This window comes from Aphelocoma coerulescens, chromosome 28 (genome assembly GCF_041296385.1).
Source record: "Aphelocoma coerulescens isolate FSJ_1873_10779 chromosome 28, UR_Acoe_1.0, whole genome shotgun sequence".
NCBI classification, from domain to species: domain Eukaryota; kingdom Metazoa; phylum Chordata; class Aves; order Passeriformes; family Corvidae; genus Aphelocoma; species Aphelocoma coerulescens.
The window spans coordinates 1,186,692-1,239,843 of NC_091041.1; the positions used below are offsets into that span (position 1 = coordinate 1,186,692).

Here is a 53,152-nt window from a genome sequence, read left to right on the forward strand (position 1 = left end):
TTTAAAGGATCCTGGAGATCAGTGAAGACCGAGTCTGCATTCCAGGGGGCACTTTAAGCAGCAGGAGGCTCTGTTTAACCTCTCACACTCCATCTACCAAGGCAGAAGAAAAATACCATTTGAAATGTTACTTTTCATCTGAGAGGGGTCCTGTCATGCTTCCCTGGCTTAAATAAGCTTGCCGCTAGTCAATAAGCTACATGGTCCTGAACAAGTAATCCCCACCTTCCCTGAGGGTAGAGCTCCAGCCATGGTATCCACAGATACCTGGGGCTGCAACATTTTTTATTTGATCCCAACTGACTTAGAGCTGATTTTAGCATATCCTCTGATCATGACCTGACACTTTGAATAGCTTTGTAAGATTTTTTTTCATTTTGTGCATGTCCACTGGGAGCTTACAGGGTTGGACATTAGTGCAGGCAGCTGCATGATGTCCACATGGCAGCCTGAGTCTGTGTGTGGTTCTAGACCTTGTCTGTGCCCTTTCCCTGGAGAACATTTGGTGCAGACAATTTGCAGAGAATTTAGCCAAAAGAATTAGCTTGTTTCTATTCACACAAGAACTGTAATTTTCAGGGATATACAACATGGCTGATTTAGCTCCAGTCTTTATGGAATTAAGTTCCTTTCCCAAAGCACACATGTCCTACAAACTGAACCAAACACTAGTACTGAAAAGTGAGAGTGAGAGTAATTACTTATTATGTGTCTAAAAAACAATAATTACATTTTTAGTTTAAGTACTTATTCTGATACAGCTATCCATTACAGAAAATTTCACTTTAGAGCATTAAAACCTGTTAAACCTATAAGAAACTCTGAACATGTTTTTATCATGAAAATGTTGGGCAACTTTAATTATAGGAATTACTATCCTGTGCTTCTCTAATGAATGTGTGGTACCAGCATCGTGAGTGATGTGACCTATTTAAGGGGAGTGCTTTGGAAAGAATGTACCTCAGAAAGTTACACTTACTAGACCTTAAGAACCAGCAGGTCACAGTGTGTTCTCTATTCATGTTCTAATTAGAGCCCATACTTCTCAGAATCATTAACATAAATGAGGAAAATTAACAATTTTATCCTAACAGTGTTGGGAGGTTTCTGATTGTGATTTAATTTACCTTCAAGTAAATCTGTAGTAATACCCAGATAAATGTGATTCTAGCAATTTATTATTTCAATAAAAAGTAAACGCCACCCACACCAACTTTACAGTTCTTGTGACTTTTAGAAATTAATTACAAGAGTTATCTGTACCATATGAGCTTGTCAACTTGCTGATATAACTAGAATCTATTTTGGGTGCATGCCATTAAGATACTATAAATGCCATACTTTCTGATTAGTACTATTGTTAGGTCAGTATTTCTAAAGGGACATGGCCTAAAAGTCACTATGACTTTGACAAATTAAATATTTTTCCATAGCCGAGCTCTCAAAAAAAACCCAAAAAACACCAAAAAAAAAAAAAAACAAAAAACCACACACCACCAAAACCACCCCCAAAAATCAAAAACCAACCACACAAAAAAAAACAAAAAAACCAAAAACCCACCAAAAAACCACACACAAAAAACCAAACAAACAAAAGAAAAACAAACAAACAAACAAACAAACAAACAAAAACCCCACAAAGGCAAAAAGCCACCACCTCACAAAGAAAACCGCAGCCAAAACCAACCCACCCTGTTTGAAGACTTTCTACTTGTGAAACTGTCATTTGGATGGACTCAGACCCTGGAGCACTCCAAGTTGTTCCATAGCCTGACAGTGACATTTTGATCCATAGTCATAAGCATTCATCAGCAAGAAAAGAACCAGCGGCTCTAGAGTGAAGACAGAACCACTATCTCATTTCTGGCTCTACCACTCTACCAGTGTCCTGGACAAGAAGGCAGTCACTAGATGCTCACACCATGTGGGTCAGTCAATACACTATCTTGTCTGCTTCTGCTGGCAAACCTGGATCGAGCAGAAAGTTGTACCTGAGGCCTCCAGAGGTCCATTCTGCCCACACCTCTACGATTTTCAGTAATTGTTATTAATTGGGAAATATATCCAAGACTCTGTGTAAGTTAGGTTCTGCTGGTGTTGATTCAGCTGAAACCTATTTTTTTAACTTGTTTCTGAGCTAATGAAGTAATTTTTCAGATAACTCATTCCTTATGGCACGGGAGAGCTGGCAAGGACAAGCAACCTTAAGAGGAGTAGGGCTTCGTTTTTCAACAGCATCATGGGTTTATGTCACACTCAACTGACCAATGTCACATGCGTTCCCAGCTGCCAGGCCATTTCTGTGGATCTTATAGATCCACTTCAGAATATTTTGTTAAAGTCCTGATCCCTCTTGTGGCAGCTCACACCTCCTGTGGCATCATGACCCTGAGCCAGAAGCTGCTATATTAATGACACTGGGTAACCAAGCCAAGTATTTTCAAGCACTTGTTTGTTGGAAATTACAACAATAAAGAAAATATATCTGTTAACCTGATTTCAGGCAACATGCAATGTGAAGGTAGTGGTTCATCACTGAAAACTGCATGTAACCCTAACCTTAAAGTAATGGGGGGTGTCGGGGTGGGGCTGGCCACGCCTGCATCTGAGGGTCTTTAGCAACATGAAAGTGACATTGGTTACCACCATTAATGTCTTCAGAGGTTCTAACTCAGCAGGGGATTTCTTATGAAGCATTTGTTTCCCCCTTTGTGAGGACTGAATCATAAATTTTTCCCCAAGGAAAAAGAGCCATCAATCCTTCTCCAACTGTAAGGAAAGAGGTCATCTCGTGACAGTTTTGAGGAACCAACCAGCTACACAGCCTACACCTTGTCTTTTCTCTGGCATCTGGTGTAGTTTCAGAAGGTTTTCAGGTTGTTATTAAATTCAGTTCCTTTTAGTATCCTTGTCTGCAAGGATTTACAATTATTTCAGTGGGAATATCTACAGGGTAAAATACTTGCTAAAGTGGAATGACCAATATGTCCTATCAGTGAATTGATTCATGAGTGAAGCTACTCACATGCTTAACACATTCCAGAACTGAATCTGGCTTTGTAAAAATAAGGGGCTATTTGGGGGCTTACTCAGCGTTTCCAGGAATTGTATGCAATTTCAACTGCAGATCTTATAACAGCATGGGCCAAGGTACTACTGGCACAAAGGGAAAGGTTTTTTCTCTTAAATTCTTTGCAGATAACCAACAGCACAGCTGAGTGAAACTCCAAAATTCCAATGATGTCCCGCTGGCACACAGCTCTGCTCATCCAGGCATCACTTAAGGGCTGCTCAGAAGAGCAGCCTGGTGTCCTTAGGCCATGGCATAGCCTCCTCCCTGGCTGTGGAGGGATCTCCAGCACCCACTAGATGGTGGTCTGGGATAACAAGAAGGAGGCTTATGAGGCCCCGAGAGCAAAGGAGCAGGGATTGTTTGCCTTGAGGGACTGAAGGGATTTGTCAAAATACTAGACCTGGGGGCAAGGAGCTAAAAACACTATGGGATGGTCATTAAAGCTACCTTCCTGATATTTTCTCTCAGAGGAAGCAAGCTGGGTTGTTACAAGTTGTGGCTTGCTTCTAGCAAAGTGTACCTGTGCAAGGGCAACTAAGTCCACTCACAAATACAAAGAAATGCCTTAGAAGCATTCATGGTCTGAGTTCACATCTCTAATTCACTTGCAATGTCAGTGCTGCTCCTGAGCTGTGACTCTCCAGGCACACTGGCCCAGGACTCTAGACCCTGAAAGCATGAGCAAAGCTGTCAGTAATTAGGGCTATTCAGGGGCTAAACTAAAAGGCTTAGAAATCTCACTCACCAACCTGCATTGCTGGGAGACCCCGGCAGTTCGAGCCTGTTCTTGGCACAACTTAAGAGCTGTAATGCAAACAGCATCTTCCTCTGAAGACATCACAGTGTGCAGGAAAAAGGGGACCTGCACACTCATTCTCTGGCAGGACTTGGGAGCTTTTTTTTGCTAGGACTTCATTTTCTTCAAGTGCTTTCCCAAGCTGGTGGAACAGTACTGGTATATGGACTGAGATGGTATATTCACTGAGGTGATGAATCACCATCCTTGGAGAGTTTCAAATTTAGCTGGATCAAATTCAACTGAATAACCTCATCCAGCTTTGAAGACAGCTTTGCTTCAAGCAGCAACTTAAAGTACAAAATGTCTTGCCCTACCTATACCTTTCTATGATTTTATGATATATTTTATTTCTTTCATTCTTAAAAGACTCTCTGAAATGAGCTGTGCAGGTAGAAGGGAAAGAGGATGTAGACAGTTATAGCTGCAACTCTGTCCATCTAAATAGGATCAACGTGCAAAAACACATAAGACCACATTTGTGGTGCTTGATCTTAGTGCATGCACATAGCCCCAGCCTTCAGAGACTAGCAGCTTATATTTACTGGAACATTCTTCCTTCTGAATATAACCACTAGATGGGGAAGCAAGCACTTGATTTTTCACAATTTCTTACTGAAAAATTGTACTTCCGTGGTTTTGGCTATGCTTATACAATTATTGCCTCTCTGTTTACCATTTCTGAATGTGTACCTGCTTTAGTACCTTGTGTTGTAGCATCCAACCTCAGGATTTCAGCCTATCCAAATTTAAAGAAGGCTCTGCACAAGACCACAAGACTCTAAATCTGGAGGTGTATAGTTATAGATTCACAGACAGGTTTGAGTTAGTAGGGACTTTAAAGGCCATCTCATTCCATCCCATTCCACGGGCAGGGAGAGCTTCCATCAGACCAGGTTGCTCCAAGCCACGTCCCACCTGGACTTGAACACTTCCAGAGATGGGCAGCCACAGATTCCCTGGGCAACCTGTGCCAGGGCCTCATCACCCTCACATGGAAGAATTTCCTCCTCATAACTCAGCATTATCTAAATCTTTCCTCTTTTAGTTTAAAACCATTCCCCATTGTCCTATCACTATCTGCCTGTGTAAAAAGTCGCTCTCCCTCTTCTTATAAGCTCCCTTTAAGCACTGAAAGGCTGCAGTTGGGGTCACCCCAGAGCCTTCTCTTCTGAGAAGGTTATGAGGCAGCCAGTTTATTTCAGCTTGAGCTGGTGCCTCCAAAGAACCTTGAACAGTGTAACCCCTGGGCCTTTATCTGCTCACAGTCTGTGCACCTGACCTTCACACGCTCTTCATACGCTCTGCAGATGCCTCTTGGTCCAATCGCAATTTATGATCTGGGGTTTTCTAAAACCTCATTGGATTCTTTCTCCATATCCATGTGGGCAGATAATTAATTGCTCTTCTCTTCCAGCTTGGGGCAACCTTGGGGCCCTCCAGGGTTTCAGCTTATCTGAAGATCTCCATTCTCCAGACTGCTGTCTCCTCCCCTGCTCAGCCATTCATGTTCACGGAGTTCATTACAGGTCACCTCAAAGCCAAGCTTTGAGCAGGGCCCAGTCATGTTAAACTGTAAGCAAGTTACAATTAAACTTCAACCTACACAAATAATTTCCAATATTCTATAAGTAAACTTATTTTAGTCCTCAACAGACCATATATCTCTGGCTGTGGCATCCAGCCAATTTCTTAGCCACCTATCCTGGTTTCAGACAGCACAGGGTTAATTTTTTGCAGTAGCCAAGAGGGGGTGTGGCTAAGGCCCAGATGTTATTTGACATAAAAGGGACTCCCTCTCTGTCTTGTCCAGGAAGAAGTGGTTCTGTCTAGTTGAGAAAACATGGTGGACAGAATGGTCTGGTATTTTTTATTTTGGGGGGCTTTCCATGAAAATAATTAATTTTTCTTGTACCTTTTGTTATTAATATTGTTGCTGTTAATGTTAGTTTTCTTATCTCATTGCTGTTTCCAGTAAATTGTTCTTATGTCAACCCATGATCTTTGCCTTTTGAGCCTCCAGTTGGAGGAGAAGCAGCTCATGGCATTAGTGGGAGTACTAAACTGGAGAATACCATTCCAAAATCACAACACCACCAAATAGTCCACTCTTCAAATCCATGTCTCCCCAGTTTGGAGATAAGGATGTGTCTTGGTTTGAAAGACAGGTGTCTGCCAAGGAAAGCAGGAGTCTCCCTTGAAATGGAAAATGTAAGCCACTTCCCTCCAAATTATTATAATTTTGAAATTAAGGGGCTTTCAGGCAAAGATATTAGGAACAGGAATAACAGTTCTTTACTATTATATATCTATATCTGTATAACCAGTCAAACAAACAGCAATAACTGTGGCAGTAACAGCAAACAATCCCAAACCCAGTCCCAGCCTTCTCGGCTGTCGGGCCCTTTCCCCTCGGGTGCAGTTCCGCTCGCAGCCGGCAGGGGCGCTGGCGGCTCCCGGTGAGCAGGGCAGGTGCGATGGTTCCCCCGCGGCTGCAGGGGGCGCTCCGGAGCGAGCTCGGGGAGCAGCGGCACCGGTGCCCTGGGATCCGGGAAGGGATGGAACAAAGGAGCTTCACAAACCCCTGGGCATGATGCCTTTTCCTGGTCTTAAAATCAAGAGTCAAACACAGTTAGAAGGGAAAAACGGATTTTACCTTGGTAAAATTTTTTTAGGATTTTAAGGATCCTTAGGTGCACTACATCCAGGTTGAACGCACCGAAATGCACACCAAAATGCACACCCCCAAAAAGATCTGGTATAACATTATAGGTTTTACTAATTAGCATATCTGTTAAAAATTTCCCAGTGGGAGGCTTGAATGAGCCCCCCTCCCCAAGGAACCTTCTCCTGGATGGTTCTATCTTAGTTTACAGAATGTGTTCTGGAGAGGACCTTGGGGTCAGGGGCACACTGATCCCTAGCTACGAAGCTTCTAAAATGTTTAGTCTCCTAGCTGAACAAACAAGTCCAAGAATGTAGGCAAAAGCACTAAAGAATACATACATTGTAAAAAGGTATAGCAGGGGTATAAAAGAAAAGGCAAAAAATCATCATGGCATCAGGCAGCCGATCCTGGTGCCTGGCTGGACCCTTGGGAACAGCAGGCTGGAACAGCAGGGATGAGCACAAATCCCAGGTGGCAGACGAGATGTATCAAACTCCGGAGCAGCAGTGGGAACCCCCGGAGGTCTCGGCAGACAGGGCATGCAGGGCTACAGTGCAGCGAAGGCTCAAAGCAACAGCAAAGGAATGGCGGGGACAGGGCAGCTGCGGCCTGGCTCCCAGCAGGGCAGGGAATGGTGGGCCTGGGATCCCAGGGTTTTCCCTGAGGCACCCGAGCAGATGGTGAAAAGGTCCCTCTTTTAGTAAGGTGGGCTGTTAGGGTCCCAGTGCAACGGCCACTCCAGTGAGCAAGCTCCACTCACGGTAGAAGGAAGGCAACAGAAAGCAGAAACCTGCAGCAGCGACGAACTCTCTCCACAATGACGGCAGCCCTCCTCTCCCTCTGAACACCAGGAGAACAAGAAAAGCTAGGGGCTGTACCCAACCCCTTTTTTCCCAGTTCAAATCTGGAGGCATCCCCTGCCCTACACCAGAAAACACCAGGTGAAAGAGAGTAGGCAGATGGACCCCTCCTTCTGTGGCCAGGTCTTTTGTCTCCCTTAAGTACCCAGTAATTTGTCCCCCTGGCAACATGTATGGGGAAAATTCTTTAAGAGAAAAAGAAAGCAGAAGGAGAACTCCTAAAACCCCAACAGGATGCCACATGGGACCATGTCACAGGCTTTACAGAAGTCTAGGTAGATAAAATTGGTCATCTTCCCTTGTCAATTGTTGCAGTAACTCCATCACAGAAGGCCACCAAAGTGGTCAGGCACAACTTGCCCTTGGTGAAGCTGCGCTGGCTGTCTCAGGTCAACTCCTTGTCTTGTATGTGCCTTAACATTGCTTCCATGAAAATCTGCTCCAGCACTTTCTGTGTCAGGGACCAAAGACGTGTCTAAGGCCATATTTGGTCCGCTGTTGTGCACATCGACAAGATAATGTAGAAGAAGACCTTATTGTTAGTTGGTAGGACTTTAACCTTCAGAAATGAAACTATGTATTGGTCACCTGGTAGGATTCAACCTGTGAAAGGGAAATAATACACAATAAAGCCATTGTTGGCATGGAGGTGTTATCATGGGCTGTTATGACTGTATCTCACATGCTGGCCCCACATGAGATGATGTTGAAACTGGCTACTCCTGAGGAGGAGATGTAAGGTGTGGCCCTGGGGTGGAGGGGAGAGGAGGAAAAGATGCATGCTGCTTTCATCCAGGGGACACCCTGAAGGTGTGCTGCCTTCCTACCCCTCCAGCTCAGAAGCCAGGCTCCATCTCCTTCTCCTGCTCGGCAGCTTCTCTAGAATCCAGGGGTCAGTATTTATTAATGGCTAATGCGACTAATAAAATTAATTTGCTTTGCAGTTCTAAGTGCATCTTGAGTTTTTTGTGCACGAGCATCCTCCTGAACCTGTAACATCTTCCCGGGCGCAGAGGTGACAGTCACTGGTATGTAGCTCCACGGGCCAAGACTGAGTTAATGTTCTCGCAGTAGCCATGAGGGGGCAGAACCTGGAGCTCTGTGGGTGTGCCCAGGTTGTTATTCTATACCATTGACATCACATCAGGGGAGGTGGGGTGGAAATGAGGGATTCTCATTTCTGAGAAGCAAGGGGAAAAAAGGTGCATATGGGGGCCCCAAGGGCCATTTTCTTCATTGTCTCAGAACCATGCAGCACCTGCCAGGTTGGTTGGTTGGTTGGTTGGTCAGTCAGTGAGCACTTTTTTGAATGTAAATCACCCTCTTTTTGTATACTTCTGTTATTAAAATTGTTACTGTTGGTTTTCTTATTGCATTACTGTTTCCAGTAAATTGCTCTTATCTCTGACTTTTGTTTCTCTCTTATGGGAGGGGTAGCAGCTGCCTAAGGCTGAATTTCAAGCTGGGCTTAAAAGCATGACACCTGTTTAAAAGTATGATTGATGTTTTCCTTTTTCCAGTCACTGGGACTTCACCTGACCACCATGGCTTTTCAAATAGGAAGGAGAATGGCTTGGCAACTACATCAACCCTCAGGACCCTGGGATGCATCTAATCAGGCTCCACAGATTTATGCCTATTCAGTTCCATCAGATGGTCTTGGACCTGTTCTTTGCTGATGGTGGGAGGAACATTGTCCCCCAACCTTCACCTGGAGGTTCAGCAACTTGGGAGAGGCAGGAAGTCTGGTGGCCAGTGGAGTCTGAGGCAAGGTCATGCATGGGTTCAGGTCTGCGCAGGTTGTACAGCAGGAGAATGACTTACAGGAAAATGATTAAACAAACAGGTTTGCTGATGCACCTGCAAACAATCAGTACCTTGGGTATCTTCAATCTTTACCTTCATTATGTTTTTAAAGATCCTTCAGCAGCCTGGAACATAACAAAAGCAGTTGAAGCCTGTCTTAGCTTCAATCTAGTACTTGAAAAATACCATCAACAATTTGGAAAACTGGAATTACAGACTGTGGACATTTAAAACTGTGGTGCATATTAAGGAGGAAATAAGTTTTAGGTGTTGGTTCTCATGTGCCTCATAATCACTGTCTGTCCCAAAGGCTGTTACTACTTGGGGTTATCCAGCATGACTTTTGCCACGACAAGTTTGTGATTAGGCAGTTAGAATATTTTCTTGGGAAATCACTGGGTATTGAATTCCTTCTTTTATTCTAAATGGCACCTTCCTAGACTTGAGATGTCAGAGAAACATCTGTAGCAAGTAGAGCATGAAGCACACAGCTGAAGGCATCTGGCTAAGGATGGGGATCTGCATATTCAGCTATGGCTCTATCTCAGGCACAGTGTTTGGTCCTCTGGCCATGCTAAGCAGGGCACTACACCTTTGTCAACCAGGGCGCTAGACCTGTTAGCCATGAACTTGAGCAACCCTGACCCCTCTCAGGACCCTCCCTGAGTAGCTGCAATTCAGCACAGGCTTCCCACATGTTTCTAATTTTCCAGTATGAATTCAAACACACTCCTCCCTGGTTAACACCATGGTGAGCTTAGCCTCTGAGGGACATTAGGCATGGACACAGCAACTTTCTGCTCATCCAAAGTGGACAGGCTAGGCACATGCTCTCACACCAGGGAGCATGAAGGGTCCGAGTGCTGAAAATGCTGAGGTCAGGGTGTGGGGGAAGATCCCAAGGTACCAGGATGGCAGCATGCCTGCCCTCATTTCTCAAATCAGTGTTCTTTATGGCCACTGGAGAAGGCAAGTGCAGAGAGCCCAGATAACTTTTCAGAAGTCTACCTTGACGCTGCTCCTGCCACCACTTACACCAGCACATCTTACCTTCAGGAAGATTATAGGAGGCACTGTCCAAGAGATGTCATGCTGGAGATGCAATGGGGGAATATCAGCCTATCAGAGCTGTACAGGAAAGGAATATGGTCAGTAATGAAATTCCTGCACTGACACAGACAAGCAACAACACCAGCCTCACTGACAAGTTGGGACCAGCTCCAGCTCCCTGCCCCTAAAACTTTACTCTGGGGCCAAGCAGAGGCATAGCAGCAACATGCCACATGGAATAATGCAGGCACCTTGCACTACCCAGGGCAGATGGCACCAAATATTCCTGGCCAATTTATACCCTGTGCTCCTGTACCAGGCAGTGAAAACTTAAGAAACCAGCAACACTGCATTTGCCACCTCTGCCAGAAAACGGCACATTACAGGGAGCTGAACTGGACAATTCCCTGCAACTTACCCTTGAAGAGGGGTCTGCCACCATAAGCAGAGGGGTCATTGCAGAGAATCCCCTTAGCACCAAAGAGCCCCTTAGCTCCACTGAAGCTTCCAAAAGGCTCTAAAAGATGGAATAGGCTTCCCTAGGGGAGGAGCTGCAGGGTTAGACAGCATAGCTTTTTGCATTCCTATCTGGGACTAAGAGCTGGGGGAAGTGGTTGTAACCACAAAGACTGATTCTCCAGCAAAAGTACCCTGATCTCGGCAGTTCAGTAGATATCACAAATACCCATATAGTTGCATGCTTTGCACATCAGTGCCCGTAGCAGCAGCACTCCTTGCTCCCACTGCCACACATGGACGGGGCTGTCACTTCCCATGCTGGACATGAACAATTGTCTGTTTCCTTCTGCATTTCGTTTGCTGGGTACTGTCTCAGATTAAAGGAAGATGAGTCACCCTCTTCCAAGCTAAGTGCTCAGGTGCAAACTAGAAATGAGAAAGTGCTAGGGTGGACAACAGAAGTTTTTAGATGTGAGATTTATGCAGAGGAGGCAACTGTCTCTGTACAACAAAAAGTTTGCTGAAATATGAAAACATGGATTTTGATGTAAACAAAACTCAAAGGGAACACATTTTGCTGCTTCTTTTTAATAAAAAAAGCTTTCAGGACTTTTAAAGCTTGATGTAAACACTCTCAAAATGTACTATCAGCCTCCTTCCTCAGCTTTGCAAAACAACCTTACACACACTTTCACAGCAACACTGTACAAATCCAGTATCAGTCTCCAGTAGTCAAACTTTTCTTGTTTTAAAGCAGTAGAAGTGAGCATCTTCTACAAAGATTATTCAGATTATTGTTGCTATTCTGCTGATGAGGTCCATCAGGTTGCAAGCATATCAGAGCCACAAGCATGTTTATGACACCTGGCCCATGCTGCTGATACTTGTTTGTCTCTAGAGCCAGAAAGGAAATATTTCAAGTGGAAAATTAGGTGTGTAAGATGCAAGGCAGTGGTGGACCTTCCTCAGGTATTGTTCTTCTCTGCAGAGCAGCATTGCTGACTGCCTTGTACTTCACTGGCCTAAAATAGAAATACAAAACTGCTGAATGACTGAGCCATCACTTCCTTGCTAATAGTGTGATCCTGATGGAGGTAGGAAGGCTGCAAATGATGTCTGTAATAGCGAAGGCAGGCTATGAAAAGTGCAGAGTAATGTGGCAGATTGCCTCAATGGCTTTCACCTACAATCAGGTCTGTGGAAACTGGTTCCTCCAAATTGGCAAAGAAGCAATTGTGTGTAAAATCATGCTAAGAGAAGCCAGTGTCCACAAAAGAGACAGAGGAGTCCTGCAACTTTATTCGAATAAAGGGAGAGAATCCACTGGGGCACATCCCCATGAGGTCTCTCTGGAGGTTTCAGAGGACACAGCCTTTCGTTTGAAAACGGTTCGTTGTTCTCATGAAGCAGCAGATTATCAGAGGTAGTCCGCATTATCCCCAGGGCAGACTCTGTCGCCCTCAGCATTGCAAGATTGACTTCAGGCTGTACTGAAAATCACGCACTGAAAAGCCAGTGTCCATAAAAGAGACAGAGGAGTCCTGCAACTTTATTCGAATAAAGGGAGAGAGTGCCCTGGGGCACACGCCCGCGGGGTTTTTTCTCTCTCCAGGTCTCGGAAGGCGCAGCCTCCTTTTATCCTGAACTCCCGGCCGCAGGTTGCTCTCTTCCTTTCCCCGCTGGCTGAGGTACCAGGAAGGTGCAGCCTTCCCGAACCGCCTACCACAGTCCCCCTTGAACCTGGCATTTTATCCCAAAGTTCAGAAGTTCAGGCCTGTGCAGACCCACGTGTCTGTTTCAGGAGCCGAGCTCCCTGGGCTCTGTAACAAACCTGCTGCTTGAAGTCAGTAGAGACATTAAGACCCCCTCCAAAGACGTTAGCACCCGTGCCCTCACCCATCGAATTGTTTGTAAAGACATTATCACACATCTTCCCTATCCAGGCCTCCTGGCTCTTCCTTGTGTCCTGCCGCTGCAGCCCCTGCGGCTCTCAAACGCCCCTGCCCGGCATTTCCCAGAGCCCCACGAGTGCCTGTTCCAGCCATGCCATTCTTCACAGAGCCCTGGGGGATATCCCGGACCCCGCTGTCCACAGCCTGCCCTGCCCCCCATGCCCCCCGGCCCTGGGCAGCGGCCTCGTGCTGGCTGGGGGTGGTGGAGCCAGCGGAAGTCACGGGCACAAAGAAGGAATAAGGAACGAGCTGTGGATATGATGCTTGTGGCTAACCCCTCCTCTCCAAAGGATTTCTTTCCATCCGCAAAAGCTCAGTGCCTGGCGTTACTGTGCAGTTGGGAGTAGGCAGAGCCTGTCATTCGATCTGAACCGGCAGAGCTTAGTTCCTGAGCCAGTCTGAACTACCCCCCCTCCCCTCCCCCGAGCCCTCCACAACCTTTACTCCAGGTCTACAGTGTGACGGTATGGTGAGCACCCTGTAAAGGTAATACTCTGCTCAATTTTGCATGAAGACTTTGTTAATCATACAGGAGATCCCAAATTCCCGATCCAGGGAAGCATTAAAGATGTTAAGGGACTTGAAAGGATCAGAAATACTCTGTTTTATTTCTGGTTTTCAGAGATTTAGTGCGTTTCCCACCATCCCAGGAAGAGGGGATGAGGGAATGGGATATCACTAATATAATTTGTCCTTACAGTTTTTACGTGAATCCAGGTTTTGTGAACAGACGTTCATACACTTCTGACCTTCAAAAAGCAGCTTTGCTCTTGGACTGTGAAGGTGCTGAGCTGCCTAATGCAGTATATTGGCTATGTCACTGCTTTCTATTGGTCTTTTACATTTTCCCTGACAGCTATGCAAAATATGCATTTTAACCAGAACTCAGTATGTAATTTTTTGTGCTAGATGCCTGGTTGGTTAGACTGAGCAAGCACCACTTCTTTAAATTTCATTCTCTTTTCTGACACCACATTTTAAATTATCTGATCTGGAAGGTGCTAACAGACCTCCCCCATCAACTCGTTTTTCAGACAATGTTTTAAACATGTGGATGAAACATATATGCATATAAAAGTTCATCCAAGGGAAGCATATAATGGAATTGAAGCCTTACTAAATAGCCTTGTTGCTGCATACCTAAGTAAAATCCCTTAGAGATCACTTCTTTCCTGAGGCTCGTTCCCCTTCTTGGCAGTGTCTAAGCATGTTCCTGCTACAAGGTGGACGACTGGCCTCGCCCCCCCCCCCCCCGCCGGGATTGGGATCGTGTGTGCAGCCACTTGCTCTGCATTTCCTCTTCCCTGCTGCGATCAGAGGCAGCGGGTGCCTTGGGGCCATTAGCAAGTGAGACACTCCATGGTATAGGAGTGTTAGAGGGCAGAGTCTGAATAATGTTGTATGTTAAAAATTATTTCTTTACTTGCTGGTTTTGTATAATTTCATTGCCAGGGAACTAGCAATAGTGCATTCAGTGTGAATAACAGTTTCCAGGACTTACAGCTGTGTAATTCCCATGGGATTTAATCCCATTGGTTAGCACCGGCTGTACACTGGTGACCTGAGTGACATTGTAGCACAAGGCTTTTCTGCCCAGACACTCGCACGCGTTTCTCACCTCTTCACAGGGAGCTAAACTAACCTGCTGTGAGCACAGCTGCAGATCAGGGAGGTAAGAGTGTGTTTGTGTGTGGGAAAGCACTGGGAAGAAGGGCAAATAAGTCAAAGCGATGGTTGCTGGGAGCACACAAAGGCTTTCAGACGGGATTCCTGAATTGTTGAAAGGCTGGCTTTCATTAGTTACTTTATCATTCATGTCTTTAAGTAAGAAGAGTCTGTAAATTTGACCAATTTTACACGAGGTAGCAGGGTTTGAGTTAACCTGGGGTGAGGACATGTCCAGGCTGATCACTTAGCAGAGGTGCAAGGAGTGCAAGCGTCAGGGGAACGGGTTTCTTGTGCTCAGCATGGCCAGAGCTGAAGGAGGGGTCGGTTCCGCTGGTCCCCATGCTGGAGCCTCACCCTTCATGTTGCACTGCATTGACTGTCAGCAGTGCTAAAAAAATATTTCAAAGCAGAGCAAAGTATGCAGGATGCTGTTCCAGAGGTACTTCTTATCATAGTGCTAAAAGAGGGCTGAGCAGATAATGCAGGTATCCTGGCAAATGTACACCATTCATGGGACCAAAGCAGACCAGCAGCCTGGCAAGCAGATAAACACAGGGCTGGTTTGCTTCCCAAGTTCTTCAGCATGGTATGCTCTGACGAAGAAGAGTGGAATTTTCCATCTGGTTAATCAGACTTTGCATGCCATGCTGCTGTCTCCCCACCATGGCTGCTTGCAGATGCCCATTTAGCTGCAGGCTATGAACGGTGAGATTTCTCAGGGGCTTCTCCTAGGTCAGGAGCAATCACTGGAAAAGTAGATCAGAGAGCTCACAGAGGAGGTGGCCTGATAAGCTGGGAACGTGTCTTCCCTTTGGCTCAGTTTCTGTAATGAGCTGTGAGATAGCTTGTGTTGCCTCTGTTGACAGTGTGCAGCCAGCACAGCACCATTCCACACTTTCCTGAGCAAGGACTTGAGCCCCACATGCCTGCCTGAGCTCAGCCTAACACCCACAGGCATCTGGGGCCACCTCATGACCCATCTGCTTTATGACCCATGATAGGGAACGGGGAGAAAACTCCCTGTCTGGGAACTTGGAAAGGATGCTTGGTTGGAGGCAGGAGTGATCCCATATAGTGTGACTGCCTATAGACAACTGTGCTGTGTGCTGGCACAGGACAGCCAGCTTGGTGCACCCTTCCCATGTATGGAGACCTTCCGAATCACAGCCCTGTACTGTCTGTGCATGCTTCCTTCATGGGCCAGGGAGATCCAGGCACCAGATCTGTGCAGTCTCAGTGGGTGAAGTGTGCTCGGCAAACCCTTCTGTAGCACCAAAGGGGGCAAACCGATCCCTGAGACACCAGCTCTGGAGAACTGTTTGAAGATAAGTCCATGCTTCCCCTGTAATACTTCAAAGATGTAGCAGAAAGGGCAAAGCTTATGAAGCTGAACCTGTTCAATGGTTAATCTGAAAGCTGGTTTATTGACTTCAGACTGCATTAACATATTAATCTATAAAAGAGTGATCTGGCAGAAATCTTGCTGACTGGACAAGATACAAAGATAGGCATAGCTACCTATGCCTTTGGTGTAAGATACCATTTGACAACAAAGGCAGTTTGGCAAGGAGATGCATGTAGTGTCACCTGCAGTCTGAAAGAGGAGATCCTGTATCTTTCTCATACAGCTTCCAGGAGATGCTCCACAGTGAGGAAGATTTGGAGATTCCTGCTGGATCTGGGAACCTTTGAGTTCTCTGCTTGGGGGTCTTACAGCAAGGCTCTACCCCAAGGTAAACAGATGTTTTGTCAAAATTAGGAGCCTAAGAAACGTGACAGAAGAGTGTCATTAACAGAGTGATATAAAGTCTCTGAAGAAGAGAGAGGTGCTTTTTCTAGAGAGAACTTGAGAGAGTGAAATACAAAGTTCATGAGGAATGGTTGTAAGCAGATGGTTTTAGGGGATTCTGCAATTCAGTAAAGGAAAGCCAATGGTGTAGATTTCCTCTAGAGCTGTCTGCATTCTCTGAAGTCTTGTGGTTTCCTCCAGAAAGCCATTGAATAACAGGGTAGACTCCCAATGGACAGCAAATTGCAAAATCAGACCCCAGAAGTCAACGTAACACTTCAGTCTGTAGTTTAAGATCTCCCTTGGAAAGAGAGGAAGAGGAACCATGTGAATCTATGCTGAGGGAAGTGTTGATTTGAGGGTGCATCTGGAAAAAACTTGGAGGTGCTGCTGTCCCAGTGACAGTTGCAGGATCATCCACCTTGCCTAAGACTTTCATACCACCGACCTCATTTGCATTTTAGCCTCTAAGACTGCCTGCAGGTGCTGTATGCACGCATGTTTGCTTACCCATGGGGATTAAGCTACAGCCTCTTGGTGTGTCAATGTCAGCATTACCATCAGCATTAGCAGGTTCGGTTCAGCTCCTCTACAGCAGCAGCTGACTGCTTCTTCCTCCTTGAGTGCTTATGCATCATATCCAGGGTCAGGTAGACCCAGGCTTATATAATCTGCCTGAAACTGTGGTGAATTCATGACCACCAGAAGGTGGTAATGCAGGTTCCAAAATTTTTTTAAAATAGTATATTCTACTTAAAAGAAAAATAATTAACACAGGACTATTCCTGTCCTGAAAAAGGAGGTCAGATTAGATGATCACACTTGGTCCCTTTTGTCCTTGTAATACATATACAAATACATAGCATTGGGTGCTGTTGGAGAAGAGCACAATGCCAATGGTAATACCATATGGAGAATGCCAAAGAAAATGGGCCAAGTTAAATTTGGACAAATATATCATCAGAGCAGCAGAAGTGAAGCATTGCCATCCTGTTTTCCCAGCTCAGAGAAGGCAGACAGCCCATAGCAGTATCAGACCAAGCTACTTGAAGCAACAGAAATGCTTTGTGACATCCTTTGGTTGTATTAATAGAGGATATCCAAATGAAAGTCACGTGCTGTTGTTGCAATATCATGCAAGCCATTCCCCTGAAATAATTAATTGCCAGTTCAGACATTTCAGTCTATTAACATGGAACAGGGTGTACATGAAAGTGCTCTATTGCAGAGTCTTAGCCACAGAAATAAACCACGCTCAGAACAAATAATGATTGTGTCCACTACGGTTCAGAAGACTGTTGCTGCTGCTGCCAAGGATTGTTTGCTTTTTTTTTAAATTGCTCGGCTACATAAAAAATGCATTCAAACAATATAGTTCAACCTAAATGTAGCTCCTCTCAACACAGCTGCTCTTCCAGTTTTGGCCTTCCTACTACCATGGTTGTCCTATGGGATAACATCACTCTATACTGAAGATTCTTGGGTTACCAGGGAGCTTCTAACAACAATCAAGCCAGAAACTGTTTCAGAGCGATTGCTTCCAACTCAATAACCTTTGCTTCCTAAGAACCCACCTCTTATTCTTGCCTGGGATTTCCTTCTCCCTAACCCTTCTTTGTTACCTCATCATCACCCACCTGTGGTGGCAGGGAGGTTGGGGAGTTAGGGAAGAGCAGCAGGAAAGTGCTGCTGAGGAGGGAACAGAGCAGTGAAAAGACAAAGTGAGAAAAACTACCAAGGTGAATAACCCAGGCTCACTAGAGATAAGCCTGGGGGTGGCGTGCTGATGTTTGAGAGATGGTGTGCTAGTGAGGTCCTTCAGTCTGTCATCTCCATGCTTGCAAAGGGATGGAGATTGATGTGGCAGCAAAGAAGCAAGAATTTTTGATGGGTTAGAAACCATGGAATCATCTGAGAATGGTCACATAGGAATTAGGGCTTCTCCCTCCAAAAAGGTGGTGGTATCAATAGACCAACTGAAGTGCACCTACACCAATACCTGCAGCATGGACAACAAACAGGAGGAGCTGGAAACCACGGTGCATCTGGAAAACTACAACATAGTTGCCATCACAGAGACATGGTGGGACAACTCGCATGACTGGAGTGCTGCAATGGGTGGCTGTAGACTTGTCAGAAGGGACAGGCAAGGAAGGGGAAGCGTTGGGGTAACCCTGTGTGTGAGGGAGTGTTTTGACTGCCTCGAGCTTAATGATGGCAACTGATGCCACAAGATTTTTTCTTTTTATATATTTTTCATATAGTCATAGCTTTGTAGATGATTATTGTATTGCATAGTTATATCATTTCTTAGTTTACTTCAGTACTTTTCCAGTAGTCTATTAAGACAGACACATTCCTGGAATCCTATTCTAATCTTTCTTCTTCAGTGAACCAAGGGCATTCTTCTGCTTTCCTGTGTATGTAGACATAAACAATGTGGGGCTATAACCAAGGCGGGAAGGCTTCAGTAGGAGGCTGAACCAAGGGGGGAATTACTTTATTAACTGTACTTCTAATTGGGGATTCTTGTCAATTATGCTAATACGCTAATCTTATAAAAGTGTCATAGCCCTATATCACGTGTGCATTTGGGTCTGATAAAGGCATCACAATGATAAGGTTGAATGCTTATGTTTATGGTTAAGGGGGAATGTCAATGACTGTCATAGACTGACCAACCAGGAAGAAGAGGCAGATAAAACATTCTATAAGCAGCTGGAAAAATCCCCACAATCACTGGTCCTTGTTCTTGTGTGGGACTTCAACTTACCAGATGTCTGCTGGAGATTCAACACAGCAAAAAGAAAACAGTCTAGGAGGTTCCTGGAGTGCGTGGAAGAGAACTGCCTGACACAGCTGGAAAGTGAGACAGCCGGGGAAGCTGCCCTGCTGGACTTGCTGTTTGTGAGCAGAGAAGGACTGGTGGGGGATGTGACAGCTGAGGCTGTCTGGACACGGAGATAATGAGTTTTTTACTGGAGAAATAAGGAAAGGAGACAGCAGAACTGCCACCTTGGCCTTCCAGAGAGCAGACTTTGGTCTGTTTAGGAGACTGATTGAGAGTCCCTTGAGAAGCAGCCCTGAAGGGCCAAGGGGTCCAGGAAGGCTGGACATTCTTCAAGAAGGAAACCTTCAAGGCACAAGAACAGGCTGTCCCCATGTGCCAAAAGACGAGCCGGTGGGGAAGAGACTGGCCTGGCTGAACAGAGAAATTTGGCTGGAACTCAGGAAGGAAAAGAGCATTTATCACCTCTGGAAAAAGGGGCAGGGAACTCAGGAGGACTATGAGGATGTTGGGAGGTTTTGCAGGGAGAAAGTTGGAGGGGCCAAAGCCCAGCTAGAAATTAATCTGGCCACTGCTGTAAGAGATAACAAAAAGTGTTTCTATAGACACATCACAACAGGAAGGCCAAGGAGAATCTCCATCCCTTATTGGATGCGGTGAGAAACATTGCCACAAAGGATGAGGAAGAGGCTAAAGTACTTAATGCTTTCTTTGCCTCAGTCTTTAATAGCGCGAACAGTTATCCTCAAGGTACCCAGAGGACTGAACTGGAAGACAGAGATGGGGAGCACAATGAAGACTCTGTAATCCAGGAGGGAATGGCCAGTGACCTGCTATGCCACTTAGACCAGCATAAGTCCAAGGATACTGCAGGAGGTGGCAAAAGAGCTCACCAAGCCTCTCTCCCATGTTTTACTAGCAGTCCCGGTCAGTCAGAAAGGTCCTGGATGATGGAAAGTCAGCAAATGTGAGGCACATGTATAAGAAGGATTGGAAGGAGGATCCAGGGAACTACAGGCCAGTCAGTGCCAGAGAAGGTCGTGAAGCAGATCGTCTTAAGCTGTCACATGGCATGTGTAGGACAACCAAGGGATCAGGCCCAGCCAGTATGGGTTTATGAAAGGCAGGTCCTGCTTGACCAGCCTCATCTTCTGTGAGGAGCTGACCTGCTTAGTGGATGAGGGAAAGGCTATGCATGCTGTACACCTCAGCCTTAGTAAAGATTTTGACACTGGTTCCCACTGTATTCCAGAGAAACTGTCTGCTCATGGCTTGGACAGGTGTACTCTTTGATGGGTAAAAACTGTCTGGACATCTGAACCAAAAGAGTGGTGGTGAATGGAGTCACATGCAGCTGGGACCGGTGGTGTTCTCCAGGGCTTAGTTTTGGGCCCATCAATGATCTAGATGAGGGGATCAAGGACACCCTCAGTCATTTCACAGATGACACCAAGCTGGCTGGGATGTTGATCTGCTGGAGGGCAGGAATGCTCTGCAGAGGCAATTTGACCAGCTGGATCAATGGGCCAAGGCCAGTGGTGTGAGGTTCAACAAGGCCAAGTGCCAGGCCCTGCCCTTGGGCCACAAGAGCCCCATGGAACACTCCAGGTTCGGGGCAGAGTGGTTGGAAAGCTGCCAGTGGAGAAGGGCCTGGGGGTGCTGAACATGAGCCCAGGTGGCCAAAAAGGCCAATGGCACCTGGCCTGTATCAGCCACAGTGTGGCCAGCAGGATCAGGGCAGTGACCGTCCCCCCTGTGCTGGGCACTGGTGAGGCCCCACCTCAAGTCCTGGGTTCAGTTTTTGGCCCTTCACTCCAAGAAAGACATTAAAGGGGCTGTAGCATGTCCAGTGAAGGGAACAGAGCTGGGGAAGGGTCTGGAGCACAAATCTGATGAGGAGCAGCTGAGGGAGCTGGAGGGGCTCAGCCTGGAGAAAGGAGGCTGGGGGTGATCTTATCACTCTCCACAATTCCCTGACAGGAAAGTGGAGCCAGGTGGGGGTTGGGTTCTCCTCCCAGGGAACAAGGGACATGACAATAACAAATGACCTCAAGTTGCACCAGGTGAGATTCAGACTGGAAGAATTTCTTCACCGAAAGGACTGTCCAGCCCTGACACAGCTGCCCAGGACAGTGGTGGAGTCCCCATCCCTGCAGGGATTTAAAGGCCATGTGGATGTGGCACTTCAGGACATGGGTTAGTAGTGGGCTTGGCAGTGCTGGGGGAATGGCTGAACTTGATGATCTCAGAGGGCTTTTTCAAACTGAACAATACCCTGGACCATGGAAAAAAAACACATAAGGTTTGATCCTCACTATTTGAAAGCATGACTCAGAAGGAATGGAGTGAGATCAGACAAGGCAGGAAATGAAGAGGTAAAGTCAGATGGCATTCATGTCACTATATGTGGGTATTCAGTTAATGTGCCAGTCTGAAAAGCCTCTTCCTGGACAGATAGCGGTTTTCAGAAATAAGAGTCTGGAGAAAGGGACAGGGAATGGCCCAGTCTTCGTATTTACGCTGCTTTCTCCGGCCTCTGTGGCAAGGCACATCCACCTTGTGCTGTACTGAAGTCTATTCTTCTTCATAGCAGGAAATTCTCTTATTGGAAGATTTTGCCCGAGTTTCAAGAAGAAATAATATATTTGTAAGGGCAATCCATGGGAGCCATGGCACCTGTCATTCTGGCAGACTGTATTTCACAGTGCTTCAAAGGGTGTACAATGATGGGCCCTGAGAAATGCTTCTACCTACTGTGAATTCATTTGTGAGGTTGCATTGCACATCCCTCTGTAGACCAGCCAGAGCAATTGGGCACATGTAGAGTTCAGCTGTCCAAATCTATAAGTGAGTGCAAGAAAACTGCCTATTACCATAAAGAAGAATCTCATATATGTGTAAAGAGTTGTTTAATAATTAAAATGCCAATAACGCATATAGAAGGCAGCTCTGGTATTTTGCATTTATAACTGATCTACTGCAGAAGCAGAAAGTGATTTTTCAGCCACTGTGACAAAGAACATAAACTCTGTGCTGATATTCAGCCAGGCAGCTGATGACTGTTGGCATCTTCACTGAAACTCCACTCTGCATGGAAACCGCAACAGTGTAGAGCAGAGAGCTGCTAAACCTGGGAGCCTGAGAACCAGGAGGCCAATTGTGCAAGTAGAAAGCACAGCCAACCACAGGCTGCAAGAGGCAGAGCAGAGGTGGGAAGGAAGGAGAGATGCAGCCTGCTCATGGAAAGGAAGAAAAGTCAGTGCCACATTGGCATTGGAATTGTCTCTGTGCAGCACAAGCAGTGGAAGAAAGCTGCATTCCCAAGTAATGGGTAAAACACAAAATACAGTAGAATTAAATGTACAAATACAGTAAGGCAAGTGAAAATAAAAAGGTCTTTAGAAAGAACTTGTTTATGGCATGAAACCTGAATCAAGTCTCTTTCAAATAGGTCAGGCCAAACAACTGCTGGTTTGTAGTGCAGCAGACAAGCATGGGGCTGGGAGGAAGAGTCAGAGGTGGATTAGGGCAGGGAAGAAAATCAAAATTACTCCTCACCCCTCTTGTCATGCTGTGGGAACCAAGTGAGTTTTCATCAGAGAACCTCTCAGGATGGGAGCAGGGGATTTATTCTCCAGTGGCACTGGCAGTGTAGTTTCTCAAACTGTTTGAGAAAATGGTGCTTTTGAAAAGTCAGGCTTCAGAGTAACCACTACAAGAATCTGCAGTTTGCACTGGCTATGCCTGTATAGTGATTTACAGGGATTGCTAAAAGCAAAATGTACATAACAAATCACACAAACTCCCAGCACAGAACTCCTCCTAGGAGTGCACAGCTCAAGTTCCCTGTGCACCTGGAAGAAGCAGGGAGCACGAGCTGGGATTCAAAATAGCTAAAATGCCTCAGTCACATATACTCTCAGCAGAGTCAAGAAGAAAATGAGGGCACTTTTAGAATGACAGAAACTTCAGAAACTCACAAAATTTGTCTCACTCATCAGTTGAAACTACCCAGACAAATTTTGGGGGTAATAATTTTTGTCATTAGATATAACATTTTTTAACTTCACCCTCTTTGTTTTGTTGTCCCATCAGAAATTCTAACTGAATGTCCTGGCAGGTGCTGTCAGTGGGAACGGCATCACATGCTCTTTCTCTTTTAGCTCTCTGGGCCCTGTTCTCCTTGGCCCTTGCTCCTCCCTCCAGGCCACATCCAGGAAAATGCACCATAGCAGCTTGGCTACACGGGGACGCTGCAGAGCACCATGAGACCTGTGGTCTATAAAAAATGAGGTAAAAAAATTATGAGAGGCACTTACATGAAGAAATACTATAGCTCAGGTAGGAGTAGATTTGCATCAGTGTGATCCAAACCAAAACATTTCTTTACATTTCTAAATTTTCCTAAGCTTCATGTGTGGTAAGAGTTGAAATTTTGACATTTTGTTAAAAAATAGGGCAAAAATAGATGTTGAAAGATTGGCATTTCCCATAGGAAGGAAATTCCATTATTTGAGCAGCTCTGTGAAACATGAAGGAAGTTCATTTGCAGAAAGTCTGCTAACTTGTAATGAAGGTCACAGCTGCATAATTGGACTCTGTTCCCAGGGCCAGTGAGCAATGCAGGAGACAGAATTAATACCAACCCCCAAATTAAGGTTACTGTAACAAGGAGAACAAGACTATAGAATTGCAAAATCCAGGGAAGGGAGGGCTGAAGGATTGCTTAACACACAAAGAAATCACATCTTTCCCCACGATAATTAGCAGCAGGGAATATCCCGGTGGCTTTTTACACTCCAGCAGAAAGTATCCATGTCCTAGGACAGGCCTAGGTATGGATGGTCCATATCCATCCTCCCAGTCACCACATGTTCAGTTGACAGGGCTGTCACACTTACCTGCCATTCACTACATCATGGTGCTTAAGGGGTTTTTTTCCAGCAGTTCAGAGAAATCAAGCACTTTCAAAAGGCAGATATGCTAAGTGCTTGTTGGAAGCCAGGAAAGCCATGGGAGAGTGGATACAACCATCTACTTGGGTTTTGTGTCCCAGCCCCGCAGCCTCAATGCCTCCTCCAGGTTGTGTGTCCAAACTGGACACTCTAACTGCATTCTAACAGAGACTGACATGGGAGATTTACCTCGTTACGAGTCAACCCTTAGCCCATTTTTAGGTGTTTTGCTTTTTAAAGATCCAATAGAAGTCAGTCTTTCTTAAAAGGCAGAGATGATAAAGGAGTTGTTCTGCTAGAGCTGCAAACCTCTCCTTTAGATACACAAGCCCTTTGTAAAAATTTGTCTCTAGAGTCCTTTGCCCAGAACTTCACTTGTTTAGGACTAGAGTCTTTCCAATTTGGGCAGAGATACTGATGCCGTCTGAATTTTTACCTTTTTTCTTTTATATATTTTCTGTATTCTTTACACATATATTTGTAGCTTTATAGTCTATTATTGTAACTTAGCTTTAGTATTTTTCTAGGCAGAAAGACAAAACAAATTCCAGGACCCCTATGCTATCTTGGTTCTCCTTAGAAACCAAGGTTCGAAACAGCTCTTTGAGACATATTTTTATAAACAGGGCCTGGTCCTTATCTGAGGGTGGAGGATTTAGAAAGTGCTAGAGCTAGGGGGGGCATGACTTCATCGAGTGTACTTCTAATTGGGGGGCTCTTGTCAGATATTTCAATTTGCAAAATCTATAAAAATTGTACACGTGTCACACGGGGCAAGCATCTTCGGCATTTTCCACCCAACGGACTGTGCATCTAAGGATTCTAATATAAAGGTACCCCTTTTTATCACCCCAACTGTGTCTGGCTCATATTTCTAGGACTAGAGAAAAAGGCATCAATACATACTGAGGATGCATTTAAAGACGGAATGGGTGCAAAACAAAGTGCCCTGTCCCTATGTAACATTTTTAGTGTACTTGTGGAATTAGCATAAATCATTTTGAAAGGTGTTTTGTGGAGGAAATTTCCAGGGAGCTGATTTTGGAAAGCTGTTCCAGGCTGTTTCCCATCAAGTCCTTCCTTTATCTTCAAGCAGCTGTGCAAGGATAGCATCAGAACACCCTCTGTAAGGTGATTCCATGACGAGGTGCAGTTGTCATGTCTTTTCTTGTTGCCTCTCACAAGCTGACATTGTGAGTTTCCTTTTTAGCCATTGTTGAAAACATAGAGTATCATGTGGCCTCTGTTTGATGTGGATGATCAAGTGTACCTGGCACTCATAGAACAAGGAGAGACTTGGGGGATTTAGCTGACCATGGGGCTTGTTCCCCAAGGATTGCCCTACCCTGGAAAGACTGTCTGGGCATCAGGCAGCTCCATCCTGAGGGAGCAGAGCTCTTCACCTCCTCCATAGCTTCAGGCTGCTGCTTTGTGTCCTATTTAATAACTCAAAGTTGTCTGGAATTTGCCAGGTACAAGTCGAAATATAGAAAAAGTTGCCAAAGGACAAGGTTTAAGGGACTTGTCACTGCAAGTTTATGGCTTGTAAAGGCCTATGGCTGCTAACCAGGGGATTAAAAACCAGGGTAGGAATTAGCACAGATTCTAGGAGCCAAGCCGAACTTCAGGCATAGGAGGTGAAAAGGACAACCATTCACTGCTGCCTGAGGTGCAACTGGGGAATAGAGCAGCATTTGAGGGGTGCTCTGCCACTCTCTGGGTAGCACCAGAAGCGCATTTGTCCAGGTCAGGAGTGCTCTGGTAGAGGTCATCAGCCCCCAGCAGTAGCCAGCAGTGCTCTCAAGGGCCCTTCTGCAAGACCAGCTTCTGGCCAAGCTATGCAAGAAGTAGGGGCATGAGGAATAGGAGATGTCCTTTCTCTGGGACTGCTCCAGCAATGGCCGATGTTGTGAACCAGCAGAAGCAGGAAAGAAGATCAGCCATGTACCAGATTGGGCTGCCACAATCTGTCTCCCTTTACCTCTGTGGCTGGACTGGCTCTCAGCCACATTTCTGCAGGAGGGTTTTGATGCGTGGTACAGGCAGAGCACACCTTTTCCCCAAACCCAGAAACATTAATTTTGGAATAAAAATATTTTCTTGTGTAGCCCATTCCAATATGTGTTTTGCTGGAAAGATGACTGAAACTTTGCAGGGTACAGTACTTGGATTTCCAATGTCCAGTTGACACTTGCATGACCTGAGATGTTGTTGAACCTTCAATAGGAAGATTAGGGCCATTAGTGCCACTTGAGCCATGGAATAGCGTGAAGACCAAGCAATTTATTTGGTTCAGAAAGTGTGTCCTTGTCTCCTGACGCAGCGATGGCTTGTGTGAAGCAACAAGGGAGAATGGCAGAGATAGTCAAGAGCCCAGACTCCAAATGGTTCATTGAGTGAAGTCCCATCAAATTACCATCCTGATTTATGGTTGCACTCAATAATTTTGAAGTTGTTTTCAAACCTAAACAATTCTATGATCAATGTCTGAAAAAGCCAGTTGGTGCTGGGAATTGCTCTCTGTAACCTGGGCTGAAGAGGTCCAGTTCTTCTCTTCCTACAGAGCCGATGGAGACACAGGATTTGGGGGGATTTAATTTCCAAGGTCCTCTGTCAAATGAGCATGACACTTTGGCTTTGACCTACTCCTGGATGAGTTCAAACTCTGTCACAAGCTCCCGCTGAAGACACAACATATCAGCCTTGGTATGCCAAAGCCAGAGCACAGAGCACAACCCTACTCTGGGGCCACCTGAATTAAGGAGAAGGCTACTTTCATTAAAATTATATCATTTCATGATATGTCCATTGTGAGTCATGTATCTGGTAGGGCTAGAAACAGAGGTGCTGTTGTAACTTCAGTGCTTGATTTTTGAATATAATTTTTCACTCTGCCACATTCAGAGGCCAGCATGGGCTGTGTGGTACTCACATCTGCAACCTGACTTGTGGTTTTGACATAGTGCATTGATCAAAAATTTGAAATGTGGGACTTTTATCTAAGAAACTGCATGAGGAATCAATATTTAAGAAATCAGTCAGCAGTGGAAGTTTCGCCTGCTTCCTTGAAATCAGAACCTGTCTCCCTGACAGCCTGTACAGCTAGTGTATTTCCTTTGCACGCTCAGTGAACTGGTTCCTCTTTATGATGTGCCTAATACATCGAAGGGAAACTGCAGCAGTCTGGCTGAGGCACAGACACATGTCTATCCCCTAAGGCTGATCTGGATAAACCACAGGGGTTGTCTGGACCTCAGAGGTCCTGTGCACACAGATTGGACCTGTGAAGGACCTGCCTGTCCAGCACTCAGCTGTTGCTGCTGGATTGATTTATGCATGCAGCCTCCCCTGTGGAAGGAACCCTTGTAAGGGGCAGGAGTGGAACGGGGATGAGATCTGACTCTCATTTAACAGCTGCCCTGCTGTCTGTTACTGCTAACTCTTCTTGAAGCTTGTGTGAGGAGGCAGAAGTGCAAACCCACTGGTACTGTGAAACCCAGTAAGGGCTCTATGCAACCTCCTGGTGACAGGTGCTTTCTGTGCTCTGGTCTGGTGCAATCATCAAAGATTTTTTCTGTCTCCTCCTACATGCCACTCCCCCACCCCTTTCTGCCATGTATCCTGAGCATATTACAGTCTTCCTTTCCTCTCTCAGGAGGTACTGCTCAGAGCTCTCTGCTAACACTGAACCTTTCTAGGGAGAAAATCCTGCTTCCTGCCTTTGAAAGAATTAAAGAACAAAACAACTCAGAATAATCCCCCAAGACGAAATCAACTCACTGCCCTCTCTGCTTGACAGCCTGCACTGGTTCCAGGTGAGTGGTTTTGTCTGTGAATCCGGATGCATGAATAAGAGTGGTGCCAGTACCAGGGGCTGAAGCAGGGCAGGAGATTTCCTTGGGCATGTGCATGAGAGAGCGGCAAGGATAGCTCTCATCTGCTTTAGGACAGGGGTCTGCCCAGTGGAGGGTGCTCTAAAAGTGGGACTCTGTGTCCTGGGCTGGGGTCAAATGCCTGGTGAGGAGCTTGAGCAAGACAACCTTACCACAGGAGGTGGTAAGTAAGCTGGCATGAGTAGGGAGCATTGCAGAGAGTGGCACTTGTCCTTCCAGTATTGGACTTAGGCCCCAGACCCACTGCTCAGTTGGTGATCACTTTGTCATTGTAGAGCTCATCTGGGCTGAAATTACTGCCTATTGCGATTCCTCTCCCTTTAGTTGGTGCTCTCTCACAGAGATGGGTCAGTGGCTAGGCCTTGAGCAGATCTGTTCTCCTCCTGGGCCCACTGTTGTGGTGGGAGTTGTCTGGGAGGGGGCTGGCTGACATTTTGGTATCAAAAACCACAGATGCCCTACTGAGCAGAAAGCCCTTCCAGGGGCTGCTATAGCAATGCAAAGATGGCTGAGTTGGGCTTGTGAATGGAAATTTTCAACCTAGGCTCTTTGGCTGCTCTGCTTTCAGCTTGTACTTCCCTTCCCAAGGACAAGCAATGGGCCAGGCTGCAAAGGATCTAATAGTATGAGGGGTGAGGATGCCTGCAGCCAAGGGGGGTTCTACGAACCCTGTGAAGATAGAGATCCTGGCCCTCAGGAGTGAAAAAAAAGCCCAGCCAATAGCACAGTGGCTGGACTTAATGCTCCTGATCACAGGCACTGAGCTACTGATGGGGGGAAGTCAGGTGGGAGTGGAGACATTTACTCCTCCTTTGCCATCCTTGCAAAGACAATCCCCACAAAGCACCTGTTTTAGTAAGCTGGCAATGGGGGGACTGTAGCTTCCCACTCTGGAGTGCCCATGGTCTGCCCGAAAGCAAGTAGAACTTGAGAGCTGCTGGCAGCAACTTTCAGACCACTGAGCAGAGTGACATGTCCCTTTCTTGCAAGTACTGAGCCTCCCCTCCCACCGTGTGAGGATGGGCTATTTAACTCCTCTCCCTTGGTGACCCAGCACCAGAAGTCCACCGCGGAAAGACTGGCACAGCTTTTTCAGTGACCCCCTGCCTTGCCCTTCCATATCTGCCTAACTCTGCACAGCTCTTTCCAAAACCTCTCCTTCTGCAGAGATTTCTCCTTCTTCTCCCACTTAGGGTGCTTCCTTGCTGCTACCTGCAGAGACTTCCCTGACTGAAAATTCTGGTTTTGATTTTGAACATAAAGCAGAGTTTCCTTGGAGACAAGAGAAACAGTGGGCTCCAAGTGCTGATTATTTCACAGTCTGACCAGCTTTCAGCAATGAAAACTAAAAAGGGACTTGCATTAGCAAAGGGAAGAGGGAGCCTGGAGCAGCCATCATTGAGGGGGACACCTGACATGCTTTTCCAGTGTCATCCCTTTAGCAGCATGGCTTGACCGAGTGCCACGTGCGGTGCCTGTGGCAGGGTGTGATGGTACATGCTGTACCAAACACTGCTGTCTTGGGATTATAGTGCCTCTCTTCCACCAGCCCCTGGAGGCTGGTAAACCTGGGAGAGGGTTTGCGATGGGCATTTCTAATTTGGCTGACTTCTGCCAGTCCCAGGAGTAAAACTGGCTAATTAGATTAATCCCTTTTGTGTTCTTCTACACAGACATTAGCAATAGTGGGACAATGGTGTAAAGCAGCCCCATTTCAGTCGTTGTCTCCCATCTATTTGTTCTGTGTACTGACAACTGGGCCTGTCCCAGCCAAGAGCCTGAACCCTCTGAAGAATGGAGCTCTCCTCTGCTGTGCTGGCCGTGCAGATTGTTGCCTCCCTTGGGGCAGGTTATTTGATCATTGGCTGATATCTCTTGGACACGTTAGCAATCAGAAAGCTGCGCCAGCATGCTGTATGAAGGCAGAGGAAGCAAGCATGGGATAACTACTGTGCTCTGCCTCATGAGAGAGCACAGCACAGGGCTAGAAAGCAGACACAGTCTTCATCTGAAATTTTTGTTACTTTCTCCAATCCCACACACCATGGCAAGAGCACTCTGTAATGCCATGTCCTGCCAGTGGTCAGGACCTCCCCCTTTCCCAGAGAAGTATCTCACAGTGGATGCACTTGACTGATGGCTCCCCCTCTACTGAGACATCCCTGGGTTCCTCACAATCTGTCCAACAGCCACAAATGGCACTTGGCTGTTTCAATGAAGCAGCATTTTCTTGTTTGTCTTTCAGTGTGGTGCAGAAGTGCTGTGCAGGGGTCAGAGGGTGAGAAGAGTGGAGAACCGACCATGTCCCCGTGCTAATTATAAATGTAAATCAGCTCCAGGACACTGCCATGGACAGGATGTGTCAGTGCTGTCTGAAGTTCCGTAAAGCTTTGTCTCATATCATATCAGGAGAAGGAATTTCACAGCATTGCTGAGGTTGGCAGGGACCCCTGAACATCATCTAGTGCAATCCCCCTGCCCAAAGCAGAGTCAGCCACAGTTGGTTCCTCAGGACTGTGTCCAGACAGCTTTTGAATATCTCCAAGGATGGAGAACCCCCCGCTAGCCCTTCTGTGCAACCTGTCCCAGTGTTCAATCTGTCTTGCAGTGACAAAGATTCTCTTTATGCTTAAGAAGAATTTCCTGGTACTTCAATTCATGTCTGCCACCTCTCAGCTGGTCACTGTGCAACACTGAGAAAGGTCTGGCACTGGATTCTTCACACCCTCCCTACAGGTGTACGTTGATGAGACCCACCCCCCTTCTCTCCTCCAGGCTGAGCAGTCCCAGATCTCCCAGTCTTTCCTCATGGGAGATGCCCCAGTCCCTCCATCATCTCTGCAGTCCTTCAGTGGACTCTCTTCAGTGTGTGGATACTGGGAAGCCCAGATCTGGACACAGCACACCAGCTGTGGCCTCACCAGTGCTGAGTCAGAGGGGTGGGATCACCTCTCTCAACCTGCTGGCACAAGCACAGCAAAGTTTCTGGACTCTGCTGCTGGTCCCACCTGGGATGTCCCGGGAGTTCTGTGGTCCCAGGGGTGATGTACCAGATGCAGGCCCTAAGAAACTGTTATTAGGGGTTTGATGTTGAGTTTTGTCTGGACCATGTAAAGTAGTCAGATACATTTCCTCTTCATCCACCACAGCCTTATTCTGACCATTACCTGGACAAAGCCAGGCCAGAGCTCTCTGCAGCTTACCCCCATGCTCAGAACACTCGCTGCTCTGTGACCTCAGAGCTGCTGCATGTCTCTGGAATGAGGGCAGAGCTGCACATAGGCATGAAGTAGATTTATTTCCCTAGGTGTATTTTCTCTTCTTGTTACGAAGGGGTGTTAAGGCATGAGCAGCTCACGTGAAACAGAGTTGTCCCCTTCGGTTCCAGTCAAACAGCTTCTCTGCAGGCAGCAGAACTGTCTATTCTCCCTGGCAGAAACTCAGTGCATCACTGCTACACAGAACTGATCTCCTCTGGCCAGCACCACTGCCCTGACCTCTTTTGAGATGTTTTCCATGTGGAACTGTGCCCTCTCTGCAGATCTACAAGCTGTGTAGATGTGCAGATGCAGATGCAACCTATCTCCTCCAGCTCCCCCCAGATCCTGCTGCCAGGTGCAGCCCTACTGCTGCAGCATTGGGCTCTGCTCTTGCCAACACTGGCACCGCTCCTGTGGGGCTCTGCAGGGCTACCCCAGCACCATGGAACATGTAGACTGAGAGTCTACCTGCCTGCCCAGTGGACAGACTGGATTCGTGACCTGTGCACTTCTGAGGAAAGTCTGCCCTTCACCTCTGCTGATAGCCTGACACGTGCATGCCTCAGGAGGAGCTTGCTTGTGGGCTCCCATGGATGCAAACTGTCTTAATATAGACAGTACAAAACTTTGCAGCACATGAAAAAAAACTTTTAAATACTTACAGCCTGCCTCTTGATGTTCGAATAACTGAGTGCAGGAACATTTCAGTGATGACAGCTTTATAACAGTCAAACTTGGCTGGGTTTTTTCTGAAGCTGAGCCTGCACAACAAAGAAAGTAAGTCATTGAAGACTTTCACACAACTTTCCTAGAATCTGAGTTAAATGCAAAATTTCTTCAGCAAGCAACTTGAAATTTGAAATTTCTTTTTTTTTCTGTTCTTGTGATGTAGCAATATTGAAGATGTGCATATGGGTTTCCAAATATTAAAAATCTCAACAGTTTCAAGCATTTAATGTTGCAACGTGAAAGCTGTATCATTCCCACAAGTGCAATTCATGTCTTGGCACTTTCACTTTATCACAAGACAGAGTCTGAGATTACTCTCACCCTGAATTCTGAACACAGCACTGTACCAACCACTAGGAGGAAAATTAACTCTGTCCCAGCTGCCACTCATCCTCTCAGGGATGGAATATGCTCTGTATTTTCTTCTTTGTCCCCGAATGTCTCCCAAATAATTCCTAGTACTTTTTTCTGTCAGTCTGTGGTCTTTCCAGCTTCTTTGTGAGTCGCTGGAATCAAGAGTTTTTCTTTCTGTGTTTAGTGCTTTTCATTTATGTATAGAGCAGATCATTCTTCCTGTCACTTGTGAGCAGATGGACAGCTCAGCCCTCTGCACACTTTCTTTTTGGACCTCACAACTGAAATCTCTTTTGGCGGCCTGGCACCACAAGTGATGATGAAAAGGGGATCTCCCCTTTCATTCCCTTTCATATCCATTGCTTTAAAACCCTTTCATACATGATCATTGACAGAAGTTTGTTAAAAACCCTGACTAATCTGACACTGAGATAGTGTCCTTATTGATGTGGGTTTTCCTTCAACTAGATGCATTTGAAGATTGCTTTTTACTTCCCCTGCTCTCCCTACTTCTCCATTTAAACAAGCTGGTCTTTTCTCTGGGAGAGGAGCATGGACAAAGATGTGAGAGGCTGTGTGTCTTTACAGAGGCTGTAGTCAAAGATTACATTCAAGATACTATTTCAGGAAGTTTTTCTGCTGTGTACAATATTTTACTCTCAGATTCTAACCTTTTGTAGAACTTTGTGGGGCCAAAATTATACAATTTGTGAGAAGGGGAAGCAAACCTGCCCTGATGCTCCCACATTTGGCTCTCCAGCACTGTAAGTGTGCCACGGCTATCTCCAACCTCCCTTCAACCAGAATTTTAATATCTTTTGTCTTTAAAACGTGCTCATGGGAAGATGCTACACATTGGGTGGTGCCAGCTTTTCTGATGTTGGCTGCTTTAGCACAGACAAAAGATAAAGAGGACAAATGTTCTTTAATGTCCGGTTCAAGTTGGAACAGATGCATCTCAGTTGATTTGGAGATTCCCTGTTTTCTAGCTCTTTATAAGTCCTTAAGCTCTATTGGACTCCTCCCCTCATGTTGGAAATCTCCTTGGATAGATGGGGAGATAATCATGGAAAAATCTGCAAAGAGCAGGACAAAATGTAGTGCAGAAGTCTTCCTTCCCCATTTTTCTCTTTCACCAGCATCTGACTGATACCCCTAAAATAGCCAAAATTCCTCTGTTTATGTGAAACCTCACTGCCAGGAACTAGGCATTAGTTTTGCAACACTGAACTTTCTTGCAAAATATCTTGTGCTCCCTGCTCAAGCCTTGAAGCTACCTCCAAAAATGCTCTCAAATATCTCAGTGTTTCTGGCAGAGTGGAGACTGGTGAAGCACCCACGGATAGAAGAACCTTCACTGAGAGATCGAAGCCATCTTCTTCCTCACAAAAAGGAAAATTCAAGCCATTGACAAGAGAATTTTGGTGATTTAGTGCAGCAGTCTGAGAACTTCCAGCTGATGCAAGAGAGAATATGTACACAATTCCAGACCAGCGACGCAGAGAGAATGTGCTGTGGAGGGGGCTGCTCTATTGCAAAATATGCAGATAGAAAAAGGGAGCAAGTCAGCAAGAGGGTGGGGACATCAAAGGAGCAAGATCTGCTGGTGAGTTCCTTCTGTGCAATAACTTTTGCTCTAAGAAGGTAGCTGAACACATGGTGCAACATGGGATCTAATGATTAATCCTGTACTTTCCCATATCAAGATAGAAATTTCACTTTCTTTGGACAAAAATACATTTTCCAGTGCACGTAGATGGAGAGACATCTAGAGAAAAGATTGGGTGAGTCCCTTTATATCTGTGGGTTCTGCTCTTACCTTCTCTGTACAGGAATTTCTGCCATTGCTGTGGTATGGTCCAGCTCTAAGAAAGGCAAGGTTTGGAGGAGGGGGAGCCCACATTTCCCTACTCAACATGGGTCTCCTCAGGTCACCAGAGCAAATGAGAAGTCTGGTTTGTGTGTAGAAAGTCTGTCGTGGGTGATTTCAGAGCCATCAATGTGACTTTTCTCTTCACTGAACAGTTTGGAGCTTTCCACATCAAAGTAAGGCAGCACTTCACATTACCAATGTGTGCTGGATCGTTTGATGAAGAGTGAGTGCTTTGGGAGTAAGAAAAAAAGTGTCTGGGGTTTGAAACTTTCTCTGATGGTTCTCCTTTTGGAAGTGATTGCCTCAGGTGGTAATCTGTTCTACTGTAGGAAGCCTCATGGCATCCCTGCTGACTTGGAAGCAAGCCAATGCTATTCTAATCCACAAGAAAGGTGTGAGGGAAGACACAAAGAACTACAGATCTGTGAGTCTAACATCAGTTTCTAGAAAAATTATGGAGAAGATCCTACTGAATACTACTGAAAAGCATTTGAGGAATAATGCAGTCTTCAACACAGGTTCACAGAGGAAAAATTCTCTTTAGCCAGTTTGATTTCCTTCTAGGTTGAGGTCACATCCCAAGTTGACAAAGGGAAGGTGGCGCATCCAGTTTTCCTGGCTTTTAGTGAGGCTTTTGATACTGTCTCTCACAGCATCCTTCTGGACAGCTGTCCAGCTGTGGGAGCAGTGAGGTGATGGTGTGCAGTGTGAAGAGCCCACTGGATGGCAGGGCTTGAATGGTTGTAGTGAATGGGGCTGTGTCTGGCTGGTGAGCAGTCACTGGTGGTGTCCTTGGGGCTTAACCCTGGCGCTGGTACTGTTCAGTATTTTGATCCATGATCCAGATGCAGGAATTGAATATCCCATTAGCAAGCTTGCTGACAATACCAAATTGGGAGGTGCTGTTGACTTTCTTGAGGAACAAGAGGCCTCAAAGAAAAATTTTGATGGATTGGAGCATTGGGCTATCTCAGGCATGAAATGGAAGTAGTCCAAGTGCTGTTTTCTGTGGCTGAGAGGGAGTAACACTGGATGCAAGTCTAAACTGGGAGAGGAGTGGCTGACAAGCAGAGGGGGACCTGGGGGTGCAGATTGGCAGCGGGCTCAAGAGGAGTGAGCAGTGTGCCCAGGCAGCTGAGAGGGCAAATTGCATGCTGGAGACATCACATACAGCATGACCAGCAGGTCCAGAGAGGGGATTATCCCATAGCAGTCAGCATTGCTGCAGCCTCACATGGAGCACTGTGTGCAGGGCTGGGCTCCAACATTGAAGAAGGATGTGAAGGTCCTCAGACATGTCCAGAGGAGGGAATGGAGGGTGAACCTTCTTGTGAAGAGCTGGAAGGCATGTCCTACAAGGAGCAGCTGAGGACTCTGGGCTTTCCCTTCAGAGAAATGGAGGTTGAGAAGCATTGCTTTCTGCAGCTTCCTGAGGAGGGAGTGTGGAGAGGGAGGTGCTAGACTGTTCTCTCTGGGATCCAAGGACAGCACAACTGGGAATGGTCCAAAGTCGTGCCAGGGGAGGATCAGACTGGACATTAGGAAGCGTTTGAATGCCCAAGCAACAGGACAAGGAGTAATGGCCTGAAACGAAACCACAAAAAGTTCCACTTCAACGTGAGGTAGCACTTCTTTACATTGAGGGTGGCAGAGGACTGGAACAGCTGCTCAGGCAGGTCATGGAGTCTCCCTCTGGAGACATTCAAACCAGCTGGGTGTGTTCCTGTGTCACCTGTTCTGGGTTATTTGTTCAACTTTATATCTGGAAGGCTATAAATGATACAAGTTTATTGTGGGGCACAAGGGGATTGAATTAAGTTTCTAAACCTACTGTCAGGTTCAGGAGGCACAATCTCAATATACTGAAAGAATCTTGCAATTTCTTTTTCTCATGTGTAGCTGTGAAAAGCAGGACTGGCAGTGAGAAGAAGGAAGAAAGGCAAAGTTTTCACACAGTCTGGTGTGTATTGTCTCCATCAGCAGATAAAAGTGGGGTGGTATAGTAAGGAATGGAATCAAGCTGGAATGAATGGATCAAAATCCATGGAATGCTGTTTGCTGATCCAAAAGCTGGGGTGACCACAGCAGCACTGCAAGGTTTCTGCAGCAAATAACCATCACGTTTGCCAGTGGCCTTTGCACAGCTCAGCTTTGGGAGGGCTTAGGGTGACTTGGCTGGGCCACCTCAGGCGTGTCTCTCCTGTTCTGAACTTCATGAAGGCATTAGCATCTATACAAACATACCTTCTCTCAGAAAGGAGGTTTTTCTCCAGCTTCCATGCACATGACCTTGCAATCTTGTACCACGAAGCAGCTCCTCTTTAAGGCAATGTCTTCAGTTCATGATAGGCATTTATCTGGATCCAGATGGAAGATACTAGGTGTGTAATTTATAGAGAATATAGTCTCATTTGTGAGGGTTTCTTTGATTTAAATTTAGGATTACAAATGGACTAGCTCTTAATTTGACTTGCAACACCAAAGAAGGTCTTCCAGCACTTGCTGATGTGCTAAGGTGACTTTTTTCTTCTTTGGTTTCATTTAGAATTGTATTATCTTTGCAAACTCTTGGGAACAAGAATCATTTTCAGACCTTCCTTCTATCAAGGCACAGCAACAGAAGGAAAATGGCACCTGCATAGTCAGGCAATAATCTTCCTCATTATGAGAACTGTTGGGTGGCTGGTGCCTTCTAGCACTCTAGAGACTGGTTTGCCTGTGTAGCTCCCTTGTTCTTTTTTTCTGAGGAATATGGAAATAACAGTAAAAAAGTACAGTAGACTGTCCAGGTCTTGCAGCCAATTGGTAATAGAGCAGCATTTGTTCTTTATTTATATCTTTGGAGTAGGTTTGATTTCAGTCTAATGAACTGAATTTATGAAGGCAGAACATCAGGTTAATCCCATCAGTGGAGTTTGAAAAGAGATACTACTTGAAACTCCTGTTGTGTTTCAAAGGAAAGTCAGTAAATAAAGTGTTATCCTCAGGCTCCATGGAAAGCAAGGGGGTAATGTTCCTTTCTATAGAAACAGCCAGCGCCACTCACTGTCATGGGGAAAGTTGTTGTGGTAGGGACCTGTCCACCTTGGAGGTATGTCAGAAATGTTGTTTGCTGCTTGGCTTTGTTTGGAAGAGTTTGTATATGGGAAAGGGGTTTATTGCAGGTGAGAAAAATAAATTCCGTTCCAAAGTGCTCAAACTCCTGAGAACGAGCCTGGGTGGCTGTGGAGCCCTTTCTGGCTGCCCAGGCCAACATAAGCCACTCCTCAGTGCAGGTTGGGTGCTGTAGAGGCCAGAGCTTCTCTAGAGGCACCAAAGCAGTAGTGACAAGACCCTGGCAGTCCTTTAGATAGCCTTCCCCAAGGTCTGCTCCATGTAGATGGTCAGAGGAGCTCATTAATCAACTTTAAATAAACCTTCCTAAGCAGGCCCCAGGGAAATGACCTAAAGACAAAGGCAAGATGTGCCACAGCTTATGCTTTCCTGCCTGTCCTTCTCCCTGGCCAGGGTAGGCAGAGCTGTGCCTGGAGGACTGAGCAGCTGTGCTGACCATGAGCGAGCAGAGCCACGTCAACAGCCTGTTCCTCAATGAGGATGCAGCCAAGCGGCTCCACGCCGACAGCCGGGTGCAGCGGTTCCGGCAGGCTGTGCAGAAGCGGGCGGCGCGGGCCAAGAAGCGGATGCACAGCATCACTGCTGAGAGTGCTAAAAGCTTCTTCAGGAGAAATGCCTTTGTCCTCTTCACCATTGCTGCGGTCCTACTAGGTACGGAGCTGGTGGCAACACCAGGCACCATTTATAAATATGGGGAAATGTTTGTTTATTTTACAAAGATTTTATTTTATGGGATGACAGCTCAAAGTGCTGCCACATCATGAGTACTTTTGTGTGCAAGAACAAGAGGCCCCACAGAGAGTGTGTATGTGGGAGGGAGTCCTTGTTGATCCTTTCTGGCTGCAGTATAGAAACAGTCTTCAACAGAAAGAGTTTGATGGTCCAACTCAACCAATTCTTGTACAAATCATCCAGATTTCTTCAGAGGGATCTTGTGAGTGCAGCTGTAGGCACAAGGACTTTTCTGATTCCTCCCACAGCTTTAGCCTGACAGGACCAGAACTGCTGCAAATGGCTGTGATACAATGCACACCAAATCTGCTTAGCACATAGCAGGTTGGTCCTAGCTTTTGATCCAGGCTATATGTCTCTAACTGGCTGAACTCAGCTTTAAGAGGTGGGTAGACAGAGAATCTGAACTGTGTAGCCACACTTATTTTAGTCTGGGAGATCATATCTCTCATCACAGCATTTTGTATTCATGAGCTTCTTGGGAACAGACCCTAGAAGAGCAAGAGACAGGGAACAAGGAGACCTGTGGTTTCTCACAAGGCTCCTGTGCACATAAATATGTCAGAGGGAGAGAGAGCATACAGTAAAAACTGGATCACAGCCTTTTAGAAAATGAGCATTTGTTCCTTTGGGAAGAGGAGGAGCTGGGAGTAGATGAGAAAGAGAAAAGCTGCACTGTAGGACTGAGGGACAGACCACTGGCTCACACTGACACACTTCCATTCTCATCCCTTGCTGATCCACAGGGATTATCCTGGCCTTCTCCCTCCGGCCCTACCAGCTGACCTATCGCCAGATCAAGTATTTCTCCTTCCCTGGCGAGCTGCTGATGCGTATGCTGCAGATGCTGGTTCTTCCTCTCATTGTCTCTAGCTTGATTACAGGTGAGAAGTGCTTTCTGCTGCTTTCAGCCAAGACAATGGGCAGCAAAGCTGTTGTTCGGGTACCTCTTCGTGACCCAGCTGGAGGTGCTTGGATTAGCCTGGCTAGTAGTGACAAGCCCAAACCTAGAGCCATAGTGAACATGATCCACACTGAGACCCCTGCTGGCTCAGTAGTAGCACAGAGAAGCAGAAGACCTTGTGCTTTCTCAGAAGACTGGGGAGAACACAATGCTGTGGTTCCAATGCCCAGCACTTCAGCATTAACAAGGATTTAATCCTACATAACCTCAAATGTCTGCAAGTTTGTTCCCCAAATCAACTTCAGGTTTCCTCCAGCCTAGAGAAGGTTAATTTATGTCAGTCCAAAAGGGTTGAAGTTGATCACCAGCTAGAGGGCTTGTTTCACCCAGATCCTCAAGGAAGACATGACAGACAGCCAAGCTTTCAGACAGCAGAAGGGACTGCAAGGTGTTCCACCTGCGGAAACATCCCACCATCAGGGACTGAAAGGCCCAATGTACTAGGAGGGGATTATTTCCCTTCTGAGAGGTTTAAAAGAAAATTGCTACATTTCCAAATGTGGCCTAAGATCCACCAATGCTATGCTTCTTCATGACCACAAGCCACATTCTTCCATATCAACATCATCTTGGAACTCCAAATTCTGTCCCTTGTAGGCTGTGCTTCCTAGAGACCCTAGCTCCCTGTCCAACTCATGCATGTACCTTGCACCCTTTGAATCTTCCTCAAGCTTTCCCTTTCTCTCTAAGACGATAGGCTTCCTCACCTTGTCTCTCTATGTGACACCCCAGGAATGGCCTCACTGGATAGCAGAGTCTCAGGGAAGATGGGCATGCGGGCTATCATCTACTACATGGTAACCACAATCATAGCTGTCTTCATCGGCATCTTCATGGTGATCATCATACACCCAGGAAAAGGATCTAAGGACAAACTTCACCGGGAAGGCAGAATTGAGCAGGTGCAGACCACAGATGCCTTCATGGATTTGGTGAGGTAGGTGAACAAGATGGTCTCATGTTGAGACCGTATCAATGAGATAACATTCCTCCATGGAGTGTCCTTTTGAAGTTTCACAGCTTTAGGCATTTAATCTTAGGGAAAGAGGTTAATGGCTGAGTCTTGGCAAGCCTACTACTTCTAGCCTAGTCTAGTGAACTAGCTTTGTCACTCTGAGACTGAGTGCTTGGCCCGGAGTCCAGCCCTTCTCCAGAGGTGTTAATGTAAAGGTCAAGGTGTGCTCAACAAAACAAGTAATGAAAACTACCAGTGGCTACCTACCTTTCAGAAATTCACCCAGCAAAGGCTACTCCAAATATCCATCTTCAATGACCAAAGGAAATCAAGGAAGTGGTTCCCAAGGCATTGCCTCTTCTTCCCTTGCTGTGACCTTTCTCAGTGAATTGCAAAGCTGTACCATCTCAAGTGGTATAAAGGCATGTTTGTGAGGTACAGGATAACCGAGAGCTCAAATGACAGCTGTAGAGGTGAGACTGAGAGCAAGGCAGTGTATTAAAGAGTTGTAATATATTGTTTCAAGGTTTGGCTGGGTTTGCTGATGATTTTACAACGTAACTACATACGAGGGCGGTATGTGTGTCATCTCTTTCCACATACCTGAATAAACTTCTGGAGTCTGAAAACATGCAGCAGGAGTCTGACAAGATGCAAGAGGTGCTGGGTCCACATCAGTGTATTCCCTTCTTCTGTCAGTCAGATCAAAAGGGCTTGAGTGGACATTGTGAAAGCTGTGACCTCAGACACTGCCCCAGGACAAAGAAGTTGGCCAGGAAGCCCATGTTTTCTTCCTAGTTCAACAGGACAATAACTCTTTCCATGTTTTATCTACTGCAGGAATATGTTCCCGCCCAACCTGGTAGAAGCCTGCTTCAAACAGGTATGAAATCTCATCTTTGTGCCCTGTGCCCTCGACCATGGTCCTATCTACTTCTCTGAGGGATGGAATAGTACTTTATTCCCCAGGTCTGACTGCTACAGGAAGCACTGCAGATGTTAGTCTGTATTATAGCATCCCCCATGCAAGCTTTTCAAACTGTCTGTAGATGGGAGCTTCAACCTCCATCCCATCCCACAGAGGCAGGAAGGGTTTGCATGATCTCAGGTAGCAGGCTTGGACTGGCAGTGATATGGAGCAGAGTCTCCAAGAAGCTGTCTCTTCTGCAGTGCTAGTGCCCTTAGAAGCAGCACAAAGGGTTCTCAGAGAAGCCAGAATATCTCAGTCCTAGCAACATGAGATGCTTTTGACCTCCCCCTCTATGAACTTTCTGAACTTTCTGATGAAAGCACTACACTGGGGACCTTAAGAACAGGCAAAGCAAGTTTCCCACACAGGTCAACAGCAACTTGCAGTACTGTCTTTTCTTTAAGAAGGGATGTAAGAGCCTAGCATGTGTCCTGAGCAACTGATCTAGGACCTGTAGGTGCATCTGATAATCTGTGTCTTTTCAGTACAAGACGCAGTACAGCACCAGGGTCTTCACCAGAACCATCCTCCACAGCAGCAATGTCACAGCAGGTGTGACAACCACTCAGATCCCTGTGCCTGAGAATTTCACCAGCATCATGGAGAACGTCACTCATGCCCTGGGAACCATCTCCGAGGTGCTGACCTTTGAAGAAGTCATTCCCATCCCGGGCTCAGCCAATGGGGTGAACGCGCTGGGGCTGGTAGTGTTCTCCATGTGCTTCGGTTTGGTGATCGGCAGCATGAAGCAGAAGGGACGGGCCCTGCGGGAGTTCTTTAACTGCCTCAACGAAGCCATCATGAGGCTGGTGGCCATTATCATCTGGTGAGGAGCACGGCCGGTTGGAGCAGGAGGTCTGCAGGTGCAGTTTCCATTGACATGATGAGAAGTGGGGTAGCTTTAAGGATTTCATGCACAAGACAGGAAAAGCAGATTGGCACAGCTCTACTTTGGCTCCATCAAGCTGGAGGGAAAAGTCTGGATGGGATATTTGTTCACATTTCATTTCCTGTTCTTTTTGTTTTTACCCTAGAAATATCAGGTACACCAGGACTTGCTTTTCTTGAGGTTTCTGGAAACATCCTTGGAAGACCAGAGAGCTGGAGTGGAAGATCTCTTAGCCTTACCAACAGGAGTAGGGTGTGAGGCTTTCTCACCAAAAGCTTTCCTTCCAGCTGTGTTCCAGGAGTCTGACTTAGCTATGAATCCCAGTAACCCCTTGCTACCTTCCTGCTTTCAGGGTGGCAGCTGTATGCAGTAATGCAATAGCTCTGACAGCTGAGCTGGGTTGAGAGGATCAGCTCAAAGTTACTGCCTTTCAGTTTGAGGTCTCCCAGATCCTGATGCCTCTGGAGCTCAGCTGCTCACTGCTCTCTGTGTAAGGCTGCCTATGACACATGATCCAGACAAACAAGGTATTGCTGAGACAAGTTTAATCTAGAAGACAGAATTTTACCAAATCTTGTTATTTTAAGCTTTTTACCCAGTTAGGGGTCAAAGTTTTGTCAGGTACTGCAAAAGAGGACAGATGCAGGTCTGGAAAAATACACGCAAATGTCTGACAGGGAAGAAATCTGTCAGCCCGACACCCTCTCCCAGTTTGGATCACTCCAGCTTTCTTTCCTTGTAAGTCATAGTCTTGTATCTCAGAGCAAAATCCTGAGCACAGCAGGACAGGCCTTACAGAAAAAGGCACAAAGGGAAAGAATATCTCTGAGCTCATAGCAGATGTTGGGAAGCCCCACGCCCCTTTTACTCCATGTCTGAACCAGAACTTGGGGCTTTGCTTTCCTAAGAAGAGGTAAGACTTGCCTGAGGGCACAGAAGGGAGAGCATGAGCACAGTGGAACAAGTAGACCTGCGCACTACTCCAGAGACCTTCGACACCCCTCCTTAAACCTCCCTTTAGATGAAGGAAGGCAGGGTGTTTAGTATAGAACACTGGTTACACTTGGGAGACTGCCTGTGCATGCCTTCCTGTAGCCACAATCTGCAGACCATCTCCCAGGAGCTTGTTTTTCCTGGGAAGATCTGGTCACTGGCTGCAGCCAAGGATGTGTTCTAATAGGAAGGTCAGAGGAAATGAAATATTTATTAAATCCTTTCCTGAAACTTTTCCAAACCTCCCAGGCTAAGCTGGAGTTTGGCATGTGGACCTCTGTGCCTTGTGCATGAGTTGCATGTGAGCTCTTGAGCTGCGGAGGCCCAGCCCTGAGAGGTGTGGCCATGGAGCTGGAATTTTCTTTGGTCCGGTTATTATATTAGTGCCCATGATTCTCTCCATATCTGTCTTATGTCTTTTCTGTGGAGTCTCACTGCTGCTTGTCAGCTGCATTGTTATGGAGGGGGGGAAAAAAGACACAAGGAATGGAAAAGATAGCAGAGTACCTCAAAATGGGGTTTTAGACAAGCCATGGCTGCTTTTACAGGTGTTGGTGTGCCCAGTCCTTGTTACACCAGGTCTGGAATCCCTAGATGTTCATATTCCTTAAATGTGAGCATCTGAAGACAGCAAGGCTGATATCCCAGAGCCTATAGGACACTCTTGCTTTTACTCCCTGATTCCCTGTTCCTCCTGTACTTTCCTGTGCCTCTCAGGGGAAAAAAAAACACATTCTCAGCCCAAGCTCTGTTAGGAAAGGAAGGGACTCCGAAGGTTTCTCTACATAACCTTCCTCATCAATTCTACAAGGAGTATTGTAGAAATGTAAAAAACCCAAAAGGAGGAGGAAACCACCAGTGCCCAAGCTGCGTGCACAAGAGAGTGCTGTGGTCCCCAGGCGTGCACCAAGAGCTGATTTTTGACCATGGGATGAACAAGTCCCAGCTCTCTCCAGGTTTCTAGAAAAGAAACCAGCAGTATCATCCAGTGATTAGGCTCAATGAGCACTTATGGTACGCTAGCTTATGAGGATTTATCCAGACAGCATGCGTTAAAGCTGGTGTGAAAGTGTGGGAGCCAGTCCTGAACATCGGCCTTGTATTTCTGTCACAGGTATGCTCCAGTTGGGATCATGTTTTTAATTGCGGGCAAAATCCTGGAGATGGATGACCTCGCAGTGATGGGAGGCCAGCTGGGGATGTACACGCTCACTGTCATCGTTGGACTCCTCATTCACGCCCTTTGCATCCTGCCCCTGCTCTACTTCATCGTCACTCACCGAAACCCCTGGGCATTCATTGCAGGGCTCCTGCAGGCTCTCATCACAGCCCTGGGCACCTCCTCCAGGTACGATGGCTGTGTAGGAGTGGGGTTGGGGTTGATGTAGATACTGCACCTCAGCACTTCATTGCTCTCAATGCAGCACTGTGGTCTCACCATTTCTAGCACTAGTGGCTTTTTGCAGTGGACCAGCCAAACTCATTTGGGAGTGGGAAGGTTCCCACTGGCCTGCTCAGGAGCCCTAGTCACATGACCAGCTCTGACCATCACTGAATGGCCCATATTCCTCCTGACCAAACACAAGGGTGATTTTGCTTACCACTGAAATGCTGAACTCAGGACAAATGTCAAATCCTTCTGAATCACAGCATTATTCCACATGCACATACCTCTCACACACATGTATTTGCACACATTTTCACATCTCTCTCTCCCAGGCACATAGACTATATGCAGCTGTCATTAAACCTCCCAGAGACATGGGCAAAGGCATCAACACTGGTATGTTCAATGACTCACACTGCTATGTCACACAGCCAAAGCAAGGGATGGTAGGTAACTGTTGTTTCACTGAGTGCTATGCTTCTTGTTATATTTGTTTCCTGGCAAGCACATAGCAGGCTCTTCCACATACATTCTCATACCAAAACACATAGCATTTTTTTCTGTTCGTGTTCTCTTTCAGAAACAGTTCTTTGCTTTCTCTGCCAGATATATTCTCAAACATGTCATTCTTGTCTTATGGACTGAGAGGGGTGAGAAAGAGCTCAAGCTTTTTTAATAGCAGAAAAAGGAGTTCTGGTCTTGAGTTCTTGCGTACCCTGAATCCTCCTTCTTTTGGTGTTATACTGGCATCATCAGCCTCAGGGTTATACAGCCCCTGTCCCAACCCCCTGAGGAAAGCCATGTCTGAATGTGCAACTGCAGCTTGCATCATATCTGAGGAAGCCTTGTTTAGACTGTTCTTTATCCTAGCAGCTTCTGGCCTCTGGCTCACATGGCAGGGTGAAAAAGCAGGTGGGTAAGGTCATAAACCAGGCAGAGGCTTAGCCCTTCTTACAAAGTCAGCATACATGCAATTCATGTGGTTTTGTATTTGTTTCAGCTCAGCAACTCTGCCCATAACCTTCAGGTGCCTGGAAGAAAACAATGGTGTGGACAGGCGCATCACGAGGTTTGTACTGCCTGTGGGAGCCACAATTAACATGGACGGCACTGCTCTGTACGAGGCCCTTGCAGCCATCTTCATTGCACAAGTCAACAACTATGAACTTGACTTTGGGCAAATCATCACAATAAGGTGACTTTTGAAAGAGTTTTGGGACTACAGAAAGGGTTTCAGTTTTGTTGGCTTATCTGAGGTGTGAGCAGGTTCCTCTTTTGCTCAGAAGATGCAATTAGTATGCAAAAGTATGGGAAAGAAGGGTTGTACTACAGCTCCAGGTGTCAAAGCACATATGGACACCATGTCTTTGAGGCTCCACTTGAGCCCTTTTGCATGTCCAGGTCTTAGGAAAAGCTGTGGTGTGCAGTCTGTTATGAGGGGGTGTCTGGCAGGGGCAGCCTGGCATTGTGTTGATGTCCCATGTGCCACAATCCTTCTTGGTGACCAGGGCAGAAAGGCTGCCAAGACGATGATGAGTTTGAGCTACTTCCTGACATTTCTGCAAATGCGACCACCTCTTTTCTTCCCTTTGCTGATAGCTCTGCTTTCCTGTTCCCTCCAGCATCACTGCCACAGCAGCCAGCATTGGAGCCGCAGGTATTCCCCAGGCAGGACTGGTGACAATGGTTATAGTGTTGACATCAGTGGGGCTGCCTACTGAAGATATTACACTGATCATCGCTGTGGACTGGTTTCTGTAAGTTCCTTGCTCAGCAGGCATGGACTGCTGTGCACTCCTGCCAGTGCTTACAGACCTCACCTGTATTCCCAATGTCTCTGCTAAAAGCAGGCTCAGTAGCCTGTACCATTAAGCTTAAAACATGCCTCTATCCATCAGACCTTCGCACAGTAGCCCTCTCTGCCCATGCTGGAATTTTCGCCATGTGCTTCAGTGACCCAAGGGATCAGAGGTTGCTTGCTGATCAGCCTGGTGACCAAACAGAATGTCCTCCATTCACTTTATCTTTAAATGAACCCAGAAATTATCTGCAGAGTCATAGGGAAAGGTTGTGCCAATAATAAGCAAATCCACACTACAGAATGATAGTTCTGGGTTACCAAACACTGAAAGAGGGATGAGACTGGGCTGTACAAAGTTGAAGAGTGTTTAGATGGGTGCAGCTACTCAGCCACACTGCTACATGTCAGCTTTCTTTCCTTTTTAAATAAAATCACTTGGGACCAGTGATTTTATAGGAGTGCTCTTAGGAACCAGACTGAAGAATGCATTTGTGCACAGTCCCACCTCTCTGTCTTCTCAAACACCAAAATCCTGACAGATGGATACACTGTCAATGTTTCCTCTGTTCTTCTGTATCTTGTATTGCTGGTTTGTAGCCAAAGCAACCAAAATCTGCTCCCAGCCATGGCTGACCAGTTGGAAACAGTTTTGCCCAACACCTCCACTTCTCCTGTGGATTGTGCATAAGAACAGCCTTGGCTGGGAAGAGCCCTGCCTCCTAATATGCCAAGTTACTTCTTGTGCTTACTCAAGAGTAGATTATTTCAATCAGATGCCACTGATTGAAACAGTGGTAACTTCAGTTGTTACCACTGAAGGACCTGATGGGGCGCTGGACTGGTGACAGCTTCAACAGCTCTGACATACTGTTGTAGTTGTGGAGAATATCTCATTGCAAAGGGTCTTTTAGATATGCTGTTTTGCACAAAGAATCGGGTGCCTCGTCTTAGCACATGCTGTTCATGCTGAGGAAATCTGAGTCCACAGCAGCGCTGTCATAGGTTTGCACCAGAATTTCAACACTTTTTGTAAAACCAAATGCCACTTAAGTGAAACAGATGTGGTGAGGCCATCTGAGTCTGCAGCAAGGCCTTTGGAAAGGACAGTGTCCACATAGAAACAGAGCAACCTTCCTCTTGATTTGTGTCAAGTCCAAAACTTTTCAGTAAGAAATTGGGAATGCAATAAAACAGGAATGAATGTGAAGCTTGAGCTCAAGTATGTCAGTCAAGGAAGGCTCTCTGGGAGTCATTTTCCTGTCAATGTTGAAGTTGAGTGTTGAGTGACTCTTAGAGTGTAGGAAAAGTTTCACTGAAGATGTTTCTTGAAATAGTCTTCACCCCCTTAGCTGTTACTATGAAACTATATTTTGTTTTTCTCTCTGATTTTTCAGGGACCGCCTTAGAACAACTACCAATGTCCTGGGGGATTCTCTGGGGGCTGGCATTGTGGAGCATCTCTCCCGGCATGAGCTGGATGCGCAAGACTGCGAACTTGGTAATTCTGGGATAGAGGAGAAACAACAGCTCTCTCACCTGGTTTGCCCACAGAATGACACCCACAGGCACTCCAGGAGGGAGACAGCACTGTGAAATCGGGCAGCAGAGCAGAGATTAATGCTGTAAAAGCCAAAACTTGAAACAGAAGTCCAGAGTGGAGGACAAAGACCCACTGTGCAAGACATTCACTTTTCTATTGCCTCTGCCATATGCAGTCTTCCCTAATCCTGTTTCTCCCTCATTTCTCTCTGACTGGCATTAAAGAGGAGAAAATTAAACTGCAAAGAAAGCCTGATTTAGTCATTTTTATGAGGCCCAATAGTTAGACACTGAGTAAAGAAGACTCAGTGAAGGAGCTGGACTAGGAGCTCCTTTATTTCTGAAGTAGCCAGGTGAGTCGGGAACACCACCATCTGTGGACTGGTACCAAAATGTTGCCATAGCTCTGTCCTGCAAGATACAGCTGCAAAGTCTTCACTTGGTTAGTACCTTCACCCAAACAAGCTTTTAGCATTGACCTCCTTGCTCACAGTCCTGGTGTTTGCACAGATATGCACTTGATGCTTCCTGAGAGCTCCTCTGGCAACCTGTCTGGCTGCAGATACTAGAGTCACCCACCTCCTGAAGGAATGTGGGATCATACAACAGGGACAGATGGCCGGTAGCACCAGTAGGGGTCAACAGGTTTCTCATTAGTGGAAAATCCTAAAGGATTGTCAAAGAAGCAAACAGCTAAAAAAATTATTATATCCATTATTCAGTCTTGAAACAGCTCTTCCCTCCACCAAGCTCTGCCAAAACCCAGTTAACTTCATTTCTCTTTAGCAAGCTCTTCTCCTCCTGCTGAAACCAGGAGGGGAAACACAAAGTTTAGAACAATTTGCCCACATGAGCCAAGTGGTACATACATGCCAGGAATGACTCCCTGCCATGCCAGATTTGCTCAGGAAACAGTTTCACTCCTCATCACAAATGGTTCCTGTGCTCATCTGTGCCTATTTTCAGAAGTGACTTCCCCTCAGTCACATTGCTCCAGAATGTGCTTTCAAATACCTCTGTCTTTCTACAGCTCCTTATCTTTTATAGGCAGAGCCAAACCACTTCTTAGCGCTTGCACAAGTTTGCCAGACCCCAAAGTTAAAAATTCAGGATATATTTTTCAGTTCCTACCAAATGGAATTCAGCTTCTGTTTAACGCACTTGGACATAAGCCCAAATTACATCCATAACATCTCAGAGGCTAAAGATAGAAGTAGGGACATGCTTCATCCATGCTCTCTCCCCCTTCCTTGGCATGGCCAGGAATACAGCTGGTATCTCTCACACCAGTGAACAGGACTACTAGGACTTGCTCCATAACATCCAGAAATGAACATCCAGAAAATGAATGTCCATACTCAGCCAGGAAGATGTTAATGATCCACAGTGTTGGGGCTGCTGCAGTGTAGCTGTCCTGCTTTTGACAATGGCTAAGAGCAGGAACAGGAGTGAGCAGCCTCCTGATCCACCAAAGAACTATCTAAACTGGGCAGCTTTCACTTGAGGTCTGCTCATTATTCGCAACCCACTATGTCACTGACACCCCTCTACCCTGGCTTTACACACTGATGTTTTTCATCCCTAACCACAGCCATGCACTCAGAGATGCACATGATGGAAGGAAGACCTCAGAAGCATTGCTGGACCTGACTTTGCCAATCACAACTGCACACCATGCTGCCCTCCCCAGCACTAACAAAGCTTCCTCAAACACATTTCTTGAGACGTTCAAAGCCAGATCCTGAAGCTCTTTTTAGTTGTTCAGAAACTGCAGAGTTATATATTGATGCTGCCACATTCCACATCTTGTAGGCAGAGTATTCTTTTTTTATGGGCTGGACATATTATTGGGAACCTGAGATAAATGCACAAATGCCTCTCTTTCACGTAAGACTGGTAGCAGAACAGGGTAACTAGAAGTGTGTGGTAGTTCTGTTTAGCAGTGGCTGGCTCCAGACTGTAAGGCAGCAAGTTGTTTGCTGACTGTGGAAGGCAGGTTGCTTATTTTGACAAGAGATCTACTCTAGCAGGAGGCAAGTGAGCTGGATAACAAATTATTGTCCTCCTCTTTGTAGCACTTTTATAATCTTGTTTGAATACTTTATAATGTCTGCTCTTCTCCTTTCTAGACTAAACAGATCCCGTATATACCCTCACAGGTAATAATCATTCATGTTCCTCTCTTCTGGACTTTCTCCTTGCTATTCCACATCTTTCTTGAAGTGGAATGACTAAAATTTGACACAACAATCCAACTGAAGATTTATTATTACTGAGCACTGAGGAAAGAATATTTCCTGTACATTAAGATTTAGACGTTGTACTCATGTTACCATGGTTGTTAGCATGCTGTGCATCGGCTGATCAGGATAACTGTCCCTGACGCATACATACAGCAAACTCAAGTCTGTTCATCTTATCCTAACTCTTAGTGAGGTTAGACTCTTACTTTGATGAGATGGCTCTATCTAAGGACTGGATCTTAATCAAAGAGTTTTAAGATACACTGCGTTAGCTTGTATCTACAGTGAGCTAAGACAGCACTAGCTTATCAATAACACCGCTCAGCTGACATGAGTCTAAACCTTCATAAAGAACAGACCTGCTTATAGAACCCAATGAAGTGCTTTATTTTTTAACAACAGCATGATAGCATTGACCCTACTCCAGTGGTAATACATGATAATTACTACATCATTTTAAGCAGAACTTCTGCCTATCAAGCAATTTCCCAGCCTGTGTTTGTGCAGTTGATTATTATTATTGAAGTATAGTAATTTCAATTTGTCCATATTGAACTGCTTCTTGGTTTTCTTTCTTTTTCTGTTTTTTTCCAGACTACTTGTCCAACTTTTCAAGAAAACATTGAATTCTAATCCTGAAGAGACTTCCTGTATAAAAAGGGCAAACTGAAGGATGAATCAGAAGATTGCTGGATTGGATTCTAGCTCAAATGGGAATTAATTCTGGGAAGTCCTATGGCTTGGGTTACACAGAATGTCATACTAGATGGTCATAAGGGTCCCTTCTGGCTTTATAATATATGCACGTGCTTTCTGGCTTAGAGATACTGCAAAGGGTCTTTCCAGCCCAATCATTTCTAAAAGCTATCTGGAAGGATCCTAATGATACTTTTATTAAAGTCAGCAGGAGTCTAACCTGTTTTCAGTTGCTGTTAGCAGACATGTCCACATATCACAAAAGGGACTCTTTATACCCCATTGCATCCACATGTTTGCAGATGTTCCCACAAAGCAGTACACACCCAGCCTTGCCATTTGTGATTTCCTGCTTTCCACACAAGATTAACAGAGCACAAACAAGTAGAGGCCTCATTTTCCAACAATGCAAACCAGTCTTCCTTTGGGAATTTCAGAATTCACTTGATAGCTTTTAGCTCTGATGTTTACCCATATCGTTAACCAGATTATGATTGGGATTATCTGTTTACAGTACCTGAACATCAAAGTATTGTCAGATATTTGCATATATTTACATATATATATATGCACATATATATTAAAGGAGTGCATGTGTGCAAGCATATGTATACACAGTCAAATTTTTTGTTACTAATCCAAGAAGGAAAGCCAATATTACAGTCTCACTGTGTATAAAGCTGCATATTTCATTTTGGTGCCCACCTTGATTTACTCATTTAACCCCATCCTTAAAACAAAAAACTGAGGCTGATCTACTCCATTCCAGAAATGAGTCTTCCAAAGACAGATTTCCCAGAAAGGAGCTCAATGCATGCCAATTTTGACTTGTACCTGCTGGTGATGAAATGAGAACTTCTCAATGTATAGAGAAAATTCTCCACTGTCCTTGTCTGTACACATCCCAAAGACCCCCATCCCCACTGCATCTGTCTGCAAGGGGCAAGCTTTCAGAGCTCAGTCAAGAATACTAAAGTGTTTGCACTCCTTCCAAATCCAGTGCTGACCTTGTGCCAACTCAGCCTTCAAAACTGGATAATTGAAAGGTATTTTAAAATTTTTCCATTGTCTTTTAAAATTACCAGATATTTGGGAGCTTATGCAGTCTTTACTGCAGTCCTGCTGCTTCTACTTGCAGAAACTTTCTAAGTTTCTCCTATTTGCAAACAGATCTCTTCCTAATGATTACAAAGGGGATGAAACAGAGAGCTATCTCTATGCATAAATACACAAGGAGTTCTTGGATTAGGACACATCTCTTCAATACTAATTTGGAGAGAGAAAAATCTGGGAAGAATATGGGTTTTCAGTTAGGCCACACGTCACTTCATGTATGTGATACATGCACATTGTTCGAGGAGTCAGAGCTGCCCATGAAAACTCACCTGAAATTGTATGTCCTCCTGTTCTGCCCAAAGAAGAACTGGAAATCAGTACTGTACAGTGTGTTCATGGCATTTGGGCAATTTGACTCTGTTAATTCCTGATGGCTTTTTCTTCATGCTGTGATTTTCAGTGTTAATACAGATAGTTTCCATATTTGAAAAATAAAGGGAATTTTTTCCACAATACTTTTCCATTATGTTTTTTCTATTATTTTTCCTCAGGACTGTGACCTTCCAAAGTCAGACATTACTTTTCGCATGATGTATCATACTTTCTTATCTCTGTGTGCCTACCTCATGGGTCAAATACTAATCTCAGATTTTGACAAGGCCTTTCCCTAAAGCTTCTTCTTTGATGCCATCTTTGGCATATGTCCATAAACTGACAAAGCTACATGAGGTTTGCTTCATCTGCAGCAGACAGCACATAGGCACATACTTCCATCTGGAAAGTTCACCCCCAAAAAAGGTTATGTGGAAAAGGTCTCAGAGGCTTAAACAATAATGGGTTTACATTACTTGCTAAAATGTTGCATTAATGGCATGGCATGGCATCTGCACAAAGTGAAAGCTGTTTGTTCTCCCCTTGGTATCCCTTTTGCTTGTCTTCTGTATCCTAAGGGACAAGAATCAAGCTAAATAAGAGGGCTGCTGGGGAAAGGGATTCCCCAGTCCCACAGCACCCAAGAAAGGCAACAGCACAGACTCAGAATTCAGACCATAAGACAACAGCAGGTGATGAGCAGGTCTGAGGTGTGGGTCCCAAGGGAAGCTGCCCAGGGCCATTAAGGCTGAATAGTCCACTTGGGGTGCATCTGCAATCTAGTCCACCCCTCCTGTCCTCCCAGCCATGCAGACTCCTGTGTGGTACCACCAGCTTGGCTCAGGGGTCTCTGGAGATCCCCAGTCAAACCCATCCGCTCAGAGCAGGAGCGACTAGCGCAGGCCTCTCAGGACTTTGGTTGGATTTTGAACATCTCCAAGGATGCAGGTTCCACACACTGTTCCAGCACGCAATCTTCCCCATCGTAAAAATGCTTTTCTTTGTTTAAATAGAATTTCTTGTCTTTCGACTTGTGCCCGTTGCCTATTGTCTTTTCACCAAATACCACTGAGACAAGCCTCAAGGCTCCCTTGAATCTTTAAATTTCATTTAATCTTTCAACAGGATGGAAAAATGGGCTAACAGGAACATTATGAAGTTCAACGAGAAGAAATGCAATGTCCTGAATCTGGGGAGGAATAACCTCATGCACCAGGACACACCGGGGGCCAACCTGCTGAAGAGCAGCTCTGTGGAGAAGGACCTGAGGGCTCTGCCGGACCCTGAGTTGACCCCGAGCCACTGCTGTGCCGTTGCCTGTCCCGGCCTGATGAGGTTCGGGGACGGGATCCTCCCCTCAGCACTGGTGAGGCCAAGGCCGGGGTACTGTGTCCAGCTGTGGGCTCCTCACTACGAGAGCCACGGACACACCATGGAGAGTGCAGCGAACTGCAGAGATGATGGAGGG

General features: G+C 45.9%; 1 protein-coding gene across 10 annotated transcripts; it reads left to right on the top strand.

Annotated features, from left to right (window-relative positions):
* The first annotated feature begins 13,020 nt into the window (after positions 1-13,020).
* LOC138099702 (excitatory amino acid transporter 4-like) lies at positions 13,021-51,815 on the top strand. Of its 10 annotated transcripts, XM_068997128.1 has the most exons (13): positions 13,032-13,150; positions 27,563-27,679; positions 37,481-37,738; positions 38,566-38,703; positions 39,516-39,720; positions 40,579-40,621; positions 41,194-41,534; positions 43,705-43,938; positions 44,978-45,172; positions 45,600-45,734; positions 47,173-47,276; positions 49,447-49,476; positions 50,155-51,815. In XM_068997128.1, exons 3-12 carry the CDS (start codon positions 37,525-37,527, stop codon positions 49,449-49,451), a joined length of 1,614 nt encoding a protein of 537 aa, XP_068853229.1. In that variant the 5' UTR covers positions 13,032-13,150; positions 27,563-27,679; positions 37,481-37,524; the 3' UTR covers positions 49,452-49,476; positions 50,155-51,815. The 10 variants fall into 10 exon arrangements, with proteins under 10 accessions (XP_068853231.1, XP_068853230.1, XP_068853225.1 ...); XM_068997124.1 differs by lacking the exons at positions 49,447-49,476; positions 50,155-51,815 and adding an exon at positions 23,073-23,202 and having other exon boundaries at positions 13,030-13,150; positions 47,173-48,198; XM_068997127.1 differs by lacking the exon at positions 49,447-49,476.
* Positions 51,816-53,152: the final 1,337 nt, after the last annotated feature.

What these genes read in the sequence shown, in the direction of transcription:
- LOC138099702 (XM_068997125.1), top strand. Translation starts at nt 37,525, where the DNA reads ATGAGCGAGCAGAGCCACGTCAACAGCCTGTTCCTCAATGAGGATGCA. An exon ending in TAGAAGCCTGCTTCAAACAG is followed by an intron (nt 40,622 to 41,193) that starts GTATGAAATCTC and finishes GTGTCTTTTCAG; the next exon opens with TACAAGACGCAGTACAGCAC. An exon ending in GCCCTGGGCACCTCCTCCAG is followed by an intron (nt 43,939 to 44,977) that starts GTACGATGGCTG and finishes TATTTGTTTCAG; the next exon opens with CTCAGCAACTCTGCCCATAA.